General features: G+C 37.6%; 3 protein-coding genes and 1 long non-coding RNA gene across 4 annotated transcripts; 1 reads left to right on the top strand and 3 right to left on the bottom strand.

Moving 5' to 3' along the window:
- Positions 1-16,887: 16,887 nt before the first annotated feature.
- On the bottom strand, positions 16,888-17,926 carry LOC110918650 (L10-interacting MYB domain-containing protein-like). The gene is made up of 2 exons (XM_022162932.2): positions 17,560-17,926; positions 16,888-17,484 (listed from the first exon to the last, which is right to left on the bottom strand). Exons 1-2 carry the CDS (start codon positions 17,911-17,913, stop codon positions 17,098-17,100), a joined length of 741 nt encoding a protein of 246 aa, XP_022018624.1. The 5' UTR covers positions 17,914-17,926; the 3' UTR covers positions 16,888-17,097.
- Positions 17,927-37,248: 19,322 nt separating this feature from the next.
- LOC110893401 lies at positions 37,249-37,629 on the bottom strand. Its single transcript, XM_022140512.1, has one exon. It carries the CDS (start codon positions 37,627-37,629, stop codon positions 37,249-37,251), a length of 381 nt encoding a protein of 126 aa, XP_021996204.1.
- Positions 37,630-38,787: 1,158 nt separating this feature from the next.
- On the bottom strand, positions 38,788-39,841 carry LOC110893395. Its single transcript, XM_035981117.1, has 3 exons — positions 39,731-39,841; positions 39,351-39,465; positions 38,788-39,257 (listed from the first exon to the last, which is right to left on the bottom strand). Exons 1-3 carry the CDS (start codon positions 39,839-39,841, stop codon positions 38,788-38,790), a joined length of 696 nt encoding a protein of 231 aa, XP_035837010.1.
- Positions 39,842-45,250: 5,409 nt separating this feature from the next.
- On the top strand, positions 45,251-48,828 carry LOC110904626. Its single transcript, XR_002572673.2, has 3 exons — positions 45,251-45,370; positions 45,461-45,480; positions 48,819-48,828. It is a non-coding gene; the product is annotated as an uncharacterized LOC110904626 (long non-coding RNA).
- Positions 48,829-72,089: the final 23,261 nt, after the last annotated feature.

Here is a 72,089-nt window from a genome sequence, read left to right as displayed (position 1 = left end):
ATTGAAGATTCTGCAGATAGAGCATGAGTCAGGTCTCGATTTTGGAACTTGAAGAGACAGACAACGATCCTGTATCAGATGTTGCTGAAGAACAAAGGAATGCCAGCAAATCGAGAGGGGGAATCTGAAGATAGAGAGAAAGAAAAGCCCAGAGACTGATCAAGACTGAAGATGTGAAGACACAGCATTGTTGTGACTCGATAGTCGACTCCGTCAACATCTGAGGGGGAGTCTGTTGGTGCACTACATCTGTCAACTTCGTCTTGTATCGAGTCTTACATTGTTTTGTATAATTTAGGGCACGAATTACGAGAAAATATGAGAATGTATGTAATTAGAGTGGAGGTCCGCTCATATGGACATTTGTGAGGAGGTCCGCTTATATGTACATATGAGGTCCGCTCATATGTACATATGACACATAAGCGAACCTCCATGTCCTATATATAGCTGCCATTTGAGCGAAACCACAACCATCACCTTGTATTCCATACCGAAGTGCTGCCGGTGTGAAGATCGAGCTGTAATCAACGTTAAATCAATGAAAACAGTAGATTAAGTGAAGACACTGCTATTTCTACCTTCGTTTCTTGTTATTCCGCACCTGAAACAGAGAAGAACGCCTCTGAACGACTCATTCGGGTCAGAACACGATCCTACATGGTTGCTCGGTTTGACTCTTAAAAATAGCTAACGGTCAGGGTTGGTCAATCACGTCCTAATATGATTACCATTTAGTTTGTTAATGGTTTTAAATAAAACACAAAGTTCCTACACGCATCTATCACATAACACCTTTTATCATACAACGCTAATTATCACGACACAGCTTAGCGACAACACAAGTGTCACAAAAGGTTTAAAATACTCTTTAATAAAATTCAGCAATATAGTGCATTTTCAGACAGTTTTCGGAGTGTTATCCGGAATAGTTTGTGTACAGCAAAATTCCCAAAAAATTACAGAATGTTTTAAACAATCCAAATATTATTGTCTCAAAATCTCGGGATCCAATTCATCACCAATTATTTTATAAAATTCGTTTACCGGGCTGCAACAGATTCATCACTTTCTGACTGCAGTCAACGGAAAATTCATTTAAAATTCATCGTAAGTCCGATTGACGAAATTCCAGTTGGAGAATTACAATGACATTTAAGAGCATCTACAGTAAAATTTTCAAGTCTAAACAGTAAACACATACCAAGTTATGACGCAAAATGTGAGCTGCATTTTCTGCAGAAAATGACAGCTTAAAGCAGTTTTACGATTTAATCCGTTAAAAATACTTAGACTTGTCCAAAAAATATGAAATCACCACGGTTTGAAAGCTACTTCCGGATACTCGGTTTTAGGCTCCGAAAACGTAGAGTTTCAATAAGTTTAAGTCCCAAAAATACTGCGGAAGTTGGCGTATTTTCTGCAGAAAAAACGCAGCTTTTGCTGCTGTACAAAACGGACCTTTAAAAATAGCAAACGACCTCAAAAAAATATGATTCCAGTGCCATTTGAAGCGTTTTTCGAAAAAATATAATTTAGACTTTCGAAAATCAATTTTTCGGTTTATAACGGTCCGTTTACAGCCAACTGAAGTTGGCTGCAGAATCCTAGACAGATTCTGTTTCAGTTCTAGTCGTACCCGAACCCCGCAAACGCTTCATTAGCGAACCCGAACAGTTATAACATCAACTACAACAGATTATAGGTTATATGTATCTATTTTATCACTACTCATAAGATGCAACCCATTCCCAAAACCCTAGCGACTTAACCGGATTCGAAAACGACTTGAGCATCATATACGCATGACCTTTAATAACAAACACTACATGTGATCAAAGAGAACATCAAGAATCATGTAAGGAAATCCAGAAAACACAGCCATAATAATCACAATATAGTAATCGAATCATGCAAGAATTTCTATAACTATAAACAAACTACAAGATACACTACCTAGTGATGATTGGAGTTCGATCAAGCCTTGAAATCGTGATTACTTGAAGTCCTTGAACTCTTAATTAGCGTCGCCAGTAGATGAGGGAATGAGAGAACGAATTATGCTAGGGTATTAAGTACATGGAGTGTTGGGCCAGTGAAAGGAATTTTCGTTCGGGCTGTGAAAATAAAAAGATTTGGGTTGCATTTTGATTGGGCTGAATTATAAATGAATGGGAAAAGGGGTGACGATTTGGGTGTGTAGACTTCAATGTCTCACATTTATAAAAATCACATGCACATGATCTGATTATATTATGCAATTCATACCTTTCACCCTATCCAATTTATAATATTTCATGTATACACAAATATACCCATGCATTTGAACTAGGACATGATGTATTATTATTATTTTTTTTTACACTTATAATCGACTAAAATAAATGTATAATAAATCAACAATATAAATGTTTAAGATTCGACTAATATAATGTATAATAATCATGCTATGGTTCGGGCCTCATAAGTTTCGAGTTACGTGAGTGGGTTGGATCGACAAGCGAGTTCATGCTTTGGTTCAAACGGTTCGAGCCGGTTCAACACGATATGAGTTTGGTTTCGACTATTCATTCGCACACTAAAAATTAAATAAGTATAAATTTAATTCGTCGAATAGAATAAGTATATAATTATTTTAAAAAAAAGCAAAACGAACGGTTTTTACCTTGAAGTTACGGGTTGTCACACGAACCCTTTTTTCGCTTAACGCACTTTTGGGTGTAACATACGTTCATATTTAAAACACACTTATCTAAACGCAATACACGCTCTAAACTATTTATCACATGCGAATGACTGACATACGTATTTACACATGATGCTTGATACATATATGCTAGGACTCTTACTCGTTGATGTTCCGCATTAGCTAGTATGGTACTATAGTTCGACTCACACCCGAGGGGGTCTAGTTAAGGATAACTCACACCACTCCTTCGTAGTCATCTCGGGACTTGGCTTGAGTGTTTGTCTAGTTAGTATATATGTTGTGTTGTATCTTGTTTATGTATGTGAAAATTCGCAACGCTTTTATCTATTTTACTATTATATCAAACCTGTATACTCGCCAATACATTTTTGTATTGACATTATTTTAACGTGTGTTGCAGGTTGATCGCAGGTTATCTCGAATCAAGATTAGGCTGCTTTAGAAACCCACCTAAAATCTAAGTTATCGGATTTGTGTTGTTTGAGAGACATGAAATCTGTATGACTGTTTGTGAAATATTTGTTTATTAGCATGGGATAATGAACTTGTTAAATATTGTCGCTAAATTAGTCGTTATGGATTCTCTTGAGCAATCTGATTCACTTAGTGTCGCGCCCCGATGATTCCGCCATCGGTTGGGGTGTGACAATATGTGGGGTCGATTATCATCTCAGCTAAGTTAGGGCAATATCATTCGAAGTGTGTTTTTGTGGATGGCGAAAGCAATTAGCATGTTATGTATGTTCCATGTTTCAGGCAGTTAGATTAGGAGGACCAACAGAGGTGAGTATTATGATACATCCATTGCGGGGTTTTCAAATGAAGTCGAGTAACCTCTAGGTTAGATAACTTTTCTAGTCACCCTTAATGACGGTACGCGGTCGTGTACAAAAGTAGTTACATTTACTGTCATCCCAGTTGTATCAAAGACAATATTATTCTAGGCCAGGAATCCCTGACATTGTTTAATGTTGTTGCGTCCATCGTCCATGGATCAATAGGCTTTCCAACTAAACATGGAATAGCAATCATGTGGTCTAATAAGCAATGGGCAATCATAGAAGATTTCGGACCAATGAAACAGACAAAAGGTTCTGATGCCAAGGAAGAACAGTGGATGTTTAATCCTTGTTTCCCAGAACAAACCATCACCCTAGATATCTCTTTATTGGAGAGTGTGCATGGCCATTTAAAGCAGTTGTTACGTGCTAATATGGATGTTTTCGCATGGCAGTTTTCTGATATGCATGACATTCCACGCACCCTATGCAATTAATATTGTTGAGATATTGGTTATATCGGTCCCCTAGTAAAATATAACAACAAAAACCATACCCAGTATAATCCCACCTATAGCGAATCTATTGATAAGGTCCGGGAGGATTGGATGTAGGAAAGCCTTACCTCTATCCCAAGGGGGAGAGATGATGCTTCTAGTGAGACCCCCAGCTCCAAAACCATAAACAAGACATAAGCTTCTGGAAAAACATACATAAGTACACAACTACTAAAAAAGGTAGAAATAAAAATAATTAAAATAAACACATAAATAAATAAGTACTTGTTAGTAATACTACGACACCGGGAATATGTGAAAACCTATAAAAAGTTATATCGCACCTCATAGAAACTGAAAAATTAAACTCACAAACCAGAACCAGGCCAAACTCCTAAAAGTCCTTAACATTAATCCTACGTCTCCACAAAGCTCTGTCTTTGACCATTGTCCTCAAAGAGGTGCAATCGGTCAGAATATCGGTGTCAAATATCGGTCAGAATATCAGTACTGATATTATCGGCGATATTGATATATAATATATCACCGATATATCACTGAATTTGTTGGTGCACTACATCTGTCGACTTCGTCTTTTATCGAGTCTTACATTGTTTTGTATAGATTAGGGCGAGTTTTACGAGAAAACTGAAAATGTATGTAATTAGATTGAGGTTTCGCTCATAGGGACAAGGGGGTTTCGCTCATGTGGTTATGATGGGGTTTCGCTTATGTGTTAAGTACATAAGAGCGAAACCTCAGCAACTATAAATAGGTGTTCATTCGAGCGAAGCCATATGGATTGCCTTGTATTCCACGCCGAAGTGTTGTCGGTGTGAAGATCGAGCTGTAATCATTGTCAGATTAATAAAATCAGTAGATTAAGTGAAGAATCAGCTATTTCTACCTCCGTTTCTTGTTATTCCGCACCTGAAACGTAGTTGAACACCTCTGAACGACTCAATCGGGTCAGAACACAATCCTACAAGTGGTATCAGAGCACAGGAGGAGGAGTTCTGCAGAGATTAGCTGAATTTCATCATCATTTCTTACTTCTACACCTTCTTTCTTCAATTCAAAAAGTTTTACCGGTCAAAATTGGATCAAAATTTCACAGATTGTGTATTATTGGACATTAACAAACCCTGGAAAGTTTCGTACCAAAATACGGACTAAAAATGGGTCAAATTACATTCGGACTAGGTTTCGCTCTTACGGACAATTCATGATTTTGCTTATTTGACACTCTGATTTCGCTTATTTGTCATCAGGGTTTCGCTCCAGTGTCACCAAACTTGAGAGGTTTCGCTCCTGAGTAACCAGAGGTTTCGCTCCAAAGATCATTGGGTTTCGCTCTTAAGTACATCATATTTCGTTCTTGTGACACATAATTGAGGGGTTTCGCTGATTTGACATCAGGGGTTTCGCTCTTGGGTCAATAGGTCCTAATTTCGCTCTTTTGAACTTAGAGGTTTCGCTTTTAGGAACAACATCAGGTTTCGCTTTTGTGTCACCAAACCCAAGGTTTTGCTTATTTGTCACAGAATTTGAAAAACGTGCTAAGTCATCATGGATACCGAGTTCTATAATGCATTTGCAACACCGTCTGGTCCATCTGCTATTGTTCAAGCCATGAGTATAGAAAATGAAACGGGAACTACCCAAAAGCCCCCTAAATTGATGAATATCGAAGAATACTATGGGTGGAAAGATCGATTCGAGAACTGGGTTCAGGCAAATCATCTCAGGTCTTGGGAATGCATACTGAAGAAATATGTGCTGCCTCGAACAGATTTACAGGTTCTTAAAGAGTTATCTGAGTTCACGGATCAAGAAAGGGTGATGTACAAAGCTGAGAAAATGATGATCAGTCTGCTTCAGCAAGCCATAAAAGAAGACATCTTTATTTTGTTACAGCATGACAAAACTGCAAAGTCAACCTGGGATGCTCTTAAAGTTAAATTTGAGGGTAGTGAGAACATGATTAAAAGCAAGAAGGCGCTGCTAAAGAAAGAGTTTGATTTGTTCAGCAGTCTACCGGGAGAAGACACGAAGAAGCTGATCGAGCGTTACTGTCACCTTGTACGATCAATGTCGATGTTGAGTATTACTAAAGATCGTGAAGAATGGATGGACAAGTTAGCTGATGCCCTACCGCAGAAAGAGTGGGGAACATATTTGATGATTCTGAAAAACACGGGTGTTTATGATGGATTAACTATCTCTCAGTTCATAGAAAAAATCGAGAGTCAGGATCTGGAACAACAGAAGATCGCTAGGATGAACAGTCCGAGTGGTCAACAGGACGTAAAAATGTACTACAAAGGCAGTATTCCAGTTCCAGAATCTGAGAGAAGTCCGAAAATTCAAACTGCATTCAGTGCTAGGGATTCAACGGAAAAGTCTGATCAAGGTTCAAACAAAATCAGCAGTGGATTCTCATCATTTCCAAGTGTCAATCCTAAAGAGTCAAATACAAGCTTTCAGTCTCAAGGCACAAAGACAGGAAATGGTTACATGATTCAGTGCAACATCGCTCTAAATCTTCCAGAAGGTCAAAGTTTTTCTGAGGAAACTGCAAAATACCACATGGCTCTACTTGGTTCAGTGTTGTTATCCTATGAAGGGTTAGTTCCTGGTCGGATCGGAAATCCTATGCTCACCAAAGAGGATTACGATCAGATAGACGCTGAAGAAGTGGAACTGATCGATATCAAATGGTGTCTAGCTAGCGTTCTTAGGCGTGCTGAAAAGTTCAAGACAATTACCGGGAGAAATGACTTTCTTGATGCTCATGTATCTACTTTAGGTTTTGATAAATCTAAAGTTACTTGTTTTCGATGCAGGGAGAAAGGCCATTTCAAGCGAGAGTGCAAGGGTAGGGAAGCTAGTGGTGCTCAGAATCCGTTCGGAAAAGATGATTACCACCGGAAAGCCATTTATCAGCAGGTTGGTCAATCACAAGACTCACAGACGGCTCATGGTAGGAAGATTGAGGATTCGAAGAGAGCATGTTTGGTGGATTTCAATTGGAGCAACTACATATCTCCTGATAGCAAAGCCTGTTTAGTTGATCAAGATGCTGAAAGACTACCTGAAGGCTTCAGCTGGGATATGTTTGTTGATGAAAAGGGAGAGTTCAAAGCTTTCATTGCCAAGATTGTCAGAGAACCAGACATGTTTACCACATGGATGAAGTCTATTGGTGTGACTGTAGAAAGTGTGGAGGAACAATCTGTTGCATCTGATGAAAGCTCAGAAAGTGCTAATGAAAGTTTACAGAGTTCAGATGAGTGTATTCAGAATGATGTTACTTCAGAAAAAGAAGTTGTATTTGATCAAACACCGTCTGATTCTGGTGTATCAGATGCTGATTCTGAAAAATCTGTACAGTTTGATCAATCACCAGTTGATAGTAGCAGTGATGATGAGGAAGAAAAACATATAAATATTGCTAAAACTCATCTCTCTCCTGAAAGTTTTCATTTCTATTTTGCAGATCGCATGGAGAAACTGAAGGAGAAACGAGCTGCTAAAGAACAACAACAAATGAAATCTGAAGATGTTGTTCAGAACGAGAGTGTTGAAAGTGTTGCTGAGAAGAATGTTGAGAGTGAGCAAGTGAAAGAAGAAGAAAAGGTGATTGAGACAGAGAAAGTGATAGAAGTGGTGAAGACAATCGAGGTTGAGAAGATTGTTGAAGTTGTCAAGCCTTGTGAAAAGTGTCTTGAAGATTGCAAAGAATGTGCAGCAAAGAATGAGATAATTGCTGAATATGAAAAGAAGAAGGAGCAGTTACTGTTCAACCTCAACTATGTGAAAGAATCTTATGATGTCTTGAACAAAACAGTAACTGGTTTACAAAAGACAAATTCAGAAAGAGAACAAGCACTAACGATGATGAATGCAGTCATGATGACAAAGCAGAAAGCTATCAACTTCTACATCGAAGAAAGTTCTAAGTGGAAGCAAGAGTTGGAGACCGAAAAGATTGAGAATGAGAGAATTAGACGTTTATTGCAAAGTTATTCTAGTTCTGATTATCTCATTGATCGTATTTACCCAACTGTTGCAGGAATGGAAGTTTTTCAAGACGAGAAGCCAAAGAAAAAGAAAGATAGTGGTAAGAAACCGACTGTTAGCTATAACAAGTGTCCGCCTCCAATTTGGGAAAGGTACTCTCTTAGAAAACCAAATGAGGAGCAACTTGCAAAAGCAGTCAATATAACGCTAAAAACCGACACAACTGACGTTTTACCTGATAACATTGATGTCACGTTTACCTCGTCCGATACTGATCATGAGTCTGAGTTAATCAAAAAGGTGGTCGATCAGGTGTTGGATACTGATGAGGATGAGTCAAAGTCTGAGTCTGGAGGGTCAAATTCGTCAGTCAACAGTTCAAAATCGTCGGTCAAACGGTCTTACAGTAAAGAGTTTTTATTATCAAAAGCAAATTTGGATGATGAAACATTTGAAGTCGCATACACTTTAAATGATTCGGACAAATTATATTCTGACAAAGAATTTCCAATAAGAAGTGTTCGTTTTGACATGATCAAAAAGGTTTTCAAAATGACAGAAATTAATATTTCTGAAATAAAAGCTTTAAATCTTACCGAAAAACCTAAAAAGTACACTTCAAGAGTTCAACAACGTTTAAACAAGAAAAAGGGTTACAATTCTGGTTCTGGTTTTCAAAAGAAACCAAACCAAAATCGTAGCTACAAAAAGAAAGGCGTTGGCTTTATTCCATCAGAAAATGATAAAAATTTGAAAAATTCTAAAACAAAAACAGAATTTGTTTCAGGAGGAAGTTCAGAAGACGAACAGAAGAAACCATTCTGGAGACAGTCAAATCAAGATTTTCTTGCTGAGAGGAAGAAGAATGGAACTGAAGTGTGGCAACCAAAAGAAACTCGTACCTGTTACAGATGCAATGAAGTTGGTCACATTGCATGGAACTGTCAGAAAAATGCCAAAACAAAACAGGGAGTTTCTCATAAATTGAAAGAAAAGATTGTTGATGTTGAACCACCAACCGACAGACTTAAAATTTTTGAAAATTCAACGTATGAGGTTGGTGAGTGTTCTAAAAAGAATTTTTATAAAAAGAAAGAGAATGACAACCAAATGTGGATTGTTAAAAAGGTAAGTGAGAATGTCGGCGATGAATCTGGTTCCACAAAGCCAAAAGAGCCACAAGTTGAGGTGAAAATTTCAGTGAATGATGATGAGTTTCCATCACTGAAATTTGAAGAGGTTAAAAAGAAGGTTGGTAAGGTTGATATCTCGAATCAATTTTACAACGAGAAAACTAAGTTTGATGTCGAGAAAACATTTAATGGAAGTGTAAAGAAAATTTTTGGGAAAATGTTGAATGGAAAAGCAAAGGGGGTTAAAGATTTCTATGCAACTAAAAAGGCAACATACAACCCTACTGCACAAGAATTGAAAGCCATCAAGTCTGAGAAGACTTGGATGGAAGTTTGTTTTCCTTGAAAGTCTTAGGACTATGCCGGAGCTTCCAGGTTGGTAAGTGAGAAGCAGGAATCGGCATCTGTGTGATCAATCCTACAAGTGGTAAAAAGGCTTATGTAGACGTAATATTCCTACAACTGGTATTGCTTGGCTGTACCTACAAGTGGTATTGTTTATTTTTACAAGTGGTTATTCTTTACAATTGGTACAGAGGTTACTTGACTGAAATCGGTAAATCAGGGACATTAGGTTGTACTTGATTTACTGTATATGGGTAAACAAACAAGATGATGAACCACATCCCCGTACCTAACAAGTGGTAAATCTACAAGTGATAAACACAAACTCATTTTCTGGAAAAATCATTTTGATTAAAACAAACTTAAGTGTTTTGAAATCTAAATGAGAAAATGGTTTGTGATAGGGGAGTTCTGATTGTTTATGCCTTAGTGGATGGCGAATTGATGCGATTCGATGTCAGTTGTCAAAGTTTCTGTACAGTTTGTTTAGTTTTGTGTTCTAGTGGGTCAAGAGCTTAGTTGTTTTTCAAATTTCTCTTTAATGTGTTAGAATTTTAGGGGGAGTAGAAAATTTCTGAAAATCCAAAAACATTAGAAAATTTGAAAAAGCCAAAAACATTGAAAAATCAAAAACGAGTTTTGTTGTGAAAAGAGGAAATGATAGTACATCAGTGGACTGTCACAACATGCTAAAGAATTGGAAAGATTAAAATGTGATAAACAATCTCACTGAGGATATGCCAGTAGGTTTTTTACACACTTAGTAAATTATGACGAGATATAAACATAAATTTCAAACTTGCTTGTTCTGTGGGTTAACAACGACTTGAATATATAGGTAACCCCTGAAATCTTGTTTGAAAGGTCCCTTATTCTGAGATACTAGGTCTTTATGCTCAGTGATATCTGGGGTATTATCCCGGGACTGCTGCTGAATGGAAGTTCTGACCTAGTCCCCGGATAATGCTTTCCGCAAATGCTTGAAACATAGCATCGCCCTCAGCAAGCTGATGAAACAATAAAATTGATAGTCGCTGCTGTTGTAATCAAAAGATCCTCTAAAAGGGACACACCAAAAGTCGAAGCCGTCATCTCTTTGCGTATACGGAAGTATCGACCTGAGCTCTCACAGCCCTCGCATCAAACCCCTGAGCAGATATCATCTGTGGTATACTCACCTGTAAGACTGAATATTGGGATCTGGATACGGGAGTATATTCAAGTAGTAGGACACACGAATAAGTTTAAGTGCTTAAAACATTAATTCGTATCTCGGATCAGTTGAAAATTTGTGTGAAAATTTAAGTGGACAAATATACTGACAATCTAGGTGAATTGTTTAAAACTTAAAATGAAATGAAGCTTAACGGTGTTAGTGACATGTCTCATAAACTGAACTGATATGATCCTCTTACGCGAACTCAGAAAAATATTGTTTGTACATATTTCAATTCTGTATTTTGTTGTTTTTAAAATTGGTGTCAGTCTTTGTATTTTCAAATAGTGTCATTTACTTTCTTTCAGAAAAATCCAAAAGGATTTTGAGTGTGTTTTAGCATAAATTTTTGAAAAAGTCAAAAAGATTTTCGACAACTGATGTTGAAAAGCTGATTTTCAAAATTCCAAGTGCTAAACATGATGACATTGTTGTGAGGGGGAGTATGTCTTAACTGTCAAAATATGTTTTTAAATCAACAAGTTGTTCATCATGTGTGTGTGTGATCTGAGAAAGAGTGATTGTTGGTGAATATGTTTTGAGAGGGAGTCGTCTGATTATTTCAGAGAGTTGGTGAATTTGTTTATACTTAAATTGTTAAAATCTTATTTCTGGGTTAAGAATGTGCAGGTTTAGTCAAGTTTTGATCCTGGAAGTTGAAGACTCTGCAGATAGAGTTTAAGCCAGGTTTCGATCTTGGAACATGAAAGCCAGACAACGATCCTATATCAGATGTTGCTGAAGAGCAAAGAAATGCCAGCAAATCGAGAGGGGGAGTCTGAAGATTTTCAAGCAGATACTGTTAAAGGAGTCTGTTGATGAAGATAGAGAGAGAGAGAAAAGTTCAGAGACTGATCAAGACTGAAGATGTGAAGACACAGTATTGTCGTGACTCGATAGTCGACTCGTCAACATCTGAGGGGGAGTCTGTTGGTGCACTACATCTGTTGACTTCGTCTTGTATCGAGTCTTACATTGTTTTGTATAGATTAGGGCGAGTTTTACGAGAAAACTGAAAATGTATGTAATTAGATTGAGGTTTCGCTCATAGGGATAACGGGGTTTCGCTCATGTGGTTATGATGGGGTTTCGCTTATGTGTCAAGTACATAAGAGCGAAACCTCAGCAACTATAAATAGGTGTTCATTCGAGCGAAACCATATGGATTGCCTTGTATTCCACGCCGAAGTGCTGCCGATGTGAAGATCGAGCTGTAATCATTGTCAGATTAATAAAATCAGTAGATTAAGTGAAGAATCAGCTATTTCTACCTCCGTTTCTTGTTATTCCGCACCTAAAACGTAGTTGAACACCTCTGAACGACTCAATCGGGTCAGAACACGATCCTACAGAATTATTAGTGTTAAATTGCTATATGTATATAAATTGTGCACTATATTAAAATTACCGATATCTCACCGAGATAACCTATATCTCAGATATCACTCCTTGATCGATATCCGACATTTTACAGATTAACTGCATAGCACGGGCCATGGCATAACACAAATTGAACATGTCTAAATATGCAGTACCCGTTGCATAAAAAAGACGCAACATGTGCCCTAAATGGACCAAAGCAATGCCTGAACAGGTTGAAGAACTATTGGAGGCCGACATTATAAGGGAAGTCAGATACAAGACGTGGGTCTCGAGTCCAGTTATGGTGAAAAAAAAACGGAATGTGGCGTATGTGCGTAGATTTTAAAGACCTCAATCGTGTGTTCCTTAAAGTCGCATATCCAATTCCGGAAATAGATATAAAGTCAATTCGCTTGCACCATTCAAATTCAAGTGTTTTATTGATACGTACAAAGTATATCATCAAGTTCAAATGCCATTCGAATATGAGGACATGTCAACTTTTCGAACAGACTCGGAATTCTACTGTTACACTTAAAACCATTTCGGTCTCAGAAACGCGGGCGCGACTTATCAACGGCTAATGTACAGAGCCGTTAAAAACTTAGGCCTAGTCCATATATTGTTATGTTTAAGTGTTTAACCCATGCTAGGAAAAATTATTAATTTTATTCTTGAATATTAAGCATTTATAATAAAAACATTAGCATGTTTATTTATAATTAAAATGTTTTATTTATTACCTACAATTAAAAACAAAATTTAATATAAAAATTAAATAATCTTCAAAGTATATTATAAAAGAAAATGTCTTAATTTGCAAAAAACACAAAATTAAATTATAATTTTAAGTTTATGTGAACAATATTAATTAAAAGGGTTAAATATAATAGTTTAAATGTAAACATATAAGAAAGATTCTTAAATTTTAAAATATATTTTTTAGTTTTTTAATCTTACATAATTTTGTTCAAGTAACCGAAAAACCGAACCGAACCGGAGTAAAAACCGAAAAAAACAAAAACAAACGGTTTTCAAAAACCGAAACGATTTTGCCAAAACCGAACTGAATTGTACACACTCCTAATTTAAAGCTTGTATTTTATCTTATTTAATTATCTATACTACCTTATTAAGTATACTAGGTTTTTTACCCTTATGGTAATTTTACATTGTTTACATATTTTGAAGCAACATGTACAAGAGAGCCAAACTATGTTAAAGGTGGTAAACTTACGCATTGTCCAGAAATTTAAGAGACTTTAGGGGAATTTTAGGGATTTCAGTACTTTGTAACCTGTGAAGAGTCTAAATTAATCTCAACAATTGAAGGCTGCCAAGGAAGGGTCTCAACTTCAATTCATCCTCTCAATTCCCCGTCTGTTACCATCACCCCCTGTTAAGAAATGGGCAATGGAAGATCAGGCACACACGTTTGCTAGCATTTGGCCTTCAATTGCAAATGAAACGTCTCGTCTTCCAGTGGTTTCCATCACCCCCTCTACTCTATAATACGTATTAAACTGCACCATTGCAGATTAGGGAAAAGGAGAGAGTCGGAGAAAGAGAGAGAGATGGAGAGATGGAGCTACAGATGGAGAAAGAGAGAATATGAGGGATCCATTCGTTGGTTCCGACGGCGTAGCCACCATGACGACAGCATCAGTGATAGAGTAGCCTTTCATCACCAAGCTTGGGTTCAACCCTAATTTTTTTTAAAGAATACAATATGTTTTTCTTATACGCTATCTTTTCATCATATGCTCTAGGGTAAATTACTTTTTGAGTCCCTGTGTTTTATATGTTTTAACTAGTTGAGTCCAAAAGCAAAAAGTTTAACGACCTGAGTCCCCATAAGCATTTTCTTTAACCATTTGAGTCCAAATTTCTAACTCCATCCACCAAGTCTGTTAACTATGAGGGTAATTTGGTCATTTACACACAAAGTACAAGTCTTATATGCACATAAGTACAAGGAACAAGTCTTTAATGCATAAATTTTTAATATATAATAAACACCACCATCCCCACCACTGCCCCACCACCATCCCCACCACCGCCACCTCTAAACACCCACCACCACTGTCATGTCAAAATTAAGAAAGGCTAGTCCGAAATTTCGTAGGTAATGTGCAAGTACGTTATGGTTGCAATGGATAACTAACCTTCCATGTTCTTTGATTCGTTGTATGCATTCAACTGATGCTTCCACAGGTATTCTTTACACTCGTTAAGACTTAGCACTGGTAAATCGTTAATTCCTGAAAAGCTAAAACGGTGCTAATTAATGAATATTATGCCCTATTAAATGTACTTCAGTTTCTTATAGATTTTCTTTTCCCAAAACTGTTTCCTTTTCATGGGCACAATACAATTCAAGCTCACACACGCAAGAAAAAAAAATGCAAGGGAGGGCAAGAATGTAAGTGGTTTAACAATGGTGACTGTAGTTCTCTTCGTTTCCTAATCGTTTCAGGATAAACCGTCTCAAATATGTGAATCTCACACTCTCCAGTTCGTTGTCCGTTGTAGTTCGATCTCGATCTGGATGCGAGAGTTGTTGACGGACGGTGAAACGACGCCGTCGTGGCTGTTGTCGGTGCCGGATTTACGATAAATTTGAGTCGATTGTGATGAATTGGAATGATTGATAGGATGATTTGGGGATATAGGCATATATAAAAGAGAGAGATATATCTACGAATACTTTATTTTTATTTTTTTAACTATAAGGGTATTTTGGTCATTTAACAATACTTAACCAAGAAATTCTAATAGTGTTAGAAATTTGGACTCAAATGGTTAAACAAAATGCTTATGGGGACTCAGGTCGTTAAACTTTTTGTTTTTGGACTCAATTAGTTAAAACCCATAAAATACAAGGACTCAAAAAGTAATTTACCCTATGCTCTATTTATTTTGGGTTTTTTTAACGAGCTCATATTTGTGTTGGTTTTGTTAAATTAGTTACTCAATTTAGGTTAACTGTGTTTATAAAAATATTAGAGTAAGTGTTTGCTTCGCCAAGATGTTCAAAAGGTTATGTTAATAGAGGTATTATATAAAATCCCTTTTTATTATAATATTTCTCATCTTTAAATTGATACCATGAGTTTTCTTTATTTGTGAAAATAGATATCTAAGTTTAACATTGAGAGTAAAAAACTTGCAAATGAAGGGGGGTTAACAATTTCTAAAAGTCTAATTAATCAATAAGTTGGGTGAAGGCTACGTAGGTTGAGAAAAGAGAAAGGGAGAACTTAAAATTCTATGCTTTCTCAAATTAATATTAATTAAATCATTTCTATTTAACATTTGATAATCGATCTTATGTTGTTTTAGTTACACAGTTCTTGCTGAGGTAAGTGAAGATATCTTGAATAATCCATTAAAAGTTCAATATCTTGATAATTTGGTGTATGCCTGTGTTAAAAGTTGAAATTTATAGTGTATTATGCTACTTATATGAATTTTTTATTTTTTATTTTTAATTGAGTACATTGTGTTCTTGTTTGTGAAGATGGCTACTGCAGTTAAGATTTGTAGAATTTTGGTTAATGTTAATTATGGAAGAGAATCTCATACTCAACCACGTGTTGTCTACAAGAGAGATCAATCACAGTATGTATTAATTAAATTTTTTTTTAAAAAGTTATGTTATATTATATAGATATGAGTTTGCTTATATTTACTGTTATTTGATCTTTAGGGGGTGTTTGGGTTAGCTTATTTAAGTTAAAAAGGACTTTTTCTGAGAAGGACTTATTAACTTATGACTTTTTGAGAAAAACTTTTTAAAAAAGTGTTTGGGTTAGCTTATAAGCCAATAAGTCAATAAGTAGTTTTTTTAAAAGGTGTTTGGTTTAACTTATTCATGTAAAATGACCAAAAAGGGCATCCTTTAAAATGTGTTTGGTTTAGCTTATTTAATTTTTTTTCTCTCTTGCATATTGAAAAACAACTTCATGAAACATATAACATAAAATTTGTTTACATATAGTTTAAAATTTCCTAATTAGAACATAATAATATTACATTCAGATTGCTAAAAAACACGAAAAAAATGCACAAGAATAACAAACTAATGTCATACTATGTTCTTCTTCGTGATTCCATTACATCTTGAGCAATCACATCTCTTATCGCTGCCATTAACATACCATCATCATCCGTACGATTTGTAGACGGAACTTCTTCATGAAGTTCATCACTAGTACCACGGGGATTGTAAGATTCTTGTTGGGCTGTGTTAAATGCTTCATCAAACATACCACACTTTTTGACAAAGTTATGGATCGCCATCGATGCTATCACAATACTCACTTGGTGCTCGTATGTGTAATTAACATGCATATCTCTCAATAATGCCCACCTAGCTTTCCATACTCCAAAGGTTCGTTCAATGATATTCCGCAATGACGAGTGGTGATAGTTAAATGTCTCTTTTGGTCCGCGAGGAGCACGCATAGCACTACTCTGTCCACGTTGAAATTCCGGTATATTTCATAGCACTACCGTCTAGGATGACTAGTTAATATTTCATTAATATACATGTGGCCTGTACGATTCGACGTGTGGCATGGCCTTCTTCTATTATGCAAGCCACGAGCTATTATTATTCCTTGCACAGCTATTCCACATAACCTTTTGAATTCTATATCCTCGTTCACCAAATTTTCTTCATCACTCTCATACGAATCAGAGTCATCACTATCCATCCTATTAATACAAAGATGTAAAAAATAATACATTATATTAAAGTTAGAAATAGCACATAATGTCAAACGATAACACATAATATTAAAGTTAGAAATAGCACATAATGTCAAACGATAACACATAGTGTCAAACAATAACACATAATGTAAAACGACTAATCATTCTTACATGAGAGACTTAAGGAGGCTCATCTTTGCTTGATGAGTTGTTGGATACATAAACGCTTCACGATTTGGATTTTTGATTAAAACACGCAATGCACGTGTATAATCTTGAGAATCTTCTTCGAATCCGGGAAAAGTGATGACAATGTTCATGCAACGGCAATTGTTGGGGAGGCATTATTTGGTGGAAAAGTTTGGGTGCTTTTTGTTGATAAGGCATCTAATACAACATCTAGCTTTTCTTCGAAAGATGAAGTTTTGCTCTTGGTTGACCGTTTGTGAGCAACATCCTTAGATTTCTTCCTTTTATTCGAACTACTTTCGACGAAAGGAGGAAACAAAGGCTCATCATCACCTAAACTTTTTTCATCACTATCTCCTTTGCCCTCTATATTTTCAGTTTGAACATCATTTTGAAATTGTATCGGAGTCATAGCATTGTCTCCTACGGCAACCGAATCCCGAAACAAAGTAGCATAATCTTTCTCAAAGATCTCCAAATTTGCACCCCTAAATTTGGCATAGTTGGGATCAACCTACAATAAAACACAAATACGTCTAACATTAAGTCTTTGATTATAAGTTTATTAGATGGTAAAAGTAGAACATACCTTTATCTTCTCATCCCACCACTCGGGCGATGCTTCGATGAAGCTTCTCGTCCCACCAATCCCAGTTTCAAGCCTCATCAAGCGATCATAAAGCTTCCATTCTTTTTTCATGCTGTCCCATTTGTTTGTTATTTGCTTTCTTTCAAAGGTTTTGCCTGTTTTCTCATACATAGTGTTTATTATATTCGCCCACCCGACCTTACTAAAGCTTGTACCAGGTCTATTCCCTCTTCTATATTCAAGCAAGCATGCATCGACAAACTGCTTGAACATAAAATCATCCCACAATAATCTCGATTTATTCTTGTTAGATAATGTTTCACAACCAACGACTTTTTGGCCGATTTCATCCATTTACTGAATGCCGATAAACATCAGTTAATATAATTTAAACATAAGAAATGGCAACAGCAGCAACAAGGATATATAACTTCAACGGAACAACAGTAAATAGTTTGGATGACTGTCATCTAACTTCAACGGAAGATATTAATAATAAACATATATATATATCATGGAATAATATATGTCACATTTGACTAAAAAAACATATATCATGGCAACAGCAGCAGTAAATAGGTTTTGTTTGTTAAAACCTTATAATGGGTCAAAACATATGTCATATTTCACTAAAAAAACAAAATCCAACTAAGCAACATCATCGCTTTTGATTTTCAAAAATCAACCAAAACAACTCATGAAAACAAGGATACATATATACTGATCACTAAGTATTATAAACATTAAATAACAACCATACAAGTAGATAGTTTAACAAATTCATACAATGTGGCAATTAAGTGATAGTAAACAGAATATAGATACCTTGAGCGATAAACGACTGAATAGAACGGAGTTCGTAGAGTGATTCAACAGATCTACAGATTGCAGAACTGATTAAACAATGGCAGCGGCGACCCTAATCAACGACTAATTTGAAATCGTCGTAGTGATGTCGCAGACTTTTCATACAACTGTTGATGTCGGGCTGATGTCGCGGGTTTGTTGGTAGATATAGGGGGTGGTGGATGGGGGAGTAATTGAAGATCAATGAGAGCAGAGATGAGTGGTTGGAGAAATTGAAGATTAATGATGAATAAGGATGTTGGCGCAGATGAACAGAACATTCCATCGACAATCAATTTTGCTATTTTGCGGATGAACAGCAGATGTATGAAAAGTCTGGTGTAATTGATGGAGTAATTGCTTGGTAGTTGGAGTGGATGAATACGTTTGCAGCAGATGTATGAAGGTAGTTGTGGAGGGCATAATGGGGAATTTGTTAATAAAAGGGCTTTTAGGGCTTGAGAAGTCAGGAAACGTGACTTCTCAAAAAACTCCTTCTCAAGGCCAAGTTAAAAGTCATTTCAAAAGTCCTTTTTTATTTACCAAACACTATTCTAACAACTTATTAACTTATAAAAGTCAATAAGTTAAAAGTTAAGTGAAAATAAGGAATGCCAAACACCACCTTAGAAGGAATGAGGAGAAGAAGGACAATGTCATGAGTCAAGTTCATAGACCAAACAATGATAGGGTAAGTTTTACATCATTTTTTTTTTGAAAAAAGGTTAAAGGTTTTTTGAATGATTATGATTATTGATATATTTGTTTATAATAAAGAGGTTTGGATGCTAAAATCTTCAACATGTTTTTTAATTATGTTATGAATGCATGTGCCTATAGTTTATGGTGGTTTTGGTATGTTAGCTTTGTTATAATGTAGTAAACTTATTAATGTTACGGTGCCTAATATGATAAATGAATGGACTATTAACACGAAACGAGTATTCAACCCATGGGGAAGAAATGAAAATCATACTCTTTGCCTTAACTCTACTAAGGCTATAGGAAGTACAATAGTAAGGGGGTGTTAGTTTTTTGTGAGAAACACTTCTTGACCTCTTATGTCAACCACACACAAACCACGCGCAGACGTTTGAGTCTGCAGTGCGTTTGTTTTTAGAAGTGATTTCATTAAAAAAGCTCTTCCAAACCTCTTCTTGGGGCAAATATGGACTCTTCACTTCTAGCCTCTTCTCCTCCCTTCTCCAAACATAATCCTCAACCCTAGTTCTCCTCCACCCTTCCTCCTCCCAGCCGACTTGCAGACCAACCTGCAGACCTGCAATCGTCGGACCGACACCGCATGTCACACCCCCAAAATACCACACGCGGGAACCCACGCAGGGCATGTGACGTACCAGGATCCAGCCACTAATCACATTGAACTATAATAAATAATTAAATAAAACATTCCATTCATTTCATAATAAAATCTCAAGTCACAAGTTAAAACCAAAGTAAACGTTCAGCGGAAGCATAATGTAAAATGTTAATCAACTGTTTCCAAACAAGTGTTCAAAACCACGAAACATGTATCCAAGAGTCTTGATCCATGACCACTCCAGCACTCCAAGATAGCAAGTCCATGACCAAGAATCTAACGACCTGCAAGCATGCAGACAAGTGTGTCAGACGACGCTGGTAAGTTCAAAGTTTGTTAACACGTTTTAGTTACTAGATATGAATATAAATCATTTCAGAGATTAGATATTGTTATTAACTCGATTACCGCAGATGGCTCCAGATTATTTGCCCAAACCCCATGCTCTATCACACATTGGTCAAGTGGTTAAGGTAATTAGTTCACGACCGTCCTCCCCGGTACGGTGTGAGGGTGCCAAACCTAATAGCGCTATCAACTAATAACCCCATTGCCTCCCTGGCAACCAATCGGTATATGATGGGACTTAATGATAGAAATGAGTGTAATAACCAACATCCCAATAACCCAACGTTCCTCCCCAGAACGATTACCAGATGTCCCTCCCCGGGACGCATGCTTGGAAAAAGAGCAGTGAACTCACCTTGGTTTGCTCGGTTCGTTAAGTTACCCATTCCAAGTTAATCAATCAAGCCTACCGTGGTTAACAATATTATCAATTTCACAATTAAACAAGTCATTGCTTTCACACAGTTTATATTCCTCACAAGATCACAGTATATCAATTAGCAATTACGCCTTTCTAACGTAAGTTCACATGTGAGTAACACATAACATAACAGGTGAATTTGTCGAACCAAGTTTCTTATTCTCATTGACATATAACATGGATCGTGTACGCACACAAGTATCTATCATTAACATCACAGGCACCTATAGTTCAATTCAGTGACTTACACGACGAAACACCCTTTGTGACGAAAGATCATCTTTCGTCGAGGTGAGGTGCGACGAGAAACCCATATGTTTCGTTGAGATGCTTGTCGACGAAGAACCCATGTTTCGTCGACCTATGTTTCGTCGCCTACCCTTGACAGTTTCATCATTTCCCTAAACCCTCATGTTCATAGTTACCTTATCGCAGATTACAATTCAATCGGTTTCTGGGTTTATCATGCAAACACCACCATTGTTATTATCACAGTTTACCAAGCTTTCATTTAATCCACATAACCCTAACTTAACATATCACAACATAATTGTAATTGATGATCACATAGATCTATTGTTTATTACTATCAAGAATTATCATTTAACTATGATCTAAACGTTCAGTTCAGATCCTATGAAAGCATCCGTTAATCATGAATAACCGAAAGCAATATAAAGTTTATGAAACATTTGAAACCCTAACCAATACAATATGTCAGTCCGTTTCAAACAAGATCCTATATCCATAAAAGATTAAATGCACCACAACAATCATCAAACAATCTGTTAAGTGTTGACAGAATGCTAACCGAATGAGGAGATGTTCACGAGAGTGCAAGAAGACTTCGAGAGGAATGATAGGTGCTGCCGACGGTTTGTAAAGAAAGCTAGGGTTTCGCTAACTAACACCCTACGCATAAATATAATTTAGACATGTTTGGGCTTCACTTGGGCCGGAAGCCTATCACGGCGAAAGACACTCCCAGACGAAATACATTTTCGTCGGACATAAAGATGACGAAAATCATTCTTCGTCATTAAGGGCTAGCGACGAAAGTCCTATATTTCGTCGGGTCCGAGGATGAGAGTGTGTTAGGTCCAAACTTTAAACAGTTAATAAGTTTTCATAATCTTTCGTTAATCAGTAACATTGCACATTTACACAAACGAGTTCACTAACTATCAAGACTCTAATCTTTCAAACAATCTCACATTACATAAAATAAAACTAATTATCAAATAGAGTTACGAACAAGTCATACGAACTTGAAATCTTGGGTTGTCACATCATCCCCAACTTGAAAGAAATTTCGTATAGTACAGTGTTAGGTGATCAGTGCATATTAGGTACACTTTATTTGATATTAGTTATTTAATAAAATGCATTGATTGTATGAATTTTAGATTGTATTGACTTATTTTCTATTTTATTGGTTCATGAAGAAAAATGATAAAAATCATTCACTGTCATTTATTAATCATACTAATTTAGTGGTAACTATTCTATCCTTTAGGCAAAGCCGATGATCATTTAATGTGCAGCACATTCGTATAAATTCAAGAGGGTTGGAGTGTAATATTTGTTGGAGCTAGACTTTTGTGATACAAGATTAATGGTTGGCCCAATAAGAATTGGAATTAAAAGAAACGATAAATGAAGCTGCTAAATGGGCTCACATTGGACGGCTACAATTAAAAGAAAATATGGTGATAGCCCAAAAGGTGAGTCGGTTAGGAGGGTTATTAAAAAAACGGAGATTGGAGTTTATTTGGGGGAGGGAGATAAGAACAGCCGTTATACATCGAACATCATACACTAACGAGGGGCGAATTCATCATCTTAATTTATCTTCCAAGCCAATCTATGAGGTCTAACTTAATCGGGATGACAACCGGTGCAGTGACGACAAGCATGAGCGGCTAAATCTTTCGGTGACTTCCGCCTGGATGAACGTTTACGTGGTTTGACATAATTATTTGTTTTTCTGAATCTTGTAAACTGGTACAGCTTGACCACTTGTGTTGGATTATTAGTAAACGTTTCTTGTGTTTGAATTACTTGTCATTTATTAAGCGTATTGGCAACTTTCTTGCGTTGTTAGCGGGTTGGTAAATTGGTGGGTAATTGATACAATCAAACGGGTTATTAGGTTGCATAGTGAATCTTAAAAACTATCCCTATTAACTAATCAAATTCATTAATTCCGAGGCCATGTCTATGTGGTGTTTTGAGTCAGAAAGTTGATTTTTTATATTAAAACAAGTATTCGGGATTCCGGGTGGAGGTTACTTCTTCTCATCTTGATAACACTTTTCGTGACAAATCGTGTTTTCTTTTAAAACGACAAACAAACCCCCAATTTAGATCGTTTAGTTTTAATTAATTTTCTTTAACGCTAACCACAAATTCCCCGTGGATACGATACCCTACTTACGCTATCTACGTAGTTTATTTAGGTTTTTGATTGACCCTTACGACAGTCATCAAAATGGCGCCGTTGCCGGGGAATTAGTGCGCTTAGTGTTAGTTAGTTAGTTAGTTAGTTAGTTAGTTAGTTAGTTGTTCTTGCTTTCTAAAAAAAATCTAAAAAAAAACCCAAAATATTTTTTTTTTTGTTTTATCTGGTTTGTTCGTGATTTACGTGGGTAGTTGAGCTGTGTTTGTGCAGGATGACAGATCTTACTATATTTTGCGGCTCTTCTACATGCAAGTTGTGCGGGGAACCACTTCACCCATGTATCGGTTGCCACGAGGCCCGATTTAGACGGGAAAAAGCGAAATTGGAAGAACCACCGATGCCTTGCTATGAGAATTCTTCCTATCTACCATATTTCTACAATTCTGATACAACAGTGGAGGATGGTTATTACTCTGGCGGATGGGATCGGGACGAGGATGCTTATTATGAGCCAAGGACGGATGGACGATGTTTCTGTTGCGGTCGTGATCATACTTATGATTATGATGATGTGTGTGCGGTGTATTTGAAAAATCCAGAGTATTGGAATAAAAAAATGATGGATGCGTACATCTCAAGACTGTATCAGGGATACCGACAATATTATCCCGAGGAATATTCTGAGCCCGAGGGTGTCCATACTTATCAGACCGAGGAGGATAAAAAGCTTGCCATGTTGGAAGTGATTTTTTCCAAAATCGAGCAGTAATTATCAGCACCTAGCCTTTCTGATGAAGATCGAATCAGCTTTCTAGTTTCCAAGTGTCAGACATTAAAAATGAAGATAGAGATAGAACAACGCCTCTCACCATTACCTGATGATATTAGAGATTATTCTCACATGAAGGAGGAGGTTGTGGAGGATAATACCACACCAATGAATCCTTTATCTGATGAAGAGTCACTGGTGGATCAGATGGTGTGTGAGGATGATGAGGCAGAGCAGTCTGATGAGATGAATGTGTGTACCGAACCTCTTCCCATATCAATCATTCCAATTAACAAGTGTGGGGAAGAGGGTTCGAGGAAGAAGATGAAAAGGGAGAAGCTACAATACATCGGTGTATATCTCGTGAAGTGGATCAGCCAAACCCGTAAGTGCTTTCTAAACATGCCAATTATACTGACGAGCTTATGGAGATGGCATGTAAAATTCCGGGCATTCATTGGAAATACAAGGGGTAAATGTGCATTGAAACCACCGTAGCGCATATCAGGTACGATCTGGCTGAAGATCTAAAACTTAGCGCTCTCGGGAGGCAGCCCGAGGATGTAGAGTATTGTATTTTTGTTTTGTTTTGTTTTGTGATGCGTGTGTGTTCTTGCAGGTTTTAATTATCTTCACGGATGCGTTTACCAAAGTGTGGGGAAGTCTGAGGAGGTGACGATCACCTTTGTCCATAATCAATCTCCATTTGGAAGAAAGTGATTCGAATTATGTCAAGACAAGCATCCCATGTTGAAGCAGCCGCGAATGAAATGCTATACGGTTGCTGTGGAACAAGGCTCAGAAGATTCATCCGCGTCAAATCAGGGGAGTCTGTTCCATTATCTGTGTGTTTTTATTTATGTGTTTAGTGTGTCGTAAATAGTTTCTCGCTCCATTAAGGACAATGTAGGAATTAAGTGTGGGGAGGGGAGACTAGTGTCTAGTTGTGTCGTAGTGTCATAGTCGTGTCGTAAAAAAAATTGAAAAAAAAATCAAAAATCAAAAAATCAAAAAAATAGAAAATGTCTCGTAAAGGTTTTTGCACAAAATGGAAGATGATAGGTATAATTAGATCGTTGGCATTTAATTACTATATATATGAGATAATAAACAGTCGGTTACACGTCTAACTTAGGATATGTGGGTAGGCCCAGCCAGCTGAAGAGTTTCTTAGGATCGATATAAAATAACTTAAAATAGGAGTCTTGTGGGTTCCCGCCTTTGGAGCTTTGGTAAAACTGAAACTGTGGAAAGAATAAGAGGTACGTCATAAGTAAAAAACGTATAAGTTTTTCTGATTAATCTGGCACACCTCTTTCTTTTTGTGAAAACAAATCCGAAACAGTGTGGCGCCCAAGAAAAAAATCCATCCATTCATCTGAGCACATGTAAAAAAAACGTTAAGTTTATGGCATTAACCATGGGGATGGTGACTCGTGTGGCGTATGTCCGCTGAACTGATCGTATACAAAAGCATGTAAAGCTCGCAACATCATTCATCTATCCATCAAAAGTTTAATCGGAATAGCATAAGGGTTTTTTATATAAGACGGTAGATTTAATATCTTTTAATCTCATAAGCTTGAAACGGGATTAGGTGGCGCTGTAGTCTTTTGAGCGTGGAGAGGGAATTTCGAGTTTGATTGGGTTGGAGCCACCGGTAGGTCTGGCGGCTTACTTTCATTATGGGACTCGAACAGATTTATGGTCTCTCGGGTGACCAAGAGCTGGTATTTCTTGTATATCCAGGGTATATCTAAAGATGATGGGAAGGTTTATTCGATACTTAATGTTTATGCTCCACAGAAGTTGCGTGACAAGCGCATTTTATGGGCAGATCTTGAAAGAATTATAGTTCTTGATAATGCTTTCTGGGTAGTTGCAGGGGATTTTAATTGTGTTAGAGATCGATACGAAAGACGGAATTCGAAGTTTAATGCTTTGGTTTCTAACGAGTTCAATGACTTCATTGATAAAGTGCAACTTCTTGAATACGGTCTAAAAGGGAGGAAATTCACTTATATTTCGGGGAATAAATGTAGTTGTATAGATCGCATTTTTGTCTCGTGGAATGTAGTGAACGAATGGCCAAATGCGGAGTATAGGGCTCTAGCACGGGAGGAATCGGATCACTGCCCGTTAGTGTTGAAAATTGAAGCTCGGAATTTTGGTCCAAAACCATTTAGGTTCTTTAATTCTTGGTTACAAAAAGAAGGGTTGAGCGATTTGGTGGAAGAGGTTTGGTCTGAGGATATCTTTCATCTTGGAAACGGCTCTTTTCAAAAGGGTTTAATGAACAAGATGCGTCGCCTGAAGTCTAAAATTATTGAATGGAAGAAAACGTGGTCGGCTATGGAGGTGGAGGAGGTGGAAAACTTGAAAGCAGAGGTTCGAGATTTAGACGAGATTATAGAAGATAGAGACTTGTGTGAAGCCGAGGCATGGGTTTTTGACGAAGCTAAGAACCGGATCAGGGAATTGGAGGACATGTATAAGAAAGATATTAAGCAAAAAGCTCGAGTTCGTTGGGCGCGGGAGGGTGACGAGAACAATAGTTTTTTCCACGGATGTATCAACATGCGCAGGGTGTCTAACAATATCCCGGGCTTGAACGTTGATGGTAAATGGATTTTCAAGCCGTCTGAAGTGAAAAAAGAGATTCATAGTTTCTTTAAGAGGCGTTTTATGGAGGAGATGGTTGATAGACCGATGTTAGAGTGCCATGGGATTAGCCAGCTGAGTTCGGCTGAAGCCGAAGGCCTGGTGTCTCCGTTCTCTGAAGCTGAAATTAAAATGGCTGTGTTTGATTGTGGCAGTGACAAGGCTCCGGGCCCGGATGGTTTCAATTTTCGGTTCCTCAAGCGGTTTTGGCCACTTTTTTCTAATGACTTTTTTAGAGTTTTGCAGGAATTTTTTGATATAGGCCAAATTAGCCGTGGAGTGGGATCTTCCTTTATCACGCTTATTCCTAAAGTTAAAGATCTGGTGGGCTTGAACGAGTATCGTCCCATTACCTTGATTGGTGTGATTAGTAAAGTAATTTCTAAAGTTCTAGCTAATCGTCTAAAAAAGGTGATGGGTAGTATTATTCACGAGACGCAGTCGGCTTTTCTTTCGGGGAGGTACATTCTCGATGGTCCCCTTATTATCAATGAGATTTTCTCGTGGGCAAAAAAGACGGGGAGAAATATTTTTTTCTTGAAGATCGATTTCGAGAAAGCGTACGATAATGTTAACTGGGGATTTCTGATTTCCATTATGAAGCAAATGAACTTTCCATCTAGATGGTGTAAGTGGATAGAAGGCGTTCTTTATTCGGCTCGGTCCTCGGTTCTTGTTAATGGATCGCCCACGTTCGAATTTAGTTGCGAAAAGGGGATAAGACAAGGTGACCCTATTTCACCGTTTCTATTTTTGATAGTCATAGAGGGCTTGTCTTCGTTGATTAGGACGGCGAGTGCGAATGGCCTATTTGACGGGGTGCGTTTAAATAATGACGGGCCGATTATTTCTCATCTCTTGTACGCAGACGATGCTTTGGTTATGGGTGAATGGTCGCATTGTAATTTAAATGCCGTGAAGAGGATTCTTCGTATATTCCATTTGTGTTCGGGCCTCCGAATAAACTTGAACAAATCCAATTTGTTCGGGGTGGGGAAGAGCGCCGAAGAGGCTGATGGTTTCGCTAACGACATGGGATGCAAAGCGGGGATTTTTCCTTTTAGATACCTGGGCATCACGGTGGGTGCTAACATGAATCGTATCAGTAATTGGGACCCTATCATCGACATTTTTAAAAAGCGTTTATCCTCTTGGAAGGCTAGTGTGGTCTCTATGGCAGGTAGAGTAACCCTCATTAAGGCTGTTCTGGAAAGTCTACCTACGTACTATTTTTCCCTGTATAAGGCCCCAGTCGCGGTGATTAATAAACTAGAGGCGACTATTAAAAAGTTTTTATGGAGCGGGTGTGATGACAAAAACAAAATCCATTGGGTGGCTTGGGATAGGGTTACTAGGAGTGTAAAACAAGGTGGTTTGGGCTTATCCAGGTTGGAAGATAACAATTATGCGTTGTTGTTGAAATGGCTATGGCGATACCGCATAGCAAAAGATGCGCTTTGGAGGAAAGTAGTCGATGCCATTCACGGGTCAACTAGAAGATGGGAGACCATTCATTGCAACTCTCGTTTTACAGGCGCATGGTACAGGTTGGTTAAAGCTGGTTACAAGCTTAAAGTGAATGGAAACGGTTTTATGAACTTGATAAAAGGGGTGGTGGGCGACGGTAAACAACTAAAGTTTTGGATCGATCCTTGGCTTTCTACAGAACCGCTGAAATATACGTTTCCGAGCTTGTTTTGCCTGGAACAAGATAAACGCTGCAACGTGGCTGATAGAATTCCAGATTGTAATGGGTCGCATGTTGTCTGCTGGAATTGGAAACATTATCCAGCCACTGAGATGGAAATAGAGGAGTTAATTCAATGCCATCGGCTCCTTTCGAATGTTTCATTAAGCAAACAGGTAGACCGATGGGTTTGGAGGCAAGAAGACGGAGACGGATACTCAGTTAAAGACGCGCGGAATTGGATAAAAGGGGAGGTTCTTTCTGTCAACAACTCGGTCTATCAATGATGCAAGTGGATTCCGAACAAGTGTAATATTTTTATGTGGCGGGCTAGTCTTAACCGAATTCCTACCAAAGATGCGCTTCTTCATCGTAATATTTACGTTGAAAATGGTTTATGTGGGCTATGCGGTGAAGTTGAAGAGTCGGTGGACCATCTGTTCCCCGGGTGTAGATTTGCGAGTGGTATGTGGGACGCTATCGCTTCATGGTGTAATATTCCGAGGTTTTACGTTTTTTCTTTATCCGATGTGCTTCTTGTTTTGAACGTTCTGCCTTACACTGCAAAGAAGAAAGATATCATGTATGGTATAATTATTATTGCGTGCTGGCGGATTTGGAAGGCTAGGAACGATAAGATTTTTAACGGCTCGGTATCAAGCGTTACTCTTTTGGTCGAGGATGTGAAGTCTTTGGCGTTTCTTTGGTTTAAGTGTAGGCATAAAGACGGTTGTATAGATTGGCGAAATTGGTGTAATTTTGTATTGCCGGTGATGTAATTTTTCCTGTTTTCCGTTAGTCTCTGACTTGGAGATTAACGGTCCGGGTTGTGTGTTTTAATGATATTAGCCTTCCAAAAAAAATTTATTAATCATACTAATTTAGTGGTAACTATTCTATCCTTTAGGCAAAGCCGATGATCATTTAATGTGCAGCACATTCGTATAAATTCAAGAGGGTTGGAGTGTAATATTTGTTGGAGCTAGACTTTTGTGATACAAGATTAATGGTTGGCCCAATAAGAATTGGAATTAAAAGAAACGACAAATGAAGCTGCTAAATGGGCTCACATTGGACGGCTACAATTAAAAGAAAATATGGTGATAGCCCAAAAGGTGAGTCGGTTAGGAGGGTTATTAAAAAAACGGAGATTGGAGTTTTTTTGGGGGATGGAGATAACAACAGCCGTTATACATCGAACATGATACACTAACGAGGGGCGAATTCATCATCTTAATTTATCTTCCAAGCCAATCTATGAGGTCTAACTTAATCGGGATGACAACCGGTGCGGTGACGACAAGCATGAGCGGCTAAATCTTTCGGTAACTTCCGCCTGGATGAACGTTTACGTGGTTTGACATAATTATTTGTTTTTCTGATTCTTGTAAACTGGTACAGCTTGACCACTTGTGTTGGATTATTGGTAAACGTTTCTTGTGTTTGAATTACTTGTCATTTCTTAAGCGTATTAGCAACTTTCTTGCGTTGTTAGCGGGTTGGTAAATTGGTGGGTAATTGATACAATCAAACGGATTATTAGGTTGCATAGTGAATCTTAAAAACTATCCCTATTAACTAATCAAATTCATTAATTCCGAGGCCATGTCTATGTGGTGTTTTGAGTCAGAAAGCGGATTTTTTATATTAAAACAAGTATTCGGGATTCCGGGTGGAGGTTACTTCTTCTCATCTTGATAACACTTTTCGTGACAAATCGTGTTTTCTTTTAAAACGACAAACAAACCCCCAATTTAGATAGTTTAGTTTTAATTAATTTTGTTAATGCATTATCTGTCTATCGCCTCCGTCAATCTAGTCTGTAGCAGAAACCGAAGAAAACGGGAGTTATATTGTTATTTTAGTGTTGTTTAGTCAAAAAGGCAAGGTGGCATAATTGTAATTAATGAGATTTCTCATTAAACTCCTTGGCCTATAAATAGAACCTTTTGGGTTCTCATTTAGAACTTTTTGTCACAACTGTCATTAGGAGCTTACAAGTTGTAGAGAGAGAAAGTGACATCGTGATTCAAGGTTCTTGTACGTTTTCAGATTTGAGTAATAGAATCACGTTTATATTACATCACGTGTGTTAGGTCGCGTTCGTGTACGGATTCCGCACGTTATACATACGTTTCGCAATCGTTTCGGAGTCAAACCGGTCCCAACAAGTGGTATCAGAGCAGGAGCTCGATTGCACTGATCTTTCACACGATTTCGCACAGGATTACATCAGATTCAGATCCGAATTTCATCTACTTCTTCATCTTTTTCATATTTTTCACGTTTTTTACTGAAAATTGTCAAATTGAACAGGTTTTCACGGTCCGTTTCAGCTGATTTTTGGATATGTTGTGAGTATAGACCTGATCTATAACCCTACCAAGTTTCAGATCGAAACTCCAAGCCGTTTAGGAGATATTCGAATTTTTTGATCCAATTCCGTATGAACAGCGCATGACCGTTTGAAATTTGATGCTTATCGTTTGAAACTGTTGCCTTTCCGTTTGAAAAAGCTTCCTGTCGTTTGAAAAGTGAATCTATCGTTTGAAGCATGTTCACCGTTTGAGTTGACCGTTTGAATGACCCCTATCGTTTGAAATCTATCGTTTGAAACATGGTGTACGTTTGAAAATTGTCACACCGTTTGAATACGTCGTTTGAAGTAAGGTCCTGTCGTTTGAAAAAGGAGCATACCGTTTGAAATATAGTAGACTTGGATCATATGATACAAACAAGTGTGGCCCAATCATCGATCAGTATAGTGGACTTGGAGGTAATACAAGGTAATTCGAGATATTCAAGTTATTTCAAGAATTTCAAGACATGGCAAATAATGATCATGATGCCTGGTGGAGAAGAGACAATGCAAGATGGGAGATTGGCAAGCTGTATGAACCATTTCAAGAAGCACAGAGAGCCAAGAGATGGAATGAAGAGTTGGAGTGTTACTTGGATCCACAGGGTAATCCAGTGGTAGATCCGTCAAAAGTTGATTTTGATGCTGTAACCAATGTGTTTCCAAGTGAGCGTACTTTCAACACAAAAAGGCTTTCTGATAAAAGCTATCTACCAGAGTTGATGAACAAGTTGAGAGAAGTCTTTGAAGCAAGTCTAACGAAGGTGGTAGAGATGAAGAAGAGAAAAGAAGAAGAGTTGAAGAAGATGATTGAAGAGGTAAAGACTGTTGCAAAGCTTGCTGGTGAAGAGAATCAAAAAGCTGAGGAAGAACAGAAGCCGAAAGAGATGGAAGAAAAAGTTGAGAAGATACAGGAAACAAAGGCAGCTGAGCACGCTGAGGTGTCAATCACTGAGGTAATAAAATCTTCTGAATTATCAAATGTTGAATTGGTTGTAGAAAAGGAAAACAAGTGCAGGAATTGCATTGAAAAGTGCAAAGCCTGTACTGAAAAAGAAGAAATAATAAAAACAAAAGATAATGAAATGAACAAACTTGAAAATGCTTTGAAACTGAAATGTAAAGAAAGGATTGACACAGAGCAAAGTTTAAAATTAAAAGTTGAAAAATTAACACAGAAATGTCATGATTTTGAAAAAGAAAATAAGGTTTTGAAAGAAAAATGTGACACAAAATGTGTTGATTGCATTGAGAAAGAATCTAAGTTTCTAGAGTTACAAAAACAGTATGATTCTTTAAAATGGTCAAGTCAGAGAGTACAAGAAGCTTATGATACTTTGAAGAGCCAAGTCAAAAGTTTTGATCAAAGATTGTCTGAAACTTTAACAACCAAAGAAATGTATGAAAGACAGTTTAAAGAAAAGCAAATTGAATTAAACAAGCGTGTTGATGAAATTGCTAATCTTAAACAAGTCTTGGCTGAAAAAGAAAAGATTGTTACAAAACTTCAAAGTTATCATAACTCTTCGTACATTCTCGAACGCATTTTCAATATCACACCAGATGACAAAGATACTAATAATTGTAAAAAGGGTATTGGTTCAGAGTTTCATCAGGTACCACCACCATTGAGAGACAATTATACTTTTTATGATGAGGAAAAGGTGGCAAAGGGTTTAAACATAGCAGACCAATTACCTGAAAGTATCGATGTGATTTACACCAAAACTGATGATACTAATGATTCAGAGGTGGTGAGTAAGGTGGTTGATAGTGTTTTGAAAGATGAGTCTACAAAAGGTAAGTCTGAATCACAGGATGAAGATGAAGGAAATCTTATGATGGATATCTGAAAGATACAAAATCCGAGAAGAATTTGAATGATGATTCAAAAGGATTGGTTTATACCATGATTGGATCGTACAAACTATTCTTAGATGTTGTTTTCCCGATTCAGAATGTGATTTCAGAGAAAATTGACAAAGTTTTTAAGATGGTTGAAATTGAGAAGTCTGAAATGTCGGAGTTTGCTGGTAAAGGTTTCAAAGGGTCTTATAACAAACCTGGTTCTAAGAAGAAAAATATGAAGTCTAGTTTGGGGTATAAGAAGAAACAAAATCGAAACAAAACAGAAATGCCAAATTTTCAGACAAAAATGAGTTTTGTTCAAGGAAAAAGCTTCACCGAAGAAGAAAAACTCAAAATTGGAAAACAATCTAATGCAGAGTTTGAGGCCATGAAAAAGAAACAACAACAGCCAAAAGATGTGTCAAAGAAAGTTTGTTTTAAATGTGATCAAATTGGACATGTTGTCCGGAAGTGTCAAAATCCAAAGTCTGTTGATGTTGAAAAACAGAAATCTGGGAATGAGAAACCAAGGTCAACCAGATTTGATTCGAGACAAACTTGGAGGTTTAACACAAACAAGTTTGCTTCAAATCAAAATTGGAAATCAAACCCGAACAGGTTTAATTCTAGACAGACCTGGAATTCTCACACACCCAGATTGAGAACGACACAAAGTTGGAGAACATCTGTTAATATGACAAAACCTCAAGAGTTTTGGAAACCTAAAAATGTTGTTCAAAATCAAAAGGTTCAGAAAGGAACAGATTTTTACAAAAGAGGTACTCCGGGAGGTCAAGTGTGGTCTGTTAAGAAAAGTGTTGATTTGATGAAAGATGAGAATGTTGGCATGAAAACTGAGAAACAAAAACAAATTTGGAAACCAAAAACTGAAACAATAAGTTCAACTTCTGAGGTGAAAACGTCTGAGGATTCAGTTTTGGTTGCCTATGATGCAAATTTTCCACCGCTCAAGGCTGAAAACTTTAAAATTCAGGTTGCTAGAATCAAGGTTACACCTAAGGCTGCTGAGGCCTGGGTGGACACCATGTTTGATTAAGCGGTTGGAATTGCCGGAGCTTCCTGGATCGCGAAGCATGAATCGGCATCTTTATTAATTGAAATTTATTATGTTAATTTGTTTGAGTATTTGATAAAGTTTGAATGTGCAGGTGCTAAATGCTGATGAAGATTGTGTGAGTGTTACACAGGAAGAGGTTGAAGATCCCTGGTTTTGGTCAGACAGGGAGTTTGTTTGTGGTTTTGTATAAATTTGAATTGTGTTTGATGATTGTTGTTTGCTTGTTTGTTGTTTGTTTGTTTGGTTGATGATTGTGTTGTTTGATGTTAGTTTGCTTTGAATAAGTGTTGAGTGACTACGCCGAAACCCTCACGGCTGAACAAGCATGATTACTGTCACAGGTTGAAGAACGGTTTTCTAAATGTCAAAATCAATGGGTTGTAAATCATGGGGGTACGTTATATTTTCTGCAAAACAGAGCATGAGATGCAGAAAATGGATGGCGAGACAAAGCTATCAGTATCGGTTTGTCAAATTTCTTTTAATGATTTTGCATTTTAGGGGGAGATATATTGTTAGAAAATACAAAAACATTAGAAAATTTGAAAAAGTCAAAAACATGATAAAATTCAAAAATTTGAGTTTTGCGTAAAAAGAGGAAATGATAGTACATCAGTAGACAGTTACAGTATGCTAAAGAATTGTAATGATTAAATAGCGTTAAACAGTCTCACTGATGATATACCGATAGATTTTTATACATTTAGTAGACTTTTTCAGGATATAAACCTAAATTCAAATACTTGCTTATTTCGTGGGGAACACTATTTGGATATATAGGTAACCCCTGAAATCTCGTTTGAAAGGTCCCATATTCTGAGATACTAGGTCTTTATACTCAGTGATATCTGGGGTATTATTCCGGGACTTCTGCTGTATGGAAGTACTGACCTAGTCCCCGAATAATACTTTCTGCAAAATGCTTGAAACATAGCATCGCCCTCAGCAAGCTGATGAAACAATAAAATTGATAGTCGCTGCTGTTGTAATTAAAAGATCCTCTAAAGGGGACACACCAAAAGTCGAGCCGTCATCTCTCTGCTGAACGGAAGTTCTGACCTGAGCTCTCACGGTTTCGCATCTAACCCCTTACAGATATCATCTGTGGTATACTCACCTGTAAGACTGAATATCTGGGATTTGGATAGGGGAGTATATTCAAGAGGTGGGACACATGAATGAGTTTAAGTCTTAAAACATCTAAATCATATCCTGAATCAGTTGAAATTTGTATGAAAATTTAAGATGGATCAGTATATCGACAATCTAAGTGAATTGTTTAATTCTTAACGTGAATTTAAGCTCAACGGTACTTGTGACTTGTCAAAACTGATATGATCCTCTGACGCATACTCAAACAAAAATATTATCTGTAAATATGTTTGTACATATTTCTTTACTGCTTTATATTTTCAGAAAATACAAAAAGATTTTGATTTTTGCTTTATTTTCGATAAACCGATATCTGAGTTGCTGAGTTTCAAAATCTAAGTAAGCTGATTGTGTTTCTGAAAATAAAACAAGTTCATTAATTTGAAACTTAAAATTTCTAGAAAAACTTCAAAAACAGTTTGTGAATATCTTCAAGGTCATTAATTTGAACTTGAATGATTAACTGAGAGGGATTTGGATGTGTAGATTGTTAAAATCTTTGTAATAGAGATAGTTTACGATCTGATTTGTTAATATTGTCAAAACTATGAAGTTTGTTGACAGGGGAAGTGTATTAGAGAACATGTTTAATGATTTCGAAAATATTGTTTCTTATAAATGTTTGAGGATTACAGGAAAGATCCAGACTACGATCCCAAGAGCTGAGTCTAAGGGGGAGTCTGAAGACGAGCTCAACGAAAATGAAAGCATATATAGAGCCAGATATCATTTCTGGAAGAGCTTGTAGCCGGAAAGCAAGGTGTCGATCCCAAAGCATGGAAGCTTGACGAAAGGGGGAGCCTGAAGAGTTTACCAAAAAGGGGAAGCTGAAGCTGAAGACAGATCCACCGGGATTCTGTTTAAGCAAGGAGGAGTCTGTGTTGCTAAAGACGTGTTAAAGCTTCAAGAAGACTCAAAGAGAGAGAGAAAGAAAAGATGCTACGAGTTGACTACGGATTGACTACAGCAATATCCAAGGGGGAGTCTGTTAATGCATTATCTGTCTATCACCTCCGTCAATCTAGTCTGTAGCAGAAACCGAAGAAAACGGGAGTTATATTGTTATTTTAGTGTTGTTTAGTCAAAAAGGCAAGGTGGCATAATTGTAATTAATGAGATTTCTCATTAAACTCCTTGGCCTATAAATAGAACCTTTTGGGTTCTCATTTAGAACTTTTTGTCACAATTGTCATTAGGAGCTTACAAGTTGTAGAGAGAGAAACTAGAGAGAGAAAATGACATCGTGATTCAAGGTTCTTGTACGTTTTCAGATTTGAGTAATAGAATCACGTTTATATTACATCACGTGTGTTAGGTCGCGTTCGTGTACGGATTCCGCACGTTATACGTACGTTTCGCAATCGTTTCGGAGTCAAACCGGTCCCAACAAATTTTCTTTAACGCTAACCACAATTTCCCCGTGGATACGATACCCTACTTACGCTATCTACGTAGTTTATTTAGGTTTTTGATTGACCCTTATGATAGTCATCATTAGGTCAGGATGACTGTGGATTTTCTGCGGGTGCCACATCATCCCCAACTTGAATGGGAATTTCGTCCTGAAATTCACTAGTTGCATCAGATTTAGATTTGTCAGCTGGGAATAAGTGAGGTTACTTGAGCTTCATCTCGTCCTCACGTTCCCACGTGAACTCTGGTCCACGTCTTGAGTTCCAACGAACCCTCGCGATTGGAATTCGACTATGCTTACGGACCTTGACCTCCCGGTCCATAATTTCTATTGGTTCCTCGACGAACTGCAACTTGTCATCGATTCTTAGCTCTTGAAACAGTACCACATGTGTTTCATCTGACAAACACTTCTTCAGTTGCGACACGTGGAAAACATCATGAACGTTACCCAATTCAGCAGGTAACTCTAACTTGTAGGCCACTTTACCAATTTGCTCTAGAATTCTAAATGGCCCTACATAACGAGGGTTAAGCTTGCCGCGTTTTCCAAAACGCACCACACCCTTCCAGGGTAAGACCTTCAACATAACTCGATCGCCTATAGCGAATTCCAAGGGTTTCCTACGCTTGTCAGCGTAGCTTTTCTGACGGTCGCGCGCAGCTACCATATGATTCCTAATCTGAACAATCTTTTCTGAAGTTTCAAGCACCAGTTCTAGGCCTGTGATCTGGCTGTCACCCACCTCAGCCCAACAAAGAGGTGAACGACATTTCCGTCCGTACAATGCTTCGAATGGAGCTGCCTGAATATTGGTATCGTAGCTATTGTTATAAGAAAACTCTATCAAAGGCAAGTGTTTCTCCCAACCCTTGCCAAAATCAATCACGCACGCCTGCAGCATGTCTTCTAGTGTCTGGATGGTTCGTTCACTTTGACCATCCGTCTATGGGTGATAAGCAGTACTCATGTCGAGGCGTGAGCAAAACGATTTGTGCATCGACTGCAACAAATCTGAAATGAAACGCGGGTCACGATCCGAGATAATAGAGGTCGGTACTCCGTGCCTAGAAACCACTTCCTTCAGATAAACAGCTGCGAGTTGTGAGAACTTATCTGTTTCCTTGATTGCTAGAAAATGTGCTGACTTTGTGAGACGATCAACGATCACCCAGATGGTATCGTTTCCATTTTGAGTTCTAGGTAGCCCAGTGACAAAATCAATGGCAATTTGCTCCCATTTCCACATGGGTATCTCTGGTTGCTGAAGCAATCCAGACGGTTTCTAGTATTCCACCTTGATCTTTGAACACGTCAAGCATTTACTAACATACGTCGCGATGTGAGCTTTCATCTTTGGCCACCAATACATGACTTTGAGGTCCTAATACATCTTATCCGAGCTCGGGTGAACAGAGTATCGAGACTTGTGTGCTTCGTCCATCACAAGCTCTCTAAGGTTACCAAACAAGGGAATCCATATCCGTTCCATGAAGTAGAGAATGCCATCAGATCTCTCTACCAGTCGCTTTTCAATGCCCCGTAAATACTCTGCTTCAATATTTTCCTCTTTCAACACTTCAGTTTGTGCAGAACGGATCTGATCAGGTAGTTTAGAATGAATGATGAGCTGCAAAGCGCAAACACGTTTGGGTTTTGTTTCCTTTCGACTCAGGGCATCAACTACAACGTTAGCCTTTCCTGGATGATACTTGATTACACAATCATAATCGTTTAAGAGTTCCACCCAGCGACGTTGTCGCATATTTAATTCCTTCTGATCAAAGATGTGCTGAAGGCTCTTGTGGTTGGTATAAATAGTGCATTTAGTACCGTATAAGTAATGCCTCCAGATTTTGAGCTCAAATACTACGGCTCCCAACTCCAAGTCGTGAGTTGTGTAATTCTTCTCATGAACCTTCAACTGCCGAGAAGCGTAAGCTATCACCTTTTCACGTTGCATTAGCACGCAACCAAGACCCTGAATAGAAGCGTCATAATATACCACGAAATCTTCTGTACCTTCTGGTAAAGACAAGATCGGTGCACTGCAGAGTTTTTGTTTCAATAACTGGAAAGCATCTTCTTGTTTCGATCCCCACGAGTATACAACGCCTTTCTATGTTAACGAGGTAAGAGGTTGAGCGATCTTCGAAAAGTCCTTAATAAATCTGCGATAGTACCTAGCGAGACCAAGAAATTGTCGCACCTCTGAAGGAGTCTTCGGTGCCGCCCAATTTCTGATAGCATCAATCTTAGCAGGATCCACGTGTATCCCAGACTCATTCACAATGTGTCCAAGGAAGTGTACCTCCCGAATCCAGAAGTCACACTTAGAGAATTTCGCGTAGAGTTGCTCCTCCCTCAGAAGTTCCAAAATAAGACGCAGGTGTCGCTCGTGATCTTCCTTGCTCTTTGAATAGATCAGAATGTCGTCGATAAACACGATAACGAAGTCGTCGAGATATGGTTTGCATACACGGTTCATGAATTCCATGAAGACCGCTGATGCGTTCGTTAACCCAAACATCATAACCAAAAACTCATAATGGCCATACCGCGTTCGAAAAGCCGTTTTAGGGACATCCTCCTCTCGGACTCTCATCTGATGATAGCCCCATCTTAAATCGATCTTCGAGTAAAAACTTGACCCCTGCAACTGTTCAAACAGGTCGTCGATGCGTGGCAAAGGATAACGGTTCTTGACAGTCACCTTGTTGAGTTCCCGATAATCAATGCACATACGAAAGGACCCGTCTTTCTTCTTCACAAACAGAACTGGGGCTCCCCAAGGCGAAGAACTGGGTCGGATAAAACCTCTATCCAATAGTTCTTGAAGTTGATTAGATAACTCTTGCAACTCCCCTGGTACAAGACGATAAGGAGCTCGAGCAATTAGGGTCGCTCCTGGTGCAAGATCAATCTAAAAATCCACTTGACGGTAAGGAGGTAAACCAGGAAGTTCCTCAGGGAATACGTCAGAAAATTCAAGACCAACTGGCAGGTCTTCGATCTTCCTATCTTTGGACGGAGTATCAGTAACAAGTGCTAAAATAGCAGGATACCCCTTTCGTAGACACTTCTGCGCTTGCATAGCTGAGATGATACCAACCATCACACCATTGTGATGCCCCTGAACTGATAGAAATTCTCCACTGGGGAGAGGAATACATACGACCTTCTCTTTACAGAGAATTTCAGCTTGGTGCTTAGACAGCCAATCCATACCAACCACTACATCAAAACTACCAAGGGTAACAGGAAGGAGGTCAATATCAAACACTTGACCCACAACATCTAATTTACACCCCATAAGAACGTGTGAGGCTTCAATTGTTTTACCATCGGCTAATTCTACTACATGCTTAGCTCCTAGAGGTGTTGGAGCTAACCCTAATCATTGACTGAACTCTAGGGACACATAACTCCAATCGGCACTGGAATCAAATAATACAGAAGCAAAGAGGTTTTACACAGAAAACGTACCAGTCACGACATTGTCGTCGTTCCTAGCATCACCAGCACCAATCGTAAACACTCTTCCACGAGCACCATTGCCCCCATTGTTGCCATTGTTGTTGTTCCCAGCATTGTTGTTGTTCTGACGGTTGTTGTTATCATTGGCATTTTGATTCAGCTGAGGGCAATCCCGCTTGATCTGACCCTCATCCCCACACTGGAAACACCCCTTCCTATTGCCTTGATTATGATGGAGCTGCTGCCTTTGCTGTTGCTGATGCTGCTGCTGATTTTGCTGCTTTAGGTACGGAGCTCTACAGTCTTTTGCCACATGGCCCACCTTATCGCACCTATGGCAAGCCCGGACACACGGTCCATGATGATGATAACCACACTTTTTAAGGCACCATCCTCTTCAGGTTGTAGTACTCGTTCTCGAGTTTCTGAATCTCATCACGAGGACAGTACTCCTCCCGCATTAACTCCTTAAAGTCATCCCAAGTAGTTGCATAAGCCATCTCGGTACCCAACATTTGCACTTGGGCATTCCACCAAGTTAAGGCACCATCCTCCAAAGTTCCTGTAGCATACTTCACACGGTCCCCCTCGGGACAGTTACACATAGCGAACACTGACTCAGCCTTCTCAAACCAACGTAGTAACCCCACAACCCCTTCAGTCCCACTGAATGTCTGTGGCTTACAATCCATAAACGTTTTGAAAGTGCAAGCAGGTGGATGGTTTTGATTCTGATTCGCTTGCTGACCTAATGGACGAAAGGAAATACAACACAAAGGTAAGAGTTGTGTACGTGACACAAGACATAAGAGTATTTGGCACATATCGTACCAGCTTGGTAGGCTGCCAAAGCCTCAGCCACACGGGTGTTAATCAAATTTGCCAATTCGGCCTGTGTCATCGCAATGTGACCACGCCCATGGCCTCGTCCGCTCATGATTCTATATAAGAGAAGGGAAAAGGTTAAGGATCGAGATAAGGTAGGAGTCAAACCTCACAACGACTTCTACAGATTACCATGTTTACATCAAACAACGGAGCGGAACCCTTTTCACACTTGTTAAGCCTCACTGGGACTCACATGCACCCCACATTATTATTATTATTATGTGTGCACCCATAATAATAAGGCGATTTGCATGCTTATCTTAGTGCCTCTTAACTCGCGCTAAAAGGTTCCTCACATTCAAATAGCGAAACGAAAGGTATTACAGGATTAGGAATCACAAAGTCGAAGAGTAGTGTCAAACTATCAAGCTTTACTAAAACATGCAGCACAGGTAATCACATCATGGTATCTAGTATGTAGTTTCATGGAAGTCGTGAGTGTGTGACTACTAAACAAGTAATGCATAAAGTAAACAGAGGATGAACCTTGCAATCTGGAGCTGAGTGTCATGGTCGATTTTCGAAGCTGTTTGGTTATAGTCTGGTTTTATAAAAACATTTTAAAACCTAGTTCACTATAACCAGTGGCTCTGATACTAAACTGTCACACCCCCAAAATACCACACGCGGGAACCCCCACAGGGCGTGTGACGTACCAGGATCCAGCCACTAATCACATTGAACTATAATAAATAATTAAATAAAACATTCCATTCATTTCATAATAAAATCTCAAGTCACAAGTTAAAACCAAAGTAAACGTTCAGCGGAAGCATAATGTAAAATGTTAATCAACTGTTTCCAAACAAGTGTTCAAAACCACGAAACATGTATCCAAGAGTCTCGACCCAGCAATGAAAGCATCCGTTAATCATGAATAACCGACAGCAATATAAAGTTTATGGAACATTTGAAACCCTAACCAATACAATATGTCAGTCTGTTTCAAACAAGATCCTATATCCACAAAAGATTACATGCACCACAACAATCATCAAACAATCTGTTAAGTGTTGACAGAATGCTAACTGAATGAGGAGATGTTCACGAGAGTGCAAGAAGACTTCGAGAGGAATGATAGGTGATGCCGACGGTTTGTAAAGAAAGCTAGGGTTTCGCTAACTAACACCCTACGCATAAATATAATCGAGACATGTTTGGGCTTCACTTGGGCCGGAAGCCCATCACAGCGAAAGACACTCCCAGACGAAATACATATTTCGTCGGACATAAAGATGACGAAAATCATTCTTCGTCATTAAGGGCTAGCGACAAAAGTCCTATATTTCATCGGGTCCGAGGATGAGAGTGTGTTAGTCCTAACTTTAAACAGTTAATAAGTTTTCAAAATCTTTCGTTAATCAGTAACATTGCACATTTACACAAACGAGTTCACTAACTATCAAGACTCTAATCTTTCAAACAATCTCACATTACATAAAATAAAACTAATTGCCAAACAAATTTATGAACAAGTAATACGAACTTGAAATCTCGGGTTGTCACACCGCACATCGAGACCCCCACCTATACAGCCGACACTTCCCCACTGCACAAACGCTGCCAAAACCCTTGTTGGAGCCTTCAATCCGATTTTGTTTAATCCGTAACTGTAAATTTACATAGAAATTTGTAGAATCTAACTCTCGGATTGATGGAGAAGCTTGGGAAGAAAGCTCGTAAGTTTGCAAAGAAGAATCTTCTGTCTGTGCTTAAACGTCAGAGAAAAAACAAGATTGTCTTCAAGAAACGACCCTCAAAAAGTAATTTCTCTTTAATATCTCATAGCATACACATATATTGTATACTTTGTTGATTATTTGTTGATATAGTTGTGGAATTAGAAGTGCAATGTTTGTTCGGGTTTGTTGAATGTTGATTAATAATAATATTATTGTGTTGGTTTTTGTGGATAGAGATGAGGTTCTGTATGCAGTTTGCTTATTGAGTGTACTTGAAAGTAGATACTGATTTGTGCTAAGTTTTTTTAGACTAATATTAAATTTTAATATTATGTTAATGAAACACTTGATTTACATCTAAATAGAAGACAAACGGGCTACACGCTTTGCCGCTAGCGCTTTGAGTAATATTAAGCTTTTGATGTTTCGCTGTAGTAGATAAAAATGATGGTGCTAAAAAAGAAATGATGTTCATCCTGATAAATTGTTTGATTATAGTTTTTGTTTGTTTGATTATAATTGTCGTTCATCTTGTTTGATTATGATTGTTGTTTAATTGTTGTTGAAAAACTCTTTTAAGTTTAGTAAAATCAGTTTATTTCAGCAGCTTGTAGAAGTTAAAAACAAACAGTCTTCTTCTTGCAGACTGCAGAGGTTTGGTCCACCTCTTCAGCTATAGATGTGTGCAGATGTGGTCCGCAGACTATAGACGTTTTATCTCTTGAAAACAAACAGCACCTAAATATTGGCAACCAGGATTTGGATGAGGGAAGAGTAAGTTATTATCAAGGTTTATTTAGATTTATATTCATATTCATATTTTCATGCTTTTACTTTTGAAAATCTGACATTTTGTTTTGTCAATTTTGCAGCCTCATCTTGTTCTTGGACTAATATATCAGATTAAAAAGGTGAGTTGTTCATTAAATCATTTTTATGGGTGTTCATTTCAAAACCAATACTACTTTGAGAACCACACGAATGACATAATGTACTAATTTGTATTACCTGGAATGCGATACACAAAACGGTTACGTAACTGGTTCTCCCACTACTTTGATCATCTTTTACGCACTATGTATTGCTTTTGAAACCTACATGTCGATTATTATGTTTCCTACTGTGATTTTGGTATCTTCAGCTGCAACTCCTAGCAGATTTAGCTCAACCTTAGAAAGACACCTCAATTTGTGGAATCGATGGAGGACAACAATGTAAATCTTAATTTTTATTGTATTTGCAATCTGTTTAATTTGTGAATTATTTCTATTTAATTGAACTTTTTTTAATTAAACAAAGTGCAGGACATTGAGCAGCTAATGGGATTAGCACCTGAGAAAGTCCTAAAATGGATGAAATTCTGTCTTAAGAAAGTAGTTTACAAGAAACCTGTCACGAACTTGGTTTCTTTATATTCATCTGTTTTCTTTAATATGATTAGAATATGACGGTAAATGAATAAAATACCACTGCAGCTGTAGAACATAAGGAATTTAATTGTAGCTACACTTGAAGTGAGTTTAATGGTGTGAAAAGTGTGAACCTTTAAGGTTTACTTACTTTATTTTCGGAATACAACTTTCTTTTACCTAATTACTGAAAACTTACATAAAGATTAATGAATGCCCAACCTGAAAAAAAAAATCTAAAGTTTTGAGTTCCTAATGTAACTAGGTTGTTGCTTCTTACTTCACACGTCACTATAACGAATAACCCACAAAAAACCACACATACACTGCACACCGCAAACTCCAACAATAACTACGAGGCAACAAAACAGACACACCCGCCGCAACGCGCGGACTTTTCTGCTAGTATTATCAATCGTAACTAATAAATAATATTTGTAATTTGTGTATTATTAATTATATCATTTTATATAATTAATAGTTGTTGAATCATTTAATATCCTAATTAAAACATTAAAAAAAGTGAATATTTATCTTAATTAAAATGATATAATTAATAGTTTTTGAATCATTTAATATCCTAATTAAAAAATTAAAAAAGTGAATGTGTATCTTAATTAAAATGATGAGTGTAGGAATTTCATGGACAAGAATACAGTAGGAAAATATTTTTGATAAGAAAGATAGGAAGTAATAATATTAATATATAAATGATCAAGATTAAATGGGTGAAATTGAAAAAAAAAATGACACGTGGGTTTGTGTAAGGGTATTCTAATCCATTCAAGATAATGGTTTTTCTCTCCTCCAATTTACCCAGTTTTTAAAACGTTAATAACTCTTTCATACGACATTATTTTTATAAAAATTGCACCATTAAGACGAGCACTTTTTAACTTTAAAACGAATATACTATTGCTAAACTTTTGAATTTTTTTTTCGAAAACCCAGATCGTAAATCGCAATTCAAAATGGTAAAACCCAGGTCGTAAAACGCAATACGAAAACCCAGGTCATAAAACGCAATTCCCAATGGTAAAACCCAAATCGTAAAACACAATTCGAAACACAGATTGTAAAACGTAACTCAAAATGGTAAATCCCAAAACGTAAAACAGGATTCACAATGATAAAATCCATATCGTAAAATGCAATGGTAAAACCCGGGTCGTAAAACGCAGTTCACAATGCTAAAGCCCATATCGTAAAATGCAATAAAAAAACTCAGATCGTAAAACGCAATGATTGACGGAATTCTTCAGGTTTCTTACACAGTTTGAAGCCGATTTCTTAAGATTTCTTCAACGATTAACAAAAACTGAATGTTAGACACATTAACGAACAAATCGATTGATTCATTTAAAAAATGAGAAAATTGTGTAAAATTGAACTGGGTTTCTTCAAAAAAAATGAAGAACACGTTGATTGAGTGTTTGAAACATTAACTGATGAAGAGAATCGCAATATGATATGGTGATTATAAAGAGAGAAAATGAAGAAAATGTTGAAGTTGATGGTTTTGAAAATGATGGTTTTGAAGATGCACTGAAAAAAAAAGATGAGATGAGATTGAATAAAATGCCCATACCCATTTGTTTTTCAATTTTGTCACATGTCACAATCTCATTATTTCCTACCCAAACTACAGTTCCTATTTGATCCTCTTTCATATTTTGATAGGTGACACCTTTGTATTTAAGATAGATCTAATATAATATATGTTTATGGAAAATATAATAATAAAAAATAAGTAATAATCTATCTATTCTAATATATTAAAGTCATTTTAACTTAGGTGTCATCCATACATAAACTCACCTATTATTTTAACACTTGTCACTCTCATAAGCAAGATATTTCATACCCGTCTCTCTCGACCGTTTTTAACTTAACCCTAATTTTTTTCTGTCGCTGGTACTACATTCAACCCCTCTCTTCTCTCTATGTTCTCTCCATTAAAGCCTCAACTCTTCTTCTTCTAGCGATTCATTGTATCTTCGTCTCCTACATCCTCCTCCGTTTCAACATATGATTTCTGCTATCTTAACATGTAAGGTTTTTAGATAACATGTAAGGTTTTCAGATTTTCTTTATTATATGTTTTTCATATGTATAAGGGTGTGAATAGATGTTAATAAAGGTCTATATCTTCTGGAATTTGTAATCGGAGCTCATTCTGCTTTCATCTTTCAATCGGACTTGATTAGCTCGATGTATGTTTCTCTTTCGGACTTGATTAGCTCGATGTATGTTTCTCTTTCGGATAGGGATTACTAACTAGTTGCAGTTTGTGTATGTTTACAAGATTGAGTTTGATTCTCCCGTGCCATGTGTTTCTGGAGTGCAAAGAGAGAGTTTGTTATTCAGGCGATTGAGGATTCGGATGGTTCGGGTGATCTGGTTGCGGTTTGTTTATCTCGTAAGAAGGGAATGAAATGAACGAAATCTGGAATGAGGTTAGGGTTATAAATAGATTTTGTTTATAGTGGGGGTTTTTCCATAGAGTTGGGTGTTCGAATTCAGTTTCATTTAGATGAATTCGAATACGAAACGAATTCAAATAAACCAATTTACAAAAAAAAAATTCAAAAAATGATAAAAAAATTTAAAAGATAAAAATGTTAGTATTATCTGAATTCTGGTTATTCGTGTTGGTTCCAGATTCACAAACTCAGTTCACTTGGAATTTCAGGTTTTTTGAGTTGGGTTCCAATAATGAACATCCCTAATTTGATAAATGGTGTTGTTTAATAGGGGTAGGAGCAGACAAGTAGAGAGAAGGTGAACAATGTTGTCGATGAATGAACAAAGTCTTGATAAAAGCCAGCCACCTGAGAGATTTTCAAGCCCATGTATGAAACAACATAAATGAGTATCCGCAGGGAAAAAGAAGGCGGTTGAAAGGGGCCCTTCACCAGCTGGAAAAGTCAAAAGATCCGGTGCCCTCAAAGTGTTGCTTGTAGCCAAAGAAGAAAACAGAAAGACCGCAAGAGAGCCAGCCATTATAGTCAGTGCCTTCAAGACACAGACAACTGTTGGTGCATACGTCTGTCGACTTCGTCTTGTATCGAGTATTGTATTGTACTAGATAGATCAAGGCACGCAAAACAAGAAAAGCGTGTTTGTAGGTATTTCGCACGAAATAACATATAGGTTATTTCGTACGAAATTACACTGGTATCTCGCACGAAATATGATTTCGTATGAATGTTGATTTCGCTTGAGTGATTTCGTGCGAAATCACTATTTCGCATGAACTGGTTCGTGCGAAATCATCAGCCTATAAATACCCATCGTGCCATTTCATTTGTAACGATTCTGATTCCGGTAGCGAAGCTCTGCCGAAGTGTCTACAGCATTGTAATCGATCTAATATCAATAGAAAGACAGTTTAAAGTGATTTCTCGTGCAATTCAGCTGAAATAACATCGATACATCTGTTTTCGCCTTTTATATTGGTGAGGACCTCTTCTGATCGACTCGTTTGGGTCTGAAAACGATCCTACAAGTGGTATCATAGCTCAGGAGGAAGAGTTCTTACCATTTCAGCTGCAATTTCTGATTTCTACACCTTCTTTTCAAAATTAAACATAATTTCACGGTCAAAATGGTTTGATTTTCAAGTATATTGTGCGAAAAAAAAAATCAAACCCTAGAAAGTTTCAGAATCAAATTCAAAGTATTTCTTGGTCAATTTTGGGAAAAATTGTCCGAAAGTTTGATTTCGCACGAAAGCTGATATTATTTCGTTTGAACAATGCTGTAATTTCGCACGAAATCAGACTTGATTTCGCACGAAACCATTATTTCGTGTGAAGCGGTTCATCAGTTCATTATTTCGTACGAAATCAGCATTTGATTTTGCACGAGTCAGTTAGTTCGCTTGAGAGTGTTTATCAGAGTGTTATTTCGTACGAAATAACAGTTAATTTCGTACGAAAGCTAATTTTGTGTAAAGCTTCATTTTGATTTCGTTTGAAACTTGATTCCGTGTGAAAGATTGATTTCGTGTGAAGAGGATATTTCGTTTGAAACTGTTTGGTTGTGAATTTTTGTAAACCGAATCATGGATAACGAGTTTTATAATGCCTTTGCTAGTCCGATGACTATTACTCAAAGTACGATGCTTGAGAATGAAACGGGGACAACACAAAAACCGCCTAAGCTCAGGAGTATCGAGGAGTATAGCGTATGGGCTGAACGTTTTGAAAATTGGGTTCAGGCATATCACTTAGATGCATGGGAACATACTGAATTTCAATACAGTAGACCAGTTGGGAACAATGGGGTGAAAATTGAAATTAGAAATCTGGATGCTGATGAGAAAAAGAAATACAAAGATGAAAAATTGATGGTTAGTCTGTTACAACAAGCGATTAAAGAAGACATCCTGATTTTACTTCAACACAATGGAAGTGCACATTCGATGTGGGTAGAATTGGAAGCAAAGTTTCTTGGAAGTGATGAAATGCTCAAAAACAAAAAATCACTTATGAAGAAAGAATTTGATCTATTCCGAGGATTGAGAACTGAAAACACCAAGCAGATCATTGAAAGATATTGCAATTTATTGAAAAATATGAAAAGATTAAACATTCAAAAAGAAAAAGACGAATTGATTGAAAAGTTAGCAGATGCGTTGCCACATGATAAGTGGGGCACGTATCTTATGATGCTGAAAAATAAACCGGGTTTTAATGATCTAACGTTGAGTGATTTTATTAAACAGCTTGAAGCTCAAGAGATGGAGCAACAAAAGATAGCAAGGATGAAGAACTATGATGGAGAACAAGACATTGGGTTGTATTACAAAAGTGGTGTTAGTGAGAAGACCAATTTGTCACCAAAGATTGAAACTGCTTTCAATGCAAAAGGTTCTACTGATAGTTCATCTCAGGGATCAAGCAGCAAAACAGGATTTACTTCATTTCCATCATTTGATCCACATTTTTCCGCAACAAAGAGTGGCAAAGTTCTTCAATGTAACATTGCCTTAAATCTTGAAAATGATCAAAACTATTTGGAAGAAATTGCAAAAAGTCATATGTCTCTGTTGGTAACTGTGCTAGAGTCGTATGGAAGTTTGGTTGCGGGAAAGATCGGAAATCCAATGTTGACTAAAGAGGATTACGATCAAGTTGATGCTGAAGAAATGGAGTTGATGGATATAAAGTGGTGCTTGGCGAGTGTGTTGAGAAGAGCAGAAAAGTTAAAATAAATTACGGGAAGAGACGATTTTCGTGATGCAAATGTTTCTACTTTAGGATTTGATAAATCTGAAGTTACTTGTTTTCGTTGCACGGAAAAGGGACATTTCAAGAGAGAGTGCACAAATCGCGAAGCAAACGGAGCTCAAAATCCTTTCGGAAACAACGACTACTATCGAAAGGCGATTTATCATCAAGTTGCTCAATAACCATATCAACAAGAACAGCAACAAACTGCTCATGCTCGAAAGGTGATAGAAGATTCAAAGAAAGTGTGTCTTGTTAATCAAGATAATGAGAGTTCATTAAAATATTTCAGTTGGGATAAATATATTCCAGCAGATAGTAAAGCATGTCTGATAAATCAAGATGATGAGAAATTACCAGAAGGTTTTAGTTAGGAAAATTTTAGTTGGGATAAGTATTGTCCTGATAAAGAAATTCTAAAGGGTCAAGCTTTTGTTGCTCACGTTGTTAATGATTATACTGATGACTATTGGGCAGAAAAAATCAGAAAACATTTAAATGCTGAAGCTGAGAAAAAGAAGAAATATGAAGAAGAAGAAGAAGAAGAAGAGCAAAAGAGACAAGCTGAAGCTGAGAAAAAGAAAAAAGTTGAAGAAGAAATTCAAGTGAGAAAAGTCAAAGAAGTTCCAGTGTTTGAAATTAAAACAGATGCTGATGCAGTCAAGATTTCTGAGAAGTGTATGAACTGTGACTCTCTGATAAAGCAAAACAGTGAATTGATTCACTACTTGAACAGAATAAAAGAGTCATATGATGTTCTGAACAAAGCCATGAATCAATACAACGAGTCGAGCAGTGAACAAGCTATAGCAATGAAGACACTTAAAGGAGCATACATGAGACAGATTTATAGTGTTAACTATTACACTGAGAAGTGTGCTGAGCTTGAATTGAAGTTAGAAACACAAAGAATTGAAACCGAGAGAGTTAATAGATTATTAAAAAGTTACTCATGTTCTACTTTTGTGGTTGACAGGATTTACCCAATAGTGGAAGAATTGACGACGTTTGAAAAAGAAAAAAACTTCTGAAGAGAATAAATCTGAAACAAAAGAAGATGATAAAGTGAAGACATCTGGTAAGAAACCAAGTGTTGTTTACAACAAATGTCCACCCCCGGTCGAAAATGGATATTCTCCTCGAAATCCAAATTCGGAAAGAGTCAAAAAGGCAACAAACTTACAGTGGGAGTCTGAGTCATCAGATAACTTCCCAGAAAACATTGATATCACGTTCACATCGTCTGACACTGATCATGAGTCTGAGTTAATAAAGAAAGTGGTCGATCAGGTGTTGGATAAAGATGAAACAGAGGAGTCAAAGTCGGAGTCAAAATCAGAGTCAAAGTCTGAGTCCGACATGTCAAGTCAAAAAGTCAAACAAGGCAAAAGAGTTTACAATAAAGAATTTTTGTTGTCAAAATCTAATTTGAGTGACGAAACATTTAAAGTAGCTTATACTTTGAATGATTCAGACAAATTATATTTTGATGAAGATTTTCCAATAAGAGGTGTCAAAACTGAGATGATCAAAAAGGTTTTCAAACTAACAGAAATTAACATTTCTGAAATAAAAGATTTAAATCTTATTAAAAAACCAAGACCTTACACCTCATGAGTGCAACAAAGGTTAAACAAGAAAAGGGGTTACAGTTTTGGTTCAGGTTTTCAAAAGAAACCAAACCATAACGGTAATTTCAAAAAGAAAGACTTAGGTTTTATTCCACCTAAAAATTATAAAAATGAGAAAACTTATAAACCAGAAACTGTTTTTGTTTCAGGAAAATCATCTGAAGAAGAAAAAGAGCCAGTGTTCAGAAAGCAGACAAACAAAGAATTCCTTGCAAAGAAGCAAGAGGAAATGAAGAAAGACATTGCTCAGAAGAAAAAGGAGACAAGAACCTGTTTTCAATGCAAAACAGTTGGTCACATTGCCAAGAATTGTCCAATGGCAATCCAATCAAAACAGGGAGTCTCTGAAAAAATCAAAAAGAAAGTTATTGAGAAAAACGAACTGCCAACCAAAAGATTTAAAATTTTTGAAAATTCAACTTTTGAGGTTGGTGAATGTTCGAAAAGTGTTGGCAAAAGAAAGGAGAAACTTAATAACCAAAAGTGTGTTGTTAAGAATTCTAGTGATAGTTCAGGTGATGAATCTGATTCCACAAAATCAGAGGAGCCACAGATTGTTGTAAAAAGTGAGAAATCAGTACCGCCAGTGGATGATGCGAACTTTCCACCACTGCGGGCTGAAAATTTTAAACTAAAAATTGGAAAAATTGAAATTTCAAATCAATTCTTTACTGAAAAGAAAGAATTTGTTGTTGAAAAAGCCTTCAACCCCACAGTCCAAAATATTTTTGGAAAAATGATTGATGGAAAGGTAAAAGGGGTTAAGGAATTTTATGAGAAAAAGATGGAAGGTAAGCAACTGAGTGTTGGAAACTCAGAATCTCCCAAGAACTGTCAGGCTTGGGAGAATCTCTCTAACTAAAAACCCTGACTTGCCGGAGCTCCCAGGTTGGTAAGCATGGAGCATGAATCGGCATCTTTCTTGTATATGTGTGTTTGAGTAAACCTACATGTGGTAAAAAGTGGGTTTTACCTACGAGTGGTGAATCAAGGACATTAAGTTGAACTTGATTTATTTTTTCTACAAGTGGTTGTGAAGAAAAACAATGTGATGAAATAATCTCGTAGCCTACAAGTGGTTTATGAAATCAACAAAACTAATTTTCCGGAAAAACCATTTTGATTAAAACAAACTTAAGTGTTTTGAAATCATATGATTCCCTAAGGATCTTATTGATATCGGGTGGTTCTTGATTGGTTGGAACAACCCCAAAGTGCCTAAGATACCTTAATTGTCCTATACTAAGGCGAGAACGCAAGAGGTTGTCGGTGAGGGTAATTCCTATTTTCATTCTAGGTGGACAAGTCCAACCCTTTCTCGGGCTCTCGTTAAAGAAGGTGTATGCCGAATCGCTCAGGTCTATGTATGCACCGAACGAAGTCGATGGAGAGTCCTTCACGGCACAATCGGCACAGGGACGACTATCGTCCAAGTCTTTTCTAGGTATGAAGGTATTTTCGGGAGCAACGAGGTTGTCGGAATGCGGTTCCAACATTTCTTCATGGTCATCGTCTTGGGGCAGATCAATAGAATCCTTCCTAAGTTCTTTTGACCAATTTAGAATTAGTTCTTCTAGTTGAAAAAACTCGTCAAGGAGCATTTCCCCTAGAATATCTGGCTGGGCGCATTCGAGGGAGAGATACTGCTTATTTTTACTTTCGCCCCACTTAAGGTTACAAGGAATTGGTGGGTCTATATAGTGGGGCCTATAATTTAGAAAGTAACATTTTAATTCTTCATGTTCGCCTCCACATAATTGACACCACATACCATAAGAGTGCCGAAAGTAAAAAGAATTACTATCACTCATGTTTATGTCAGAAATTATCAACCGCCGGGATCTAACGGTTCTGTTTTTAGTAAGAGAATCTTGGGCACGGGGGCGTGTTGAGTGAGCACGACCCCGTGTTCAGCTTACTGTCTGACTTAAAACAGGATTGCCAGTTCCAATGATTGAGCACGGGGGCGTGTTCAGCGGGCACGGCCCGTGCTGAGCTCTGCAGAAACTGAAAAATTATGAAAAATCCTAAAAATTTAAAAGAAAAATAAAAATATGATTAGGCCGTTGATTCCTAACTTTCTTAAAATCCTTTTGTCCCCGGCAGCGGCGCCAAAAACTTGATGTGCGTGAAGTGTGTTATATTTTTTATATATATTTTAAGCCCTTTTACACTTTTAGCCAAGTTTTAAATTTATAAAACACGATATTTACTAACACTAAACACACATATGGGCAAGTGCACCCATCGTGGACGTAGTATAGTGTTGGTAAGATACCGAGGTCGTCCAAGGACACAAGAGCTTTTAGTACCGGTTTATCCTCAACGTCTAATCAAATCAAAAAGTTAGAAAAAGGTTTTTAAACTAGAAAAATAAAAACTAACTAAATGCTGAAAAATAAAAATAAAATAAAAACAGATAGACAAGATGAATCACTTGGATCCGACTCGTGTATTAGTATAACCTTTGATTATTTTCGCACTTTTGCACTTGTTTAAGAGATTATCTTAGTTATTGTAGTAGGCCCCTCTTTTGAAGGCGACGTTACCCTCAACCCAGTAGTTTGAGTCAGCAAGGATACAATCCTAAAGGGTTGGATTATTGGAAGATAATGAATTAAGTTATTAATGCAAATTGTGGTAGGCCCCGCTTTTGGCGGTGACGTTACCCTCGGCTAAGTAGTCTGAGTCAGCAGGGATACAGTCCTAAATAGTCGGGTTATAGTATTAATAGTAGTTAACTTATGAGGGGGTCAAAGAGTTTGGATCCCCGCCATCCAATACCTATGGGCATTGAAGGAGATCCTACTAAATTTGACCCAGGTCCCTTGCAGGACCTCTAAACGCTGAACAAGGGCAAGACCCTTACCAAACCGTTCCCTTAACCCCCGACCAGGTAGCCAACATACCTCCATATAGACCGTGGAGATATGAATGGTGAAAATCTTTTATTTTATATAGACAGTAAAATAATGCCAAGACACCACGGACAAACGATAAGGAAAGATCACCTTCAACATAAGCAACTAGTTATTAAAGTCATTAATACAAAACCAAATAAAAAGTGCAAAAGATTAAAAATAAAAAGTATTATACTAAACACTTGTCTTCACCAAGTGATGTAAGAGACTTAGGCAAACATGGCCTTGATTGTCAAGAACTCTTACGATCAATCTTGGATCCCGAGACGACTCACACACTCTACGATGGACAATGGATGATGGTGGTGGATGATGGTGTTATGGTGGTGGTGGGTGGTGGATAAAGTGTGAGAGAGGTGGTGTGCCAAGGGATGAGTTGGAATGAAACCAAGCACTCCTATTTATAGGCTGAACAGAAGGCTGGGCACGGCCCCGTGTCCGCTGGACACGCCCCCGTGGTCGTCTGACACTCTCTCTCTCCATTAATTGTAATTCGCAATTACAATTAATGCGCCTGCTGTACTTTCGCCACGCCCCCGTGCTCACTGGACACGGCCCCGTGGTGGGCAATAGAAGCTTCTACAGGTTTGTCTTTTCTGCTGCTTCTTGGGCACGGCCCCGTGCTGGCTGAGCACGGGGCGTGTTCAGGCTTCTGTTTTCTCTTCTTTGCTTGGGAGGATGCCGTTGAGGGTTCGGGCAGTCTACTTTTGTTCCTTTTCTTGTATTTATGTTTGAATTAGCTGTGTTTTTGCTTCTTTTGTGAATTTGAGCTCATTTAATCCTGAAAATACAAAAGGAAGACAAAAACACTCTTTTTCCAACATTAGTACTTAAAAAGGGTTAGTTTTATGCCTCATTTGATGTAATTTATATGTTACATTTTACACACATCAAATACCCCCACACTTGAACTTTTGCTTGTCCTCAAGCAAAACTCTTTAAATGTGGCTTACACTCCCAAATGGAATGGGTAGAAGAGAAGGTTTTTGGCTTGTCATAGAGTGTCGGGAATCCAAGATCTTTTTGGGTTTTATTTTTATTTATTTACAATCCTATTCGTTATGATTTATTTAGAACGTTTCATAAGATAAATTACTTATTTGGGCATAACATGCCTTTTTAAAATTTCATTTATATACAAGTTCACATACCTCACGGGAGAAATCACTCAACACTCGGCCGAATGTGTATTTTTTAGTGAATCACTCGAGAGCGGTGACGGGTGGTCCGTAGGACAACCCTTAAGTGCCTTAAAAATATTAAAATCCCATGCTTTACACGTTTAATTGTTTGAACTTGGTAACTACTAGTTGTTTGGACGTGCAGGTGCAAATGGAACTTAAAATGGAAGGAACACGGAGAATAAATGAAAAAATCAATTTTTGGAATTGAAGAATTAAGAGGATAGCATGATAGAGGACGAAATTACGAGAACGTGAGCGAAAACGGTGAAGAAAATGGAGTTGAAACGAAAAAGTTATGCTGAAAACAAGTTTTCAGGCTGAAGCCTGCCGTAAGCTACGGCCATTGGCGTAGCTTACGGCACTCACTGGCACTTTTTGTCACCGTATGACAGTTTAAAGCCACCGTAAGCCATTCCAAGCCACCGTAAGCTACGGTGGCCACCGTAGCTTACGGCGCTGACCTACGTAAATGTGTAACTTCCACCTTTTAATGCGGATTTATGATGCCCTTTCAAGTCCAATCATTCCCATTCGGTTACATACACTTTGGAGACGAATTTTGGGTGTTCTTGAGAGCTTGAAACAATTTCTAAACATCTTGTTAGTGTTTTTAATTCCTATGAACATTGATATGTATGTGATGATGGTTGTTGAAGCCATGGATGGCTAAACTCTTTATGGTCATCTTTAGTTGAAGGTTTGTAGAGACAATTGTGCTTGATTTCATATTTCTAGAATGGCAAATTGAATTTATGTTTTATTTATCATGGTGTGTTCTTATTTGCTTGTAAATTGTTGATGCTTATGATTATTCTATTTTGAAACCATACGTTCTTGGTGCCGTTGGCAATCGAGATATCATGGGTAGAACTAGGATCGGGTAAGGGTCAATTGGTCATCGGGTAACAACCTCACGTTCTAGGAATCTGAGTACTTAGTTCCCTTTCATCACAACAAGTAATTGCACATGAATTATGTCTATGTAGTTCTTTCTAGTGAATGATAGCACAAATGTTGAAGCAAACCGGAAACTAAAGATGGTCACTCGTCTCTAATTGTTTACAACCAAAACTTTTCTTTTGCAATTTAATTAGTTAATCTTAGTTTTAAAAATCAACCAATCAAACCCACTCTTGAATTTATTTTATTTGCAATTAGATTAATTTAGTCAAGTTAGATATACACTTAGATAACATATATTCCACAAACTCCCTGTGTTCGATACCCACTTACCACTAGCTACTTAGTTGTAATTGGATTAAATTTGATTGTGACCACGACATCACGTCAAATTTTGGCGCCGTTGCCGGGGAGTAGTGCGCAACGTGTGTTATTTAGTGTATTAGTTTTGAAAAAAAAATTAAAAAAAAACCAAAAAGATTTCTTTTATGTTCATGATTTACACTTGGTAGTTGAGTTGTGTTGTGCAGGATGACAGGGCATTACACAAATTTCAGCTTATTTACGTGTAGATTGTGCGGGGGTCCACGACATCCATGTATTGGTTGCCACGAGGCTCACTACAGGAGGGCACATGGAAAACCGGTGTCTTATGTTTCACAGCTTCCACCTCCATCATACATTGACGATTATGAATCAGAAATGGAGGATGACTATTATTCATATGGATACGAACGGGACGAGGAAGTTTATTATGAGGCAAGGATGGATAGTCTATGTTTTTGTTGCGGTCGCGATCACACTTATGATTATGATGTGTGCACAGTGTATTCAGAAAACCCAAAGTATTGGAATAAAAAGATGATGGAAGCGCGCATCTATAGACCGTATCAGGGATATCGACAATATCATCCCGAAGAATATTCTGAGCCCGAGGGTGTTTATGTTTATGAGACCGATGAGGAGAAAGAGCTTGCTGCATTGGAAGTAACTTTGTCCAAACTCGAGCAATATTTAGCAACACCCAACCTGTCCGATGAAGCCCGAATCAGCTGCTTAGTTTCTAAGTGTCATACTTTAAAATTGAAGATAGAGATAGAAGAACGCCTCTCACCATTACCTGACGATATTAGAGATTATTCTCACATGAAGGAGGAGGTTGTGGAGGATAATACCACACCAATGAGTCCTTTATCTGATGAAGAGTCACTTGTAGATCAGATGATGTGTGCAGATTATGAGGTAGAGCAGGCTGATGGGATGGATATGTGTACCGAACCTCTTCCCATATCAATGATTCAAATTAACAAGTGTGGGGAAAAGGGTTCGAGGAATAAGATGAGAAGGGTGAAACTACCAGACATTAAGGTATATGTCATGAAGTGGACTAGCAAATCCCGGAGGAGCAGCTTTAACATGCCAAATATACTGACAAATCTATGGAGATGGCATGTAAATTTCCGGGCATTTGTTGGAAATGTTGCGGGTAAATGTGCATTAAGACCACCATAACGAATATCAGGTATGGTCTGGCTGAAGACCTTTAAACTTAGTGCTCTCGGGAGGCAGCCCGAGGATGTAGAGTATTGTATTTGTATTTTGTTTTGTTTTGTTTTGTTTTGTTTTGTTTTGTTTTGTTTTGTTTTGTTTTGTTTTGTTTTGCTTTGTTTGGTTTTGTTTTGGTGTTGTGTTTGTGTTTTGGCAGGTTACTACGTTTCAATCCTCGCGGATGCAACGATTCAAGTGTGGGGATGTTTGGCAACATCCCCGTTGAGATGTCAGCGAATCCAAGAGATGTTTATGTTCCTGTCCGACTACTGCAGCTGCATCACTACCAACACTGCTGATTTACTGATCAGGTCATCTCTTGTTTTCATTTTGTGCACCTTTGTATATATTCATGTTTAAGTTTATGGTTGGGCGGTTAGGTGGTGTTTTGATGTGTTTGTTTGATGGGTTGTGAAAGTTGGTGGTGTTTTAGTAAGCAAAATATTTATATATATAGAATAAAAAAAACAAAAAGAAATTTGGGGTTTGAGAGTATTAGCGAAAGCTAATGTTTTTGGGTAAAAGTGATCTTCCCCTCAAAATCATACATTGGGACAATGTATCCTAAGTGTGGGGATGGGGGGAAATTTTTGAGAATTTTAAAAAAAATGTGAAATCAAGCGAAAAATTGTCGAAATTTGAACACTTGATATTGTTCCACTTGACATACCGACACCCATTTCTAGTCCTTTCTTGGTGAGAGTTTGAGCCACATATGATTATTAAAGATGTTTTCTTTGTTTTGAGTGGCGGTGTGTGGCTTGTGTTAATAGAACTTGTGTACGAATTCTTGCCAAATCCTAGAGTTAGCATGCTTGTGAAAATGATAGGGGACTTTTAGGTAGCCTCGTCTAGATGTGTGAGAGTGTGGGATTGGTGGGTTGGACCTCATACGTTACATATATGAGCTTGGATTGTGAGGGGTGGGGGTTTGGTCTTTAGAAAGCCATGTTTGAGCCTTATACTATTCGGTTGTGACCCAAACCTACTTCTTACAAAAAAAAAAAAAAAAAAAAAAAAAAAAAAAAAAAAAACACTTTACCTATTGAGACGACCCGGTTTAGGAATTTAGTTTGTGATTGTTGATGTTCTTGTATATATTGTTGAGTTTTATGTGTTACGAAAAAAAATGAAAAAAGAAGAAAGAAAAAAAAAGAAAGAGAAAAATATGAGAAAAATACAAAAAAAATGAAGTATTTAGTTGCAATAGTAGTTGAGAATGTTGAGAAGTTGTGTATATAGTTGATGTTTGCTCTGTTTAGTAGTAGAAATAAAAACCGGGTCAAATCAATTAGGTCTTGCATATATATCCCACCATTTTCCTACCTTTACACATAGCCCCGTTATAACCCGTAAATCCTTTTGATTTATAAGCATGCTAGGTATTTGATAGGAGGAAACTTGATTTGTATACAAGCTTATTGTCGCACAATCACACACTTGCATTGAGCGTGTTAGCATAATGTTGCTAATATTACTTGTCACCGAGAGTTGTTGTGAGGGGTGTGTCTTGTGGTATGATAAAAAGTTAGTAAAAGGACGGTACATTTTAGCTTGGTTTGCATGTTGATCGCTTGTGGTTTTGAAATGGTTAGTAAATGAGTTGCTTGGGACAAGCAACGGGTAAGTGTGGGGATGTGACGGGTGGTCCGTAGGACAACCCTTAAGTGCCTTAAAAATATTAAAATCCCATGCTTTACACGTTTAATTGTTTGAACTTGGTAACTACTAGTTTTTTGGACGTGCAGGTGCAAATGGAACTTAAAATGGAAGGAACACGGAGAATAAATGAAAAAATCAATTTTTGGAATTGAAGAATTAAGAGGATAGCATGATAGAGGACGAAATTACGAGAACGTAGGCGAAAACGGTGAAGAAAATGGAGTTGAAACGAAAAAGTTATGCTGAAAACAAGTTTTCAGGCTGAAGCCTGCCGTAAGCTACGGCCATTGGCGTAGCTTGCGGCACTCACTGGCACTTTTTGTCACCGTATGACAGTTTAAAGCCACCGTAAGCCATTCCAAGCCACCGTAAGCTACGGTGGCCACCGTAGCTTACGGCGCTGACCTACGTAAATGTGTAACTTCCACCTTTTAATGCGGATTTATGATGCCCTTTCAAGTCCAATCATTCCCATTCGGTTACATACACTTTGGAGACGAATTTTGGGTGTTCTTGAGAGCTTGAAACAATTTCTAAACATCTTGTTAGTGTTTTTAATTCCTATGAACATTGATATGTATGTGATGATGGTTGTTGAAGCCATGGATGGCTAAACTCTTTATGGTCATCTTTAGTTGAAGGTTTGTAGAGACAATTGTGCTTGATTTCATATTTCTAGAATGGCAAATTGAATTTATGTTTTATTTATCATGGTGTGTTCTTATTTGCTTGTAAATTGTTGATGCTTATGATTATTCTATTTTGAAACCATACGTTCTTGGTGCCGTTGGCAATCGAGATATCATGGGTAGAACTAGGATCGGGTAAGGGTCAATTGGTCATCGGGTAACAACCTCACGTTCTAGGAATCTGAGTACTTAGTTCCCTTTCATCACAACAAGTAATTGCACATGAATTATGTCTATGTAGTTCTTTCTAGTGAATAATAGCACAAATGTTGAAGCAAACCGGAAACTAAAGATGGTCACTCGTCTCTAATTGTTTACAACCAAAACTTTTCTTTTGCAATTTAATTAGTTAATCTTAGTTTTAAAAATCAACCAATCAAACCCACTCTTGAATTTATTTTATTTGCAATTAGATTAATTTAGTCAAGTTAGATATACACTTAGATAACATATATTCCACAAACTCCCTGTGTTCGATACCCACTTACCACTAGCTACTTAGTTGTAATTGGATTAAATTTGATTGTGACCACGACATCACGTCAAATTTTGGCGCCGTTGCCGGGGAGTAGTGCGCAACGTGTGTTATTTAGTGTATTAGTTTTGAAAAAAAAAATTAAAAAAAAAACCAAAAAGATTTCTTTTATGTTCATGATTTACACTTGGTAGTTGAGTTGTGTTGTGCAGGATGACAGGGCATTACACAAATTTCAGCTTATTTACGTGTAGATTGTGCGGGGGTCCACGACATCCATGTATTGGTTGCCACGAGGCTCACTACAGGAGGGCACATGGAAAACCGGTGTCTTATGTTTCACAGCTTCCACCTCCATCATACATTGACGATTATGAATCAGAAATGGAGGATGACTATTATTCATATGGATACGGACGGGACGAGGAAGTTTATTATGAGGCAAGGATGGATAGTCTATGTTTTTGTTGCGGTCGCGATCACACTTATGATTATGATGTGTGCACAGTGTATTCAGAAAACCCAAAGTATTGGAATAAAAAGATGATGGAAGCGCGCATCTATAGACCGTATCAGGGATATCGACAATATCATCCCTAAGAATATTCTGAGCCCGAGGGTGTTTATGTTTATGAGACCGATGAGGAGAAAGAGCTTGCTGCATTGGAAGTAACTTTGTCCAAACTCGAGCAATATTTAGCAACACCCAACCTGTCCGATGAAGCCCGAATCAGCTGCTTAGTTTCTAAGTGTCATACTTTAAAATTGAAGATAGAGATAGAAGAACGCCTCTCACCATTACCTGACGATATTAGAGATTATTCTCACATGAAGGAGGAGGTTGTGGAGGATAATACCACACCAATGAGTCCTTTATCTGATGAAGAGTCACTTGTAGATCAGATGATGTGTGCAGATTATGAGGTAGAGCAGGCTGATGGGATGGATATGTGTACCGAACCTCTTCCCATATCAATGATTCAAATTAACAAGTGTGGGGAAAAGGGTTCGAGGAATAAGATGAGAAGGGTGAAACTACCAGACATTAAGGTATATGTCATGAAGTGGACTAGCAAAGCCCGGAGGAGCAGCTTTAACATGCCAAATATACTGACAAATCTATGGAGATGGCATGTAAATTTCCGGGCATTTGTTGGAAATGTTGCGGGTAAGTGTGCATTTAGACCACCATAACGAATATCAGGTATGGTCTGGCTGAAGACCTTTAAACTTAGTGCTCTCGGGAGGCAGCCCGAGGATGTAGAGTATTGTATTTGTATTTTGTTTTGTTTTGTTTTGTTTTGTTTTGTTTTGTTTTGTTTTGTTTTGTTTTGTTTTGTTTTGTTTTGCTTTGTTTGGTTTTGTTTTGGTGTTGTGTTTGTGTTTTGGCAGGTTACTACGTTTCAATCCTCGCGGATGCAACGATTCAAGTGTGGGGATGTTTGGCAACATCCCCGTTGAGATATCAGCGAATCCAAGAGATGTTTATGTTCCTGTCCGACTACTGCAGCTGCATCACTACCAACACTGCTGATTTACTGATCAGGTCATCTCTTGTTTTCATTTTGTGCACCTTTGTATATATTCGTGTTTAAGTTTATGGTTGGGCGGTTAGGTGGTGTTTTGATGTGTTTGTTTGATGGGTTGTGAAAGTTGGTGGTGTTTTAGTAAGCAAAATATTTATATATATAGAATAAAAAAACAAAAAGAAATTTGGGGTTTGAGAGTATTAGCGAAAGCTAATGTTTTTGGGTAAAAGTGATCTTCCCCTCAAAATCATACATTGGGACAATGTATCCTAAGTGTGGGGATGGGGGGAAATTTTTGAGAATTTTAAAAAAAATGTGAAATCAAGCGAAAAATTGTCGAAATTTGAACACATGATATTGTTCCACTTGACATACCGACACCCATTTCTAGTCCTTTCTTGGTGAGAGTTTGAGCCACATATGATTATTAAAGATGTTTTCTTTGTTTTGAGTGGCGGTGTGTGGCTTGTGTTAATAGAACTTGTGTACGAATTCTTGCCAAATCCTAGAGTTAGCATGCTTGTGAAAATGATAGGGGACTTTTAGGTAGCCTCGTCTAGATGTGTGAGAGTGTGGGATTGGTGGGTTGGACCTCATACGTTACATATATGAGCTTGGATTGTGAGGGGTGGGGGTTTGGTCTTTAGAAAGCCATGTTTGAGCCTTATACTATTCGGTTGTGACCCAAACCTACTTCTTACAAAAAAAAAAAAAAAAAAAAAAAAAAAAAAAAACACTTTACCTATTGAGACGACCGGTTTAGGAATTTAGTTTGTGATTGTTGATGTTCTTGTATATATTGTTGAGTTTTATGTGTTACGAAAAAAAATGAAAAAAAGAAGAAAGAAAAAAAAAGAAAGAGAAAAATATGAGAAAAATACAAAAAAAATGAAGTATTTAGTTGCAATAGTAGTTGAGAATGTTGAGAAGTTGTGTATATAGTTGATGTTTGCTCTGTTTAGTAGTAGAAATAAAAACCGGGTCAAATCAATTAGGTCTTGCATATATATCCCACCATTTTCCTACCTTTACACATAGCCCCGTTATAACCCGTAAATCCTTTTGATTTATAAGCATGCTAGGTATTTGATAGGAGGAAACTTGATTTGTATACAAGCTTATTGTCGCACAATCACACACTTGCATTGAGCGTGTTAGCATAATGTTGCTAATATTACTTGTCACCGAGAGTTGTTGTGAGGGGTGTGTCTTGTGGTATGATAAAAAGTTAGTAAAAGGACGGTACATTTTAGCTTGGTTTGCATGTTGATCGCTTGTGGTTTTGAAATGGTTAGTAAATGAGTTGCTTGGGACAAGCAACGGGTAAGTGTGGGGATGTGACGGGTGGTCCGTAGGACAACCCTTAAGTGCCTTAAAAATATTAAAATCCCATGCTTTACACGTTTAATTGTTTGAACTTGGTAACTACTAGTTTTTTGGACGTGCAGGTGCAAATGGAACTTAAAATGGAAGGAACACGGAGAATAAATGAAAAAATCAATTTTTGGAATTGAAGAATTAAGAGGATAGCATGATAGAGGACGAAATTACGAGAACGTAGGCGAAAACGGTGAAGAAAATGGAGTTGAAACGAAAAAGTTATGCTGAAAACAAGTTTTCAGGCTGAAGCCTGCCGTAAGCTACGGCCATTGGCGTAGCTTGCGGCACTCACTGGCACTTTTTGTCACCGTATGACAGTTTAAAGCCACCGTAAGCCATTCCAAGCCACCGTAAGCTACGGTGGCCACCGTAGCTTACGGCGCTGACCTACGTAAATGTGTAACTTCCACCTTTTAATGCGGATTTATGATGCCCTTTCAAGTCCAATCATTCCCATTCGGTTACATACACTTTGGAGACGAATTTTGGGTGTTCTTGAGAGCTTGAAACAATTTCTAAACATCTTGTTAGTGTTTTTAATTCCTATGAACATTGATATGTATGTGATGATGGTTGTTGAAGCCATGGATGGCTAAACTCTTTATGGTCATCTTTAGTTGAAGGTTTGTAGAGACAATTGTGCTTGATTTCATATTTCTAGAATGGCAAATTGAATTTATGTTTTATTTATCATGGTGTGTTCTTATTTGCTTGTAAATTGTTGATGCTTATGATTATTCTATTTTGAAACCATACGTTCTTGGTGCCGTTGGCAATCGAGATATCATGGGTAGAACTAGGATCGGGTAAGGGTCAATTGGTCATCGGGTAACAACCTCACGTTCTAGGAATCTGAGTACTTAGTTCCCTTTCATCACAACAAGTAATTGCACATGAATTATGTCTATGTAGTTCTTTCTAGTGAATAATAGCACAAATGTTGAAGCAAACCGGAAACTAAAGATGGTCACTCGTCTCTAATTGTTTACAACCAAAACTTTTCTTTTGCAATTTAATTAGTTAATCTTAGTTTTAAAAATCAACCAATCAAACCCACTCTTGAATTTATTTTATTTGCAATTAGATTAATTTAGTCAAGTTAGATATACACTTAGATAACATATATTCCACAAACTCCCTGTGTTCGATACCCACTTACCACTAGCTACTTAGTTGTAATTGGATTAAATTTGATTGTGACCACGACATCACGTCAAATTTTGGCGCCGTTGCCGGGGAGTAGTGCGCAACGTGTGTTATTTAGTGTATTAGTTTTGAAAAAAAAAATTAAAAAAAAAACCAAAAAGATTTCTTTTATGTTCATGATTTACACTTGGTAGTTGAGTTGTGTTGTGCAGGATGACAGGGCATTACACAAATTTCAGCTTATTTACGTGTAGATTGTGCGGGGGTCCACGACATCCATGTATTGGTTGCCACGAGGCTCACTACAGGAGGGCACATGGAAAACCGGTGTCTTATGTTTCACAGCTTCCACCTCCATCATACATTGACGATTATGAATCAGAAATGGAGGATGACTATTATTCATATGGATACGGACGGGACGAGGAAGTTTATTATGAGGCAAGGATGGATAGTCTATGTTTTTGTTGCGGTCGCGATCACACTTATGATTATGATGTGTGCACAGTGTATTCAGAAAACCCAAAGTATTGGAATAAAAAGATGATGGAAGCGCGCATCTATAGACCGTATCAGGGATATCGACAATATCATCCCTAAGAATATTCTGAGCCCGAGGGTGTTTATGTTTATGAGACCGATGAGGAGAAAGAGCTTGCTGCATTGGAAGTAACTTTGTCCAAACTCGAGCAATATTTAGCAACACCCAACCTGTCCGATGAAGCCCGAATCAGCTGCTTAGTTTCTAAGTGTCATACTTTAAAATTGAAGATAGAGATAGAAGAACGCCTCTCACCATTACCTGACGATATTAGAGATTATTCTCACATGAAGGAGGAGGTTGTGGAGGATAATACCACACCAATGAGTCCTTTATCTGATGAAGAGTCACTTGTAGATCAGATGATGTGTGCAGATTATGAGGTAGAGCAGGCTGATGGGATGGATATGTGTACCGAACCTCTTCCCATATCAATGATTCAAATTAACAAGTGTGGGGAAAAGGGTTCGAGGAATAAGATGAGAAGGGTGAAACTACCAGACATTAAGGTATATGTCATGAAGTGGACTAGCAAAGCCCGGAGGAGCAGCTTTAACATGCCAAATATACTGACAAATCTATGGAGATGGCATGTAAATTTCCGGGCATTTGTTGGAAATGTTGCGGGTAAGTGTGCATTTAGACCACCATAACGAATATCAGGTATGGTCTGGCTGAAGACCTTTAAACTTAGTGCTCTCGGGAGGCAGCCCGAGGATGTAGAGTATTGTATTTGTATTTTGTTTTGTTTTGTTTGTTTGTTTTGTTTGTTTGTTTTGTTTTGTTTTGTTTTGTTTTGTTTTGTTTTGCTTTGTTTGGTTTTGTTTTGGTGTTGTGTTTGTGTTTTGGCAGGTTACTACGTTTCAATCCTCGCGGATGCAACGATTCAAGTGTGGGGATGTTTGGCAACATCCCCGTTGAGATATCAGCGAATCCAAGAGATGTTTATGTTCCTGTCCGACTACTGCAGCTGCATCACTACCAACACTGCTGATTTACTGATCAGGTCATCTCTTGTTTTCATTTTGTGCACCTTTGTATATATTCGTGTTTAAGTTTATGGTTGGGCGGTTAGGTGGTGTTTTGATGTGTTTGTTTGATGGGTTGTGAAAGTTGGTGGTGTTTTAGTAAGCAAAATATTTATATATATAGAATAAAAAAAACAAAAAGAAATTTGGGGTTTGAGAGTATTAGCGAAAGCTAATGTTTTTGGGTAAAAGTGATCTTCCCCTCAAAATCATACATTGGGACAATGTATCCTAAGTGTGGGGATGGGGGGAAATTTTTGAGAATTTTAAAAAAAATGTGAAATCAAGCGAAAAATTGTCGAAATTTGAACACATGATATTGTTCCACTTGACATACCGACACCCATTTCTAGTCCTTTCTTGGTGAGAGTTTGAGCCACATATGATTATTAAAGATGTTTTCTTTGTTTTGAGTGGCGGTGTGTGGCTTGTGTTAATAGAACTTGTGTACGAATTCTTGCCAAATCCTAGAGTTAGCATGCTTGTGAAAATGATAGGGGACTTTTAGGTAGCCTCGTCTAGATGTGTGAGAGTGTGGGATTGGTGGGTTGGACCTCATACGTTACATATATGAGCTTGGATTGTGAGGGGTGGGGGTTTGGTCTTTAGAAAGCCATGTTTGAGCCTTATACTATTCGGTTGTGACCCAAACCTACTTCTTACAAAAAAAAAAAAAAAAAAAAAAAAAAAAAAACACTTTACCTATTGAGACGACCGGGTTTAGGAATTTAGTTTGTGATTGTTGATGTTCTTGTATATATTGTTGAGTTTTATGTGTTACGAAAAAAAATGAAAAAAAGAAGAAAGAAAAAAAAAGAAAGAGAAAAATATGAGAAAAATACAAAAAAAATGAAGTATTTAGTTGCAATAGTAGTTGAGAATGTTGAGAAGTTGTGTATATAGTTGATGTTTGCTCTGTTTAGTAGTAGAAATAAAAACCGGGTCAAATCAATTAGGTCTTGCATATATATCCCACCATTTTCCTACCTTTACACATAGCCCCGTTATAACCCGTAAATCCTTTTGATTTATAAGCATGCTAGGTATTTGATAGGAGGAAACTTGATTTGTATACAAGCTTATTGTCGCACAATCACACACTTGCATTGAGCGTGTTAGCATAATGTTGCTAATATTACTTGTCACCGAGAGTTGTTGTGAGGGGTGTGTCTTGTGGTATGATAAAAAGTTAGTAAAAGGACGGTACATTTTAGCTTGGTTTGCATGTTGATCGCTTGTGGTTTTGAAATGGTTAGTAAATGAGTTGCTTGGGACAAGCAACGGGTAAGTGTGGGGATGTGACGGGTGGTCCGTAGGACAACCCTTAAGTGCCTTAAAAATATTAAAATCCCATGCTTTACACGTTTAATTGTTTGAACTTGGTAACTACTAGTTTTTTGGACGTGCAGGTGCAAATGGAACTTAAAATGGAAGGAACACGGAGAATAAATGAAAAAATCAATTTTTGGAATTGAAGAATTAAGAGGATAGCATGATAGAGGACGAAATTACGAGAACGTAGGCGAAAACGGTGAAGAAAATGGAGTTGAAACGAAAAAGTTATGCTGAAAACAAGTTTTCAGGCTGAAGCCTGCCGTAAGCTACGGCCATTGGCGTAGCTTACGGCACTCACTGGCACTTTTTGTCACCGTATGACAGTTTAAAGCCACCGTAAGCCATTCCAAGCCACCGTAAGCTACGGTGGCCACCGTAGCTTACGGCGCTGACCTACGTAAATGTGTAACTTCCACCTTTTAATGCGGATTTATGATGCCCTTTCAAGTCCAATCATTCCCATTCGGTTACATACACTTTGGAGACGAATTTTGGGTGTTCTTGAGAGCTTGAAACAATTTCTAAACATCTTGTTAGTGTTTTTAATTCCTATGAACATTGATATGTATGTGATGATGGTTGTTGAAGCCATGGATGGCTAAACTCTTTATGGTCATCTTTAGTTGAAGGTTTGTAGAGACAATTGTGCTTGATTTCATATTTCTAGAATGGCAAATTGAATTTATGTTTTATTTATCATGGTGTGTTCTTATTTGCTTGTAAATTGTTGATGCTTATGATTATTCTATTTTGAAACCATACGTTCTTGGTGCCGTTGGCAATCGAGATATCATGGGTAGAACTAGGATCGGGTAAGGGTCAATTGGTCATCGGGTAACAACCTCACGTTCTAGGAATCTGAGTACTTAGTTCCCTTTCATCACAACAAGTAATTGCACATGAATTATGTCTATGTAGTTCTTTCTAGTGAATGATAGCACAAATGTTGAAGCAAACCGGAAACTAAAGATGGTCACTCGTCTCTAATTGTTTACAACCAAAACTTTTCTTTTGCAATTTAATTAGTTAATCTTAGTTTTAAAAATCAACCAATCAAACCCACTCTTGAATTTATTTTATTTGCAATTAGATTAATTTAGTCAAGTTAGATATACACTTAGATAACATATATTCCACAAACTCCCTGTGTTCGATACCCACTTACCACTAGCTACTTAGTTGTAATTGGATTAAATTTGATTGTGACCACGACATCACGTCAAATTTTGGCGCCGTTGCCGGGGAGTAGTGCGCAACGTGTGTTATTTAGTGTATTAGTTTTGAAAAAAAAATTAAAAAAAAAACCAAAAAGATTTCTTTTATGTTCATGATTTACACTTGGTAGTTGAGTTGTGTTGTGCAGGATGACAGGGCATTACACAAATTTCAGCTTATTTACGTGTAGATTGTGCGGGGGTCCACGACATCCATGTATTGGTTGCCACGAGGCTCACTACAGGAGGGCACATGGAAAACCGGTGTCTTATGTTTCACAGCTTCCACCTCCATCATACATTGACGATTATGAATCAGAAATGGAGGATGACTATTATTCATATGGATACGAACGGGACGAGGAAGTTTATTATGAGGCAAGGATGGATAGTCTATGTTTTTGTTGCGGTCGCGATCACACTTATGATTATGATGTGTGCACAGTGTATTCAGAAAACCCAAAGTATTGGAATAAAAAGATGATGGAAGCGCGCATCTATAGACCGTATCAGGGATATCGACAATATCATCCCTAAGAATATTCTGAGCCCGAGGGTGTTTATGTTTATGAGACCGATGAGGAGAAAGAGATTGCTGCATTGGAAGTAACTTTGTCCAAACTCGAGCAATATTTAGCAACACCCAACCTGTCCGATGAAGCCCGAATCAGCTGCTTAGTTTCTAAGTGTCATACTTTAAAATTGAAGATAGAGATAGAAGAACGCCTCTCACCATTACCTGACGATATTAGAGATTATTCTCACATGAAGGAGGAGGTTGTGGAGGATAATACCACACCAATGAGTCCTTTATCTGATGAAGAGTCACTTGTAGATCAGATGATGTGTGCAGATTATGAGGTAGAGCAGGCTGATGGGATGGATATGTGTACCGAACCTCTTCCCATATCAATGATTCAAATTAACAAGTGTGGGGAAAAGGGTTCGAGGAATAAGATGAGAAGGGTGAAACTACCAGACATTAAGGTATATGTCATGAAGTGGACTAGCAAAGCCCGGAGGAGCAGCTTTAACATGCCAAATATACTGACAAATCTATGGAGATGGCATGTAAATTTCCGGGCATTTGTTGGAAATGTTGCGGGTAAGTGTGCATTAAGACCACCATAACGAATATCAGGTATGGTCTGGCTGAAGACCTTTAAACTTAGTGCTCTCGGGAGGCAGCCCAAGGATGTAGAGTATTGTATTTGTATTTTGTTTTGTTTTGTTTTGTTTTGTTTTGTTTTGCTTTGTTTGGTTTTGTTTTGGTGTTGTGTTTGTGTTTTGGCAGGTTACTACGTTTCAATCCTCGCGGATGCAACGATTCAAGTGTGGGGATGTTTGGCAACATCCCCGTTGAGATATCAGCGAATCCAAGAGATGTTTATGTTCCTGTCCGACTACTGCAGCTGCATCACTACCAACACTGCTGATTTACTGATCAGGTCATCTCTTGTTTTCATTTTGTGCACCTTTGTATATATTCATGTTTAAGTTTATGGTTGGGCGGTTAGGTGGTGTTTTGATGTGTTTGTTTGATGGGTTGTGAAAGTTGGTGGTGTTTTAGTAAGCAAAATATTTATATATATAGAATAAAAAAAACAAAAAGAAATTTGGGGTTTGAGAGTATTAGCGAAAGCTAATGTTTTTGGGTAAAAGTGATCTTCCCCTCAAAATCATACATTGGGACAATGTATCCTAAGTGTGGGGATGGGGGGAAATTTTTGAGAATTTTAAAAAAAATGTGAAATCAAGCGAAAAATTGTCGAAATTTGAACACTTGATATTGTTCCACTTGACATACCGACACCCATTTCTAGTCCTTTCTTGGTGAGAGTTTGAGCCACATATGATTATTAAAGATGTTTTCTTTGTTTTGAGTGGCGGTGTGTGGCTTGTGTTAATAGAACTTGTGTACGAATTCTTGCCAAATCCTAGAGTTAGCATGCTTGTGAAAATGATAGGGGAATTTTAGGTAGCCTCGTCTAGATGTGTGAGAGTGTGGGATTGGTGGGTTGGACCTCATACGTTACATATATGAGCTTGGATTGTGAGGGGTGGGGGTTTGGTCTTTAGAAAGCCATGTTTGAGCCTTATACTATTCGGTTGTGACCCAAACCTACTTCTTACAAAAAAAAAAAAAAAAAACACTTTACCTATTGAGACGACCCGGTTTAGGAATTTAGTTTGTGATTGTTGATGTTCTTGTATATATTGTTGAGTTTTATGTGTTACGAAAAAAAATGAAAAAAAGAAGAAAGAAAAAAAAAAGAAAGAGAAAAATATGAGAAAAATACAAAAAAATGAAGTATTTAGTTTCAATAGTAGTTGAGAATGTTGAGAAGTTGTGTATATAGTTGATGTTTGCTCTGTTTAGTAGTAGAAATAAAAACCGGGTCAAATCAATTAGGTCTTGCATATATATCCCACCATTTTCCTACCTTTACACATAGCCCCGTTATAACCCGTAAATCCTTTTGATTTATAAGCATGCTAGGTATTTGATAGGAGGAAACTTGATTTGTATACAAGCTTATTGTCGCACAATCACACACTTGCATTGAGCGTGTTAGCATAATGTTGCTAATATTACTTGTCACCGAGAGTTGTTGTGAGGGGTGTGTCTTGTGGTATGATAAAAAGTTAGTAAAAGGACGGTACATTTTAGCTTGGTTTGCATGTTGATCGCTTGTGGTTTTGAAATGGTTAGTAAATGAGTTGCTTGGGACAAGCAACGGGTAAGTGTGGGGATGTGATGGGTGGTCCGTAGGACAACCCTTAAGTGCCTTAAAAATATTAAAATCCCATGCTTTACACGTTTAATTGTTTGAACTTGGTAACTACTAGTTGTTTGGACGTGCAGGTGCAAATGGAACTTAAAATGGAAGGAACACGGAGAATAAATGAAAAAATCAATTTTTGGAATTGAAGAATTAAGAGGATAGCATGATAGAGGACGAAATTACGAGAACGTAGGCGAAAACGGTGAAGAAAATGGAGTTGAAACGAAAAAGTTATGCTGAAAACAAGTTTTCAGGCTGAAGCCTGCCGTAAGCTACGGCCATTGGCGTAGCTTACGGCGCTCACTGGCACTTTTTGTCACCGTATGACAGTTTAAAGCCACCGTAAGCCATTCCAAGCCACCGTAAGCTACGGTGGCCACCGTAGCTTACGGCGCTGACCTACGTAAATGTGTAACTTCCACCTTTTAATGCGGATTTATGATGCCCTTTCAAGTCCAATCATTCCCATTCGGTTACATACACTTTGGAGACGAATTTTGGGTGTTCTTGAGAGCTTGAAACAATTTCTAAACATCTTGTTAGTGTTTTTAATTCCTATGAACATTGATATGTATGTGATGATGGTTGTTGAAGCCATGGATGGCTAAACTCTTTATGGTCATCTTTAGTTGAAGGTTTGTAGAGACAATTGTGCTTGATTTCATATTTCTAGAATGGCAAATTAAATTTATGTTTTATTTATCATGGTGTGTTCTTATTTGCTTGTAAATTGTTGATGCTTATGATTATTCTATTTTGAAACCATACGTTCTTGGTGCCGTTGGCAATCGAGATATCATGGGTAGAACTAGGATCGGGTAAGGGTCAATTGGTCATCGGGTAACAACCTCACGTTCTAGGAATCTGAGTACTTAGTTCCCTTTCATCACAACAAGTAATTGCACATGAATTATGTCTATGTAGTTCTTTCTAGTGAATGATAGCACAAATGTTGAAGCAAACCGGAAACTAAAGATGGTCACTCGTCTCTAATTGTTTACAACCAAAACTTTTCTTTTGCAATTTAATTAGTTAATCTTAGTTTTAAAAATCAACCAATCAAACCCACTCTTGAATTTATTTTATTTGCAATTAGATTAATTTAGTCAAGTTAGATATACACGTAGATAACATATATTCCACAAACTCCCTGTGTTCGATACCCACTTACCACTAGCTACTTAGTTGTAATTGGATTAAATTTGATTGTGACCACGACATCACGTCAAGCGGCATGGAACTTACGCCTACCATAGGCTTGCCAAGCAATCAATCCTCCTCCTTTTTAACTTTATACCTTTGTAAATATCAAGAGGACTTTTTGGGTGAAGGGTTAGGCTTGGGCTAAAGGTGGGTGGTTGGGTTAGTGGTTAGTAAAAGGGCGAAAAGCGTAAAAAGCGTCGGTTTTCGTAAAACTCTTTGTTTTTAGTGACTTTTTATTTTGAAGTATTTCTCCAAACAAGCCTTTGTTTGCATAGCTTTGTTTGTTTTTAACTTCATCATATATTTTTTTTTTTGATGTCACACAAAAGAACGAGCTTGCGAAAAAACCGAGCTTGTTACTAA

Source organism: Helianthus annuus, chromosome 2, assembly GCF_002127325.2.
Source record: "Helianthus annuus cultivar XRQ/B chromosome 2, HanXRQr2.0-SUNRISE, whole genome shotgun sequence".
Taxonomy (NCBI): Eukaryota; Viridiplantae; Streptophyta; class Magnoliopsida; order Asterales; family Asteraceae; genus Helianthus; species Helianthus annuus.
This window is presented reverse-complemented; position numbering and strand designations above follow the sequence as displayed.

Coding starts and splice junctions, on each gene's coding strand:
- LOC110918650 (XM_022162932.2), bottom strand. CDS start 17,913: ATGGATGAAATCGGCCAAAAAGTCGTTGGTTGTGAAACATTATCTAAC. Junction 17,485..17,559: donor GGTGGGATGAGAAGATAAAG/GTATGTTCTACT, acceptor GTTTTATTGTAG/GTTGATCCCAACTATGCCAA.
- LOC110893401 (XM_022140512.1), bottom strand. CDS start 37,629: ATGCGACAACGTCGCTGGGTGGAACTCTTAAACGATTATGATTGTGTA.
- LOC110893395 (XM_035981117.1), bottom strand. CDS start 39,841: ATGGCTTATGCAACTACTTGGGATGACTTTAAGGAGTTAATGCGGGAG. Junction 39,466..39,730: donor ACTACAACCTGAAGAGGATG/GTGCCTTAAAAA, acceptor AACAACCGTCAG/AACAACAACAATGCTGGGAA. Junction 39,258..39,350: donor CGACGACAATGTCGTGACTG/GTACGTTTTCTG, acceptor GTCAATGATTAG/GGTTAGCTCCAACACCTCTA.